The 72,089-nt window shown below is 38.8% G+C and overlaps 1 protein-coding gene across 1 annotated transcript; it reads left to right on the top strand.

The window, feature by feature from the left end:
* Positions 1 to 38,970: 38,970 nt before the first annotated feature.
* cdh5 (cadherin 5) lies at positions 38,971 to 62,990 on the top strand (the record flags this gene model as incomplete). Its single annotated transcript, XM_079248844.1, has 14 exons — positions 38,971 to 39,141; positions 39,430 to 39,709; positions 40,468 to 40,602; positions 40,692 to 40,859; positions 40,963 to 41,144; positions 43,690 to 43,800; positions 43,952 to 44,094; positions 44,191 to 44,324; positions 46,100 to 46,209; positions 46,373 to 46,475; positions 50,124 to 50,245; positions 50,378 to 50,492; positions 56,046 to 56,178; positions 57,595 to 62,990. Coding segments are annotated over 14 exons (2,292 nt in total), but the record flags the coding sequence as incomplete, so codon positions are not given.
* Between the last annotated feature and the right edge of the window lie 9,099 nt (positions 62,991 to 72,089).

Genomic DNA, 72,089 nt, shown 5'->3' with positions numbered 1-72,089 from the left:
TTCCCCACTGAGGCAGCTTACCAATTTTGACAATTCTTTCAGCATCATTTCTGAGCAGAAACTTTGAGTTTTAAAGTTCATTCTGTATAACGCTGTATATGGTCCCTTAACAACAGTAAAAGAAAAGAAATTACTCTCTTAAACTACCTCTGCCCAGACACACAAGCCTCTTACTTGGCACCGTTTTCGGTAACAGCGAGGAGTCCTCTTTAATCCTTCGTAGTTCTGGTCTGGAGACCTTTGCAGACCGGGTCCTGCAGCAGGCCTTGGTTCTGTAGAGATGATCCCTCTGGTAGAACCAGTTACATCGACGGTTTCAGGTACCTTAAAGGGTTGCCGGATACACAAACAGCAAATCTTTGTTGGATCCAATGGGGTTTGACTCGTCCAGCGAGGAAAGTTGCAGCCTGTCTCCGATGCAAGAAGCAGTGGAAAGACCAGGTGGTCTTTGTGACCGGGGCTTTTAAAGTCTCAGTGATGTCGGTGAGAGACCCTGCAGTAAAAGTGGGCCCTCGGCCAATCAGAGGTGCCATTGTCTTACACCTCTCTTTTCCCTCCTATAGGTGTGAATGGCTGGGCATGCTGGGATTTGAAGTGAGACTCGGGACCCTTTGTTTTCCGAGCCATGCGGCCGAAAGGCTTTGTGGGGTGGTACGGTCCCAACAGCAGAAATGCTGATGAGAAACGTTGACAGATCAGGAGCCATATGCAGACATATAGTCTTCTTTTTGCATCAGTGCCACTTCCTCGTCATCCTGTCCTGCAGTTTGTCTCCCATTTATCGAAATCTCATCTCTTTGCATGTTCGAGGTTTTCTTTTTAGACTCTTAGTACTTCCTGGCCTGCAAAACGTTCTGATGATCAATGTATTTATTATATAACAGATTTGAAACATTTCCTACATCAACTCCTTCAGAAAGCTTGTTTCAAGGCAACTGGACTTCTCTTCATTTATCCTTAATTAAATTTGTGGATTCATAGTTTTTGCTCTTCGTGTAGGTGACAGTATTTTAAAATCACCCAAACGGAAACACAATTTCAGAAGCAGGTGAAGTGTTATAATAAAACTTTATTTTACAAACTGAAGACACTGCTATGACAGGAGGTTCAGTGGCATCAGCCAAGAAACCGAGTGCACTAAACCACCAATCTACCTGGCAGACATGAGCAACACAACAAGGTAGACGTCGAGGCACTGAACAAAGAAAAGCCAAAACTATATATACTGAGGGAGATAATGACAGGATGTACATGAAGCAAGCAAATTTTGATGTGACACTGAAACAAGACTGGAAGCAAACTAGCAGAATGCACAAGGGAAAACATCTGGCAAAAAAGGAAGCAAGGATGTAAATCAATAATAAAAAGTAAACTAGAATGTAGAAAATGAAAAAATAAAAACCGAAACCAAAGAGAGTTGAAGAGAATCAGAAAACAAGGCATAACTCATATGATGTCAAGAGAAAGAAAAGACGCACATGACACTTTTTCCTTATTATTTTAGCAAACAATGATGGTTGTTCAGCTTTTTTTTTGCTGCTGTGGTGCTTTGAACATTTCAAACAGACTTTCTATACTCACAAATCAATAAGATCACGTTATATATGACAAACTCTACAAATTCGAGTCAGTCAGGTAACTGAAATACACCTTTAACATGATGCATACACACATATCCCATGCATCCAGAGAGAAGATTTTATGTTTCCTTTCAAACTTTCTGCTGTGGTTTGTGTGGGTTTGGTTTACTTCAATTCCATTTCTGCTTGGTAGCGACATTTTCATTACTATTCATTAATATTAAAAACAACAAAAAAAAAGTTTTATCTTGGGATGTGTGTTACTTATATGTCCCTTTACTGTTGTAACTTCTCTCTTTTGGCTGCTGTAACATTCAACCTTTTGGGTCCATGGGATGAATAAAGTATCATCTCGTCCCTTCTCGTCTCATCTACATTTGGTAACACTTCTTAGTTGTGTTGTAATAAAGTGCTGATATAGTTTTTTTTCCACCTGGAATCTAATTAGATTTTGTTCATCATGAGTCGACAGCGGTGACCAACAGCAAAGGAAACATGATGAAATGGTGACGTAACAAAGTTAGGTGAATAGTTTAAATGGCATTTGACTGAGGAATTCTTCTGTTTAGGGTCACGCCGACTTCCGCCTATTGAAACAGTAGCTGGATTCAACATACACACACCCACACACACACGCACAAAGCACTGGGAAACCATGTGACCTTTGTCTTCCTGTTGAGTTGATGGAAACTTCTGACCAGACCACAGCTGGACAGGAGTTATTGTAATCTAACTGGGATAACTCCACAGCCGCCACAGCCATTTGAAAGTAATTAAAGGAATCCTTTTCATTTGAGAGCTTCTCAAATTTTAAGAAACTTAGGAAAAAAAATGGGATTAACTCAAAGCTTCTGTCAAGCCTCCTTCATGTAAACCTTGAAATCTACAATTTGAAAGTCACTGGTCATATTTGTGCTGTGGATATTTTCTGTGGTTTAATCTGAATAAACGTTCAGTATTTTGATGGTATGTAGATTTAAGATAAAATTGACCATCATTGGCGTGTTGCTATTTTTGTCTAATATTCATACATCTCATCTGCAAATTGCTGGGACAGGCTTGAGCATCCCAGTGACCCTGAACTGGAAAAGCTCGTATAAAAGGATCAATGGATGGCTGTTTTGTGGCTTCAGAAACTGAGTGATGAGAAATATTTAAAAGACGTTGTTTCATGTTCAAAGAAAAACCTGTAGAGAGACTATGACACAAAAACATGCACAGTGTGTGTGTCTTACGAATAAACTTCAGAGGAAGACTGACATGACTGTCGGTATGAAATGAAAGTCATGAGGGGAGGGGTGGGGATTAAGGATTTTCTAGATGAGATTAAGACTTTTCCACTTCCCTTTATGCAAACAAATGCACACCGCTGAATCACAGGGCTTTCCCAGATGTGAGCAAGAGGAAATCCTTTTATGGAAATATCTTTTGATGTAGGCCTCAATTTCCTCAACGGCAGTCTAATTTCTTGTGTTAAAGATAAACGCCCATCTGATCAGTGTTTGATGACAAATTCCTCAATATTTCATCCTGGTCAGAAGTGTTTATGTCACCTACTACTAACTATGAATAATTTCCTTTTGTAAAAACTACAACAATGACGAGACTTCCCCTGTATAGAACAAAGTGTCGAGTTTAGCTGAATATTCCGTTCCTTAATTGATATTCTGTCCACGATTTTGACTGAAGATCTACAGTGAATTGACACAGAATGACTGATGCAAATAGAAACAACTTTATCCTTTTTTTGTCTTAATTCTGAAACTACAACATACAAAGACGTAACAAGCAGTTTAGCCACAGAGGAGACCATTTCTGGCAATAATTATAAAGTCACTACATTTATTAGTATGATCATTCAGCTTTTTATATTAATAAATGTTGAGCTTTTTTCCCATTCACATAACTTAAAAGAACATTACAGAATCACTGAAAAGAGTAAGAAAATATATTTTTACTTTGGATTACTAAATATAAAAAAAAGACTTTATTCCACTTTATTCAGTTTTCATGACAGCTTGAATTCTTTAATAAAACACACAGAGTAACCAATGTTTGGTGACAGATCTGCAAGAAACCAGCTGAAGAAAATGAGATTTAAAATGCAGAATAGCTAAATGTAAATAATCCCTTACACCTAAAAGAGAATAACAAGATTACGATAGCCTAAAGGAGAAACAGCCAGCGACTGTGGGTGATTGGATGAAAGTGATATTCAGGGATGAATCAATGATCCATATTTTATTTGGTGCAAACCTAATGAAACATAAAGATGACTGCCTGAAGAAAACAGGCAAATTTCCACTATCTTTAAGAATAAATGGTTGATGATGCGTAAAGTAGCAGGGAAGATGACAGAAAGGAACTCACAATAAATTCTTAGGTGGACATCTCTCATTCCTTTCACTGAAAGGTTTGGAGATGTTGATGTAATTTTCCAGGATTGTAATCAATCTTCCCACAAAGCAAAAATTGTTCAAACCTTCTTATAAGCAAGGACATCAACTCAACGAGGCAGCAAGGATGTGGTCCAAAACTCAATTTAGTTGAAAATTTCTCATGGAAACTGAAAAATTGCTCCATGTGAAGGCCCCATCCTCCAAAACTGTGCCATCAGCTGCAGGCTGGATCCTGGATGATGATAAATGGTTTATATTATTTCTATCCACATTAGTAATACTGAATAGACAATAGACTATTTCCATACAGAAGAAACACTTTGGTGAAACATTAAATCATGGAACTACTGTGAAAAAAGCTATCAAACTCTTATTGGGGAAAAATAGCCATGAAAGATTTTTTGCATATAGAAAGTGTCAAAGAAAGGAGATGTGAACCCAAATGTAAGATGAAGCACGAGGCAGGTGGAAACTGTGATTCTTAGTTCAAAGTCGGTCCTCGAGGGCTTGCGTCCTGCAGGTTTACCATGTATCCCTGTTCCAACGCACCTGACTTACATTAATAAAAAAATAAAAAAAATAAAAAAAAATAAAAAAAAAGACTTAAATTTACTTTTTAACAAATATTAGGATATGGGAATTTCCTGAGTTGGAGTCTGCATGTACGGGATCGAATTGTCCAGGTTTTGTTATTATAGTGATTGGTAGTCTCGCCATTCATTACTTATGCAGCCACAGGGACATGCACTGAGTAGTACGGTGGCTGGGAAGTGCAAAACAAATTAAAATAAAAAAAAACAAAAAAAAAACCACATTTCAAAATTAAAAAACAAAATTACATTTTAAAAACCATGTCACAATATAAAAAACAAATTTCAATTTCAAAAACTTTGTTTTTGAAATTGTTTTAAAAAACAATTAAAAAAAAAAAATCCTTTTTAGGAAACAAATATACATTTTTAAAAACAAATTTATGTTTCGAGAAACATTTTTAGGAAACAAAGTAAAATTAAGAAAACAAATTCCTATTTGAAGAAACAACTGTATATTTCATAAAACACTTTTAAAAGAGCCGAGACAATCTACAATTGGCAGTTTTACAAATCCCGAAACAAATTAACAAAAAAGGCAGCTTTACACACAAAGGGAGGGCCTTAAACACCGGAAGTGGCACAGTGGTGACATCATTTTGTAGTAGATGATGATGACAATCCTAAATGGATTGTCTTTTTTTTTCAAATTTAAACCTCATTTTTGAACATGAAATTTTGTTTTTTTGTGAATTGGTTTTTAAAATGTAATTTTGTTTTTTTAATTTTGAAATGTGTTTGACATTTTAATTTGTTTTGCACTTCCCAGCCACCGTAGAGTAGTACCTTGCTCCTTTTCCTTCATGTCTAAAAATACGTCAGTATTGCCATCATTAATAGATTTCCCTTTTTACTGCAAGTCTTCCTGAATAAAAGCTGCTGTACATGTTCTGTCTTTTCTGTCGTCTCCACCCCAACCAGTCGAGGCAGAGGGCTGCCCTCCCTGAGCCGGGTTCTGCCAGAGGTTTTCTTCCTGTTAAAGGGAGTTTTTTGCTTCCCACTGTCGCCTCATGCAGCTCAGGATGGGGGATTGGATTGAAGTCATGACTCGAAGCAATCAGTTGGTTTCTAATAGCTAAGATATTTATGAACTGGCTTGAAATGATGTGCCTGAGATAACATTGTTGTGAAGCGGCGCTATACAAATAAAGCTATTTAAGTTCTGCATGACAACTGATTAATTTGAGTTGGGTGTGTTGAAGCAGTGACACATGGAAAACCTGAAAGACTGTGGCCCTCCAAGACCAGAGCTGGCCACCCCTGTCTTAGTGTACTGAACTGAAGGACAACAGGGTGGCAGGTACAACTGAAACCAAGTAGTATATATACACACACGGAACACAGGTGGAAACAAGGCTCGACAGAAAACACAAGGAAAACTACAAAATAAAACAGGAAACCAGAACTAAAGGCCACACAAAAAACCCCACACCAAGACAGAAAGGCTTTGAAAGCCCCTCCCGACCAACGATAAACTTTGTCTACCACATGTGCCACAGTTGCAGCTTATTTCTCATTTCCTTGTGAGAGGATCCGTTGCTGCAGTGCATTATGATAAAACCATCCTCATTAATACGAGGATGAGTCACAGAGCTGAACGCAAGCTCACCATGTGCACAGCGACAAAACTACAACTCTTACTTGAAACATTCAAGTGATACTGAACAGGAAATAGATATTTTATTGTTCTAGTTTTATAAAAGATGTGTGTGGTCCGCTACCAAACTATGACTTTTTTTGTCTTTACCTTTGTAATTTTTGTCAGTACAGGTTGAAACAAAACCAACACAATTATTGTATTTCTTATTGGGGGTGTTCTTTTATTTCAGCATTTTTGTGCTATTTTGCCTTTATTTTTGTTGTTTTATTGAGCATATATCTGCATTAGATTTACTTTAATTTTTTGTTTTATTATAATGAAGAAAACATGCAGCCTCTGGTTTAATTATGCACTTCAAAAACCAGAATAGAACTTGGTTTTTGCTCTGCTCTAAATGACTGAATGTGAAGCGGTGTCTCGAAAAAGACTTGTCAGCCTGGCTTCTGACAGAGGAAAAAGCAAAACATCTTTACACACTGCAGTTCAGTGGAGGAGAAGCTTGTTGCCGGCATATTATTTTATCACATTACATGACCTCACCATGTCATGCAGTGTCAAGATGTTGCGCTTATTTCTCAGATCTCCGTAGGAACACGCACAACACCAGCACTTGCATCACTGAATGATTTTTCTAGCCTATGAACTGTGTGTAGTTCTACTTTCTGCTGTGTGAAGTTCTGAGACCAGGTTCAAAGCAGAACTACTTAAACTGGATTTGTGTGAATGTCCACACTATTAAAGTGCCCTGTACAGTGATCGCATTATTTTCTCAGCGTGTCTCAATATCAAGAGAGAAAAAAAAGTTGTGCATCTTGAAGAGTAATGAGCAAATATGATTTGTAGATGGGTCCATCTAGACCACAATGCATTGCAGGCAGGAGTTCAAAATGGCACAAGTGAGACAAACATCAAAGCAGGTTGATAAAAACAAAAAACAAACTATATTTAATTAATTTTGCATCTTTTTATTGAATATACAACAAAGAAAGAATAAAATATAATCCATCCATTTTGTGAACCACTGAATCCAGTTCAGGGTTGCAGGGAAGCTGGAGCCCATCACCCATACACCCTGGACAGGTCACCAGTCCAGACAAACAACCATTGACACTCACACTCACTGTGAGCTTTTAGAGTGATCGGTGGTCTGGTGGTTAGCGCCACAGCCGCACAGCAACAAGCTCCCCAGTTTGAGCCTTGGCTCAGGGGGAGGTTTGAACAGTGGCTTTTCTGCCTGGAGTTTGCGTGTTCTCCATGTGTATGTGAGGCTTTTCCCCAGGTACTCCATCTTCCCTCCACCACCCAAAGTCATGGAGGATGGGTTAAAAGGAAATAAACTGTTTTCACACGAGTTTAGGTTGGATTTGGAGCAACATCTCCACATGCGTCATGACAGCCGGTAGACACGTTATCTGCAACAAGGAGCGTATGGCCATCTTTGTGTTCAAATCGCCAGCAGAATGACTGCACTAGATAGTACAGCACTATGCAGTATATGGGGGGTAAGAGAATAGTGTGGACATTTGGACACAGCCATGGGCTTCTTCCATTGTGTGATGATATGATAAGAGCCAATAGTGCTCAGAAAACAAATAAAATCACATGGACACTCAGCTACTTGATTAGAATTTTATAATAAAGGTAAATTTACATTACTGACCTTGTTTTCTGTTAAAAACAAGTGTCAGTTACTGCATAACACCAAAACAGCTGTTGTTACCGTGTGGACAGAGCATGCATACTAGGGGTGGGAACATCAAATCGAAAATCTGGATTTTTTTGCTTCACAATTTTAAAATCTTTTTAAAAAACAAAAAAACAAAAAAAACAAAAAAAACAAAACAAAACAAAGAAAGATAATCCATTACAATTTTTGTCATTTTTATTGTTTTTATTGATCTTTTTACTTCTTCTTGGGCATGATAGCCACAGAATGATGGTCTGGCTACTGTTTCTTTTTTTTTTCCTAACTGAAACCAAGAAAAATGACGAGCAAAAGAAAAAAAAAGTTTTATACATTTACTTTGTTTTTGATCTACAAAAATCAGCATTATCAAAGAATTGTGAGACTCGCAATTTAAATCGAATTGGCACCCAAAAAATCGGAATCAAATCGAATCGGTATAAAAGCGTATCGTCACAGTCCTAATGCATACAGCAAAGACAGGTATATGCACACAAGTCATGTCAAGTCTGGTGCTGGTTTTAAAGCAACCAGAAAAAAAAAACAAAAAACAAAACAAAAAAAAAAAAAACAGAAACGTGTTCAGTAGCTAATTTTCCCAGATGAGATCTGAATGCAGCACATATCCGTCAAACTGTCAGAGGAAAGATTTGGGATTACTCTTACAGATGAGGAGACAAGCAACAGCTAAAATAAAGTGGGTTTAACAAAAGCTTAAAGCAAAATCAGGAATTTAGACTCATTTCTCGATGGCACTTGAACAATGACAGATTCCAGGCTCGCTGAACCAGCTGGAGGCACTGAAATGTTCTGTAGAACCTCTGAGTTGAATTTTATTTATTATGTTTTGGATTAGTTAGATTCCCTCTGATTGGAGATGTTGAGATGTTGTTATCCTTGTTTTAACTTCAGTGTGGAGTCTTCGGGAGGCTCCCCTGATAGATCAGTATCTATACTGAGCAGCATAGACGTGAATGTGTTCAGGAGAAAAGCACGACTTCATGTTTAATTTTTCAGCTCAGAGCAGGAAATCATCTCATCTAAATGACCTTAAGGTTAGTTAAAACCATTAGATTCGACCTATAGAGGGTTTTCCACCTACATTATCAGGGATTTTATTACCCAAAATGTGTTTTCTATCCAGGGTGAAAGAATTCCTGCTAATCTGCATGGTGTCCACAGCACCACACAGTTCCTGAAAATGTTTTCTAACCAGGCAGATTTGGCGTGTTGGTGCGGCAGCCAGCGCTGTGGTCCTTCAGCTTTTTTTACAAGCTTGTTCTAGTTTCTTTACATTTTCAGCATGTGTTTCTGTGTGTCCTACATTCAGTTCTGCTGTCTTGTTCTTATTCTTCCAGTGGTTTAAGAGGTAGAGCAGGTCGTCCAATGACCTGGTGGTTTGAATCCTGCTCCTCCAGTCAACCTGTTGTTGTGTTTTTAGGTAAGACACTTCACCCACCTTGCCTCCAGTGTCGACATTATTGGTGCAGGAATGTGACTGAATGTTTCAGTAGTGGTCAGAGAGGCGCAATGGTTTCTGTGTTTTTGTCAGTGAGCCCCAGGGCAGCCGTGGCTAAACATGTAGCTTACCATCACCAAGTACGAATGTGTCATGATGTGTGTTTTGTATCTTTAGTTTTGGTTCCTTGTTTTATATCTTTAGTTCTGGTCTTTTCTGTTAAGTTCTTGTTTAGCCTTTGTTCCTGATCATTAGATTCACCTGGACTCATTAGTTGATTCCTTACACCTGTGTCTTGTTTGGTTTCCCTGCATCTATACCCCTTGATATCTGTTTTCATTGCTGGTACATTGTTTGTATTAGCCTCCTGTGTTTGTTTCAGTTCAGTTCAGTTTTCTTTAATCTAAACTTCTTAATTCCGCATCTCTGGCTCCTATTCTGGTTCTCTTGGACCTCCACTACATCCGTGACAGAATGAGGATAAATGAATGACAAATTCAATGAAAAGAGCTTTGGGTGTCTTTTAAAGTGTTAAATAGGTCTAATCCATTATTATAGTTTGATATTATTATTATTATTATTATTATTATTATTATTATTATTATTATATTTCTTCTCCAAAGGTTGAGAACAGGCAGGTGTGGGAAATTTTCTTAAAATACAAGGTGACTCTTTTCCTTGTAAACATCAACTGAAATCTTTTAGTGACAATGACGTTTGTCACTTTATCTTGTATTAGTGCACTCAAACCATGTTTACATCCGAGAACAGCACGACAAGAACCACGACAACAATGTGATCGGTTAGAACTGCTAGAAGTAAAAGCTGCTGTTTTGTGCAACATTATGTTTCTGCAAAGACACGTAGATCTATGCACCAGATAACCAGACATGACTGTACAAGCGGTTGTTATATTTTCAGGTCTGATGAGGAAGTGGTGCTGGTGTGGGGTTTGTCATTGTAAAGTATTACAGTAAACTACAGACCCGACATGCAAACTACATTGTTTCCAGGTTTTTGTTTTATGGCTGGATGGAGTTGGATGTCATTCTGCTATTGTCTAAATACAGAGTTTTTCAGATATACAAAGATAAAAATTTTTGGTTCTGCATTGGAAAGTCATTCAGAATTTGGAGTTCGGCATGACCAAGAAGGGCCAAAGAACAAATCACAGACAGATGTAAAATGTATGATTTAGGAGTGTATGATATATTGCCAGTAATGTCTCTGTCCTGTAATAGCGGGTGACATGTTCAGGGTGCCCAAGCAGCAACTTCCGTCGGTTAAAAATGAAGCCTATGCGGTAGTGCATAAAACTGCAGTTCCCCCTTCATCCACTAGGGGCTGCAAAACAGAGCAAATCCCCATAGACTCCCATGTTAAAAAGACCAATTTTACAGCAGAAATAAACATGTTTACAGCAGAAATAAACATGTTTACAGCATGGTGCAAAAATCCATTTTCGGTTTAACAGGTCAGGTTTACCTTCATGACAACTGTGGGGGGAGTGATTTTTTTTCTAGCTCACCTGTTTAAAAGTAATTTAATCTCAAAGTTCTGCATATTTTGGGGTGTGTCCTTTTGATTGACAGGTACCCGATCTCCTGCTTCAAGTCAGAAGAACGTAGAACAACCGCGGTTTTTACCTTGTTAACAATGTGACTTAGCTTTAGCCCGCTTACCTCCGTTAGCTGGTTAGCTCCTGTTATCTCCGGGTTAGCCCGGTTAGCTCTTAGCTAGAGGCAGCTCGAAGTTCGCTCGATGTCAATCATCCACCATGATGCTCACAGCGGATGGTAGGAACCCCCCTCCGAGCTTCACTTCAGCTCTTCAGAAACCTACGGGTGACGTCACGGAGGCTCCGTCAGTCTCTTTTTATACAGCCTATACTCTCGCCTGATGATTGCTGGGATAGGCTCCAGCTTCCCCGTCACACTTTGGAAAAAGCTGCTTAGAAAATACAAGAATGAGTAATGTTGGTATCAGCCAACGGACATAATTTTTACACATCCTATGCAGTTCTTTTGAAGACCAAAACCAGGATTCATGGTTTTTAAATGTAATGAGACACACGACCCTCAGTTATATTTAGGAGGACTACACTTTCAGCTAAACAGGTGAAATGACTCGGACATGGATGTTTACTCGCATTAGGAAAGGAAATAAAAATGTGTGACATTTAAAAAGCAACACCAAAATCCCGAAGGCCATCCAGGGGGTAGTGATTGTACCTGCATATAAATTTTGCAGTGTGTTTGCCTGTTTGTGCAGAAAATAGTTAATTTCAGCCACAGGGAGATCACTGAGCTCAAAACACACAGTCTGCCTATTTGCATGTAATGTTTCAGCCATTCTTATCTCTCTGCTGTTTTGTGTTCTTTTGTTGATTTGTGTGCATCAAACACTTCAAAAGATATTTTTTCATTTTTGTAAACAAAAGACAGTTTTTTTCTTCTGTGTTTGTGTGTTTCCATTTATTTATTTATTCTACTGCTCCCTTTTCTCCAATTGTTTTGAAATGAATTTGGTCCTGGTGGCATGTTAGCATGAGCTTGCGTGTGCACTTGGATATCTTTGTGTTTGGCAGGAGGCAACAAGGGCAGCAAGAGAGGAGAGTCGGGTTTTCTGATGAAATTCAGTGGCAATTTGAAGTCTCCAATCATTGAACCATGCAAGAAAAAAAGGCAAAGGGGAAAGGGAGAGAGGTGAAAAGACAGAAATAGGTTAGAAGACAGAAAAATGGAAGCAAGCTTAGAGGAAACCAGAAAGAGGTAAAGAAAGACTAAGTAAAGAGAAAGACGGTTAATTGCTTCATCACACAGTTAACGGAGCGACATGAAAGCATTGCCTCAGTCTGTTTATTATAAAAAAAAACACTGAGTGTGACTGTTTGTGTCTCTGATTGCACTGTTGCATCTCTTGCAAGCTTTTTGTGTGTCTGCCAGTCTGTGTAATTACTCTCACTCACTTTCCATACAACCGCTATAGCTGCAGGTTTTGCCAAGTTGACATTCAAGTGATAATGATAAACAGCTCAGTCAGATTTGTTTGGCTTGCTTGGTGCTCTGTGCGCTTCCAGGGAGGGCGTTTGAATCACACAGAGGGGAAAAAACACCAATAAAAGGAGAAAACACACACACACACAAAGGCATGAGAGGAGCAGTAGTAGAGTCTGGCACTAGTTAACACCATTTGGCAAGGAGTGATGAGAGGTTGCATCATCAGAGAGAGGAGAGAGAGAGAGGAGAGAGAGAGAGAGAGAAAGATCACCTACTGGAAACATCAAAACACTTTAACCTTGACGCTCTCTGTATCGCAGCTGGACGACTAGTTGTCAAAGAAAATCACAAAGTCTGCTGACCTTGAAAAATCCCACTACATTTGCTTTACATTTTTATCATTTAATACATTTAGTGGTCATGTAAATCCACAGGGACGTGCAGTGATCAGCAGAATATGGCTCCTAGATAACCACAATATTTCTGTGCCTGAGGCAAAATTATTAAAAAGAATAAATAAATAAATAAATAAGAATGGCGCTAAAGCAGAAAATTACAATGGAACACACAAAACATCATGAATATAAAGGAAGAGTGAGCATTTATTATGGATCAAATATAGGGTGGATATAAATAATAAAAACAGCCAAACCAACAAAAGCAACAAAAACACACCTTAATATATTGTTTTCTCTGTAAATATTAAATGGCAAACAGATGTAGAATTCCTTATTCTCCATCCGAAATGCAGGAGGAATAACAAAAGGAAGCGTGCGCAGCATGTTTATTTCTCCCGTTCTGCCTCAGGCAGTTTATACTGAGCACATTTTCTTTCGCACTGTGAGTTCATTTGAATTCAGTCATTTGAAAAGATAAAGTCTTTCTCTGCCACTTTTTCCCCTTTATAAATGGGAACGCATTTTTTCACCTTGTGCTACCAAGAATTCAAACAAGGGAAAACAAAATGTGTGCCAGTTTCATGCTTCTGCATTTTAATGCTCCGTGTTGCTATGTGAGCTGGTTTTCTGTTGCTTCATTTCAGAAGTCCAACATCACTCACTGCCTGTAAACAAAGTGTTGAAGTGTGCGGCTCACAAGCGCAAAATTAGGCATTTCTAAACATCTTTGATTGAAACAAATATACTGGGAGGAACATGGCAGCTTGAGTCAACGTGAATCCAATCCGAGTATTAAAAATATTCTACATTTTTAATAAACATTTCTAATTTGTAAACAATGTTTTCACTTGTACAAAAAACCACTGGATAACCCACAGGAACTTGGATGTCAGAAGGTCACTGCATCTCCTCAGCTTGTCCGTTTACGCCTAGAAGACACCTTGGATTTAAAACACTTCAGAAATTTAGTCTGAAAGTTTTTTATTCTTTGTAACATTTCACAAAAGAATGAAAAAGCTACATTTTTTTTTAATTTTTTTTTTTTATAAAAGGTAGGTCTTTTGTTTGTTTTGAACTGAAAATGAAAAATATCAGGCTAGAAAGACGGAGTGGAGAACAATAGCGACTACATGATTCAAGAACACAGACTGTTGTAGCAATGATAATTAATAATAGATAAGTCCTGCTCTTCTAACCTCTTTCTTATCCATCTGTGTGTCTACATGTGTGCATTACAACATTGTTTTTAGTGTCTGAAAGGGTCATAAATGCATGTTTGTGCCCGCCCGCCGGTGTGATTTAATGCAAATCTGTCTGTCCGGTCTCTCCAGCTGTCCATGTGTGTGAATACTGTATGTGTGAGGCTCTTCTGTCCTGCTATTTTGGACAGTTTGATGTGAATGAGGAGTGACTGCGTTAAAAGCATTAACATTTTCAAACCCCGACTCACTAATCAGGATGTTGTCAGGGAGGAGAGGCATTCGGCAGCGCAATGCATTTTTTAGCATTTACTAGTTTGCATCCTCAAAGAAACACACACAAACACATTCACATAAACTTGTTAATGTGCTTCTTTCACACTTTCTGATAAATGAAACACAGAACTGAGAACTGGGTAAAACACATTAAATAACACAATGCCTCTATAATAAACAATAAATGAATTGGACACATATTCAATGTGCAAATGCACGACTTGCTTCTAAGATATGCACACAGAAACACCCTCCGACGTCTCATCATTGATTCAGCCTCTGTCAGGTTTCGGCCACAGTGGAAGGAGTGATGAAAGACAGCAGCAATAAGAGATAGACAGGTAGGAGATACAAGAAGAGACAGAGGGTGAAACGAGACAAGGCAGCAGGGAGGAGAGTCTGTTAGCGAGAAATTTGTAGGTTGTTATCTTGGGATTTTAATGGGGATGTTGCATATGAATTCCTTGTAAGCGTGTTCATGTGTGCATGAGAATATTCACTGAATTCCTGAAGTGCCTCCAGACCTTTTTCACCTTCGGTATGTCTGCTATATTTTCCTCCCAGTTTTCCACACTGACTGGTCGCTGAAAAGAGAAGCTTGAATCAGTATTTACAGTTGTGCTCATATGTATTCATCCCCTTTCATTAAAGAAAAGGCTGAATTTACAACAGTCACTCAAATAACTGGAGACTTAAAAAAGGAACAATTGCTAAAAAATTGCAAAAATATAATTAAGTAATATAAGACAGTTTTTTTTATTTAATTGGAGTTGAAGAAAGAAAAAAACAAACAAACAAACAAATTGGTCCTGGACATATTAAAGACTTTTCTGTTGAACAGTGGGACAAAATACCTGTCAACAGGTGCAGAAGTCTGACTGAGAGGAACAGAAAACACCTGACTGGAGCGGAAACATTAAAGGATTGTTCAACTAAATATTACTTTATGACTGATGTAATATGTAATAAATTATCTTAATTGTTTGCGTTTTAAATAAATATTCTATTGAACCAGAATTAGAAAATAATGTCATGATTTTCATAAAATTTTTTATTTATTATTACTTAAGTCAATTTCAGCTTAATTTACAGGCAGCTGTTTTTTTCCTTCTTTAATGTAAGGGTATGAATAAATATGAGCACAACTGTACCTCTAGCACACAGTCAGGTAGGAAATATGGTCTGTCATATTATAAAATGAAACTTTTCCAGTGTCAAGATAGCATGTGCAAGAATAAAACTCTATGATAAGTGAGAAAAGAAAAAGAAAATAATTTGGCCAAAGCTGAAAAGATGTAGAGTTAATGGGCCATTTTCAGCACTGGAACTACCAATGAAGAGCCGAAACATGTTCCGGTACTTTTAACTTTTCATCCACACTCTTCATTAATAGACATTAATATCTGATGGTAAGCAGGGCGGGATCAGCCAGGACTTCTTTGCCGATTTCATTTTCACTCTGACCGCTCTAGCAGAGGTAAACATCTCCGGTTCTGACTGCAGATGTTAGTACTTTCGGGTGGGGGAGGGGTCTGCATCAGAAGCTGCTGCTCATTGAGACATGCTTTTACGTCAGTCTCCAAAAGTCCCCAATAATACATGAAAAAGTCACTAGGTTTATTGCTAATCAATTTTTTAAAACCAAAGTCACTAAAAGGGTCTCAAAACTCACTAAATATAGCAACTACGATGCTAACACTATGAGGCAAACTCCAATATGGGCATCAATATAATCGGTTTACCAGGAAATCATGCACTGACAACTGTTTGTAAAATTGCAAACTGTAATTAAATGCATTAACTTTTTTAAAAACTGTAATATTTTGTAATTGAATAATAGCAGTCAACATGTTAAAGTCTTGTTATTTTGTATGTGGCAACATCCATGGGACAAAAACTGACGCATAAAGAGTTAAATGTGTAAACTTTTGCCTTTGCATATATTTTTATTGGCTTTCCCATTTTTCTTCTTTTATCCTGCAATAATCTGGAAACGACTGAATGGAAAAGAATGGAAAATGTACAAGTCTGAAACTGAACTTTCCTTTCCAATCTATACCTCATGAGCTTTGTGCACATTTTTTTTTTGATCCTCTTAATGACCCTTTTTTTTAAACAATGTTTTTTACTAACAAAGATACAATCTGTTCTATTATGACATCAAGTGGATGAGCACACAAACATCAGACAGCTTAAACATAAATAAGCCTGTGAGAATGTGTGATGTGACTGTGAAGGGAGTGTATAAAAAGGAGGCAACTGCTTGCCTGATAAAGAAAAATCAGAAGCTTGCATCCACAAATGGAACAGAACTTTGATTTGCTGGGTATTCAAAGCTTCAGAGAAGCCAAACAGAGGAGTTTGACTCGCCTGTCTGGTTGCCTGGGGCAACCTGTGGGTGTCCCGCTTCATCTCAGCCGTTTATAACAGGTCAGACTGAGTTGCACATGTATAAATGAGTGTTTTTGTCAGTGTCTCAACATTAGAACTGCCTTGCTTTCCATTATTCTCATGGTCAGCTGAATCTCCGAGCTCTCTAAAAGTTTATGATGTTTTTGGGTTTTAACAATAACATATGACAGTTAAGCATTAAAGTTTAACATTTCTGTTGCTGCTGTTCATCCTCACAATGCCTCAGATTGTACTTGATATCTGTGCTGCTGGAATTTCAACTATTCTTTTTTCCCATTTGCAACCTTTTGTTTATGAAGCCGTTTAAAAAAAAAAAAAATCCCATTTTCTGTTTTGTGATTAAATGATGTGAAGTTTGAAGTCAAATCCTGACAAAATCAGCAGACTTTGGAGCCATGGTGGAAACTGAGTGCTGGTAAGCAATGAAACAACCTCTCCCTTGACTTTGGTTACAAAAACATCATTTCAGTTTTTGCCAGCATGAGTGGTTGTGACACAGATCCAGAGAGATATACGTTAGGACATTAACCCCTGCTGTGCTCATGTGGGTTAGTACTTCAGTGTGACTCTATCATGCTTACTTACATGTGTGTGTGTGTGTGTGTGTGTGTGTGTGTGTGTGTGTGTGTAAATACACAACGATCCCTGAGGACTAATGATGAGGAGATGATATCTTGTGAAGTGTGCCCTTTAAAAATAGCAGGGTCGCTGTCAACATTACTCTGCTCTGGATGAGCTCTAGTTGCGTCTTTGTGTGTGTATGTGCACATTAGTCTGTGCGTGTGCGCGCATGTGCACACATGCATACCAGCATGATCTATGTGTGGAACCCAGAACATGCGGCCCTCTACTGTATTTAAGTTTTCCCCGAGTGTGTAGACAAGTAACAGCTATTAGGATCTGTCATCATGCATGACTGACTTCAACATGCCCTGTGTGTATGTGTGCGCTAAAAAACGTGTGAGCGCCTTCAAAGAGGTATGAGGTGCATTTATCCAGAGCCCCTGTGACTGATGTTCATAGTAATGTGAAATATCGCCCAAGGGTGACATGGATAGAGAGAAAGAGAGAATGGGGTGGGAGGTAAAAAAAAAAGAAAAAAGAAGCTGGCTGTGGAGGTAGAGGAGCAATGTAAAACAAATGATGTAAGTATTTACATATATGTAGGTAAAATGTTCCGTTCTCTTTATCTGTTGTTTCATGTCGCTCCCTGTCGTGTGGCCCATTAATGATTGCATCATTGAATTTAAGTGCAGTAGTACGGCGCTTCAGCAGACAAACATGTACAACACCAGCGCAATGAAATGCAATTCTGTCCCAACTAACATTAAGGATGGTAAATTTTAAAAGTCTTGTAATATCTGCTGCACAAACGTGATCAATTTCCAACCATGTTAGATGTCTTGGTGTGAAACTTACAACATCTCTCAAGGTTTTATACCGAAAACCTTCATATAAACATAGTGGAATGATTAACAGATAAAATTCCACATATTTCCCTTGATGTGGAAGTGATTTCCCTTGGGATCTGGCAAAGTTCAGACCAAAGCCAACAGGGGTGGAAATATTGGATTTTTACCAGATGGCGTGAAATAGATCCCTAAATAAATGTTAAATGTTGCTTTTTCTGCTAACATGTGAAAAGTGCTTTATGTTGTTGTTGCTACTTTTGGGATTCACCCGGCACAGTAAAGACAATGTGGCTCTAGTTTATTGCGTTGTACCCTTTTCCAGGTAACTTTAGGGTTAGCAGTGTTTTGTCTACTACTAACCTGGTTCACTTCTTATTGGAATAAATCACTAAGTTAACGTTGATGAAATTACTTCTAAACAGAAGAGTCAGAAAAAAATTCACTCCACCCAGTTTTCATGAAAGTAAACCTGTCCTATAAAATGTTTTTTGAACCAGGCTGTAAACATGTTTATTTCTGCTGTAAAGTTGGTCTTTTTAACATGGGAGTCTATGGGGATTTGTTCTGTTTTGTAGCCACTAGTGGATGAAGAGGGTCTCGGTTGCAGCCTGGAGAATGAGGTGGGGCTAGACATTGGGTGGAGTTGGACGTCCAACCCCACCCCCTCAACATTCTGATTTGATTAACCCTAACCACGCCCATTTGATACTCGAACCTATAGATTATAAATAAAAATTCACTCTCCCACAGTAGTCATGAAGGTAAACCTGACCAATTAAACCTAAAATGGATTTTTGTACCAGGCTGTAAACATGTTTATTTCTGCTGTAAACATGTTTATTTCTGCTGTGAAGTTGGTCTTTTTAACATGGGAGTCTATGGGGATTTGCTCTGTTTTGCAGCCCCTAGTGGATGAAGGGGGAACTGCAGTTTTATGCACTTCCGCATAGGCCTCACTTTTAACTGCCGATGGCTTCGTCCATTTTTTATATACTGTCTATGCTGCAGCCATGGGTTATTTAGTGGATGAAGAGAGAACTGTAATTTTTGGCACTTCCAGATTGGTTTCACTTTTAACCACCAGAAGTTGCCACTTAGGATAGATGTATCCTTTCCATGAAGAATAAAATCCATGTCACTGAGCACTGAAGTGTTTTTTTGTACATGTCCTTATAGCTACACTGGGGTTGAATCTAAACACAATGAGGTTAATTCTGATAAGAATCATGAATTTATGGAACACACAACTACTCAGCATGAGTAAGGGGTTGGGGGACTGACCCAAAAAGTACTTATGTAAGTGAGGAAGCGATTTTTAAAACGTCTGAACTGTCAGAATGTGATCAGAGCTCTGTCTGTTTAAGATAATGTCTAATAAATTAATATTGTATTCATCGGACAATGTTCCACCAAATTTGCTATTTTCTGCCAGCATTACATCCTGGGTTTTGCTGCAGCAACAGTGTTGCTTTTGGCTGGGAAAATCCACCCTTCTTCGTACTGCTTATCCAGATTCTGGATGTCTGGGTGAGTCAGCCTAGGTAACAGAGAGAAATTTCCAGGTTGTGTTAATCACGCTTCATCGTACAGGCCTGAGCACAACCAGCCTAGCTGTCTGCTTTCAGCTCGACATCTCCTACTGGGGCCGCAGCACCCCACTGCACAAAAAAAACAGATCATGATTAGATATGCAGTACAGCTGCTCTAATCGGCCTCACCTGCCTGTTTAACATCTCCTCTCTACAGCTGGCGCCGCGCCCACAACCACAGTCGTTAAAAGTTTTAGCTCTTCATTTTGGCTTAAATGAATTAACAAAATAATGTGCAGGACAGCACGGACATGTTCAATGTTATTTTTCTTTCCTCTTTGGTTTTTAACCAAACACAAGGAGGCAGATTGCATCCCTCTGGAAGTTCCTGAAGCTCCCTAATGACATCATAGATGTTTTGACAGGCATCAAACTGTAGCTTGATGATAACTGTATTTTCCACAATGCATTTCAACCACAAAGTTGCTAAATTTGTGACCACACACAAAGCAATATTTTTTTCATGTATTTTAACAAATTAATTGATTGGACAACAGTCATAAAGTCAGCTTCCTTCTATCACCACATGGGCCTCAGACGGAGAGGCAGCTAATGCTATCTTGTCCCCTAGAGTATAATGTGTTACACACTAAGGCGTCTAGTGGAAATCAGCGCATATGTTAGTGATTTAGGCCAGGAATAGGCCAGCTTAGGGAAGCTAAGCCAGGAATACAGGCTTAGCGTTACGATGGCTCGTCTAATCACAGAAATGATGTTGAAAATTTCAGTTTATCTGCTCACATTGAATTAGATAGATAATCCCTGTATCTTTGACCCAAACAGATGCTAAGAATGAGGTAATATTAAAGATATACAACATTTCGGTCAAAACGAGAGCTGCCTCTGATGCAAAAACACACTGAAGGAACCTAAAACATATTTTGATCACAATGCTGAAATTTGCATAATGCTTTTCTAACAGCCTTCTTGTGGTGCTTCGGTGATTAACAATTATCTAGCAGCGCAACTAATGAATCCTGACTGAAAATACACACCGAATTTATTTAGAGATCAGCCTGTGCAGTAATTAGCATTGCAGCTTTGCTTTGCGGCTTGCAGGTGAGCCTGTATAGAAAGTTATGCATAATTTAGCGGAACCTTTATTAACCTCTATTTAGGTAAAAAGCTGTAAGAAGAAATATAGCTAAACCTGGATTATTCAAGATGGATGAAATGAGCAGATCATTTCCACTATAGTTTTTTTCTTTTACTTTAAATATTTCACATTTCTTTATACCTTCACAGAATTTCACGTTGATCAGATTTTATGTTGTTTTGTAACATCTTCTGGGGAAAGAGTGAATGCTAGCATGCTAGTATGCATTGAAAAAAGATCCATTAAGGACACATTTTGAAGCTTTTTCCCGTACCGTAATTTGCTTTTTTTTTCCGTTTTATGTTCTGCTTTTTTCAAAAGACATTTCTTGTTACCCACTACACTTGTTGCTAGCCAGTGTCTTGCTAGTACTCTTAATTTATGACCCCAAATATTGCAACGGATGATGTAAGCAGTGGCCAAACTGCTGCAAGAAAGATGCGTTTGAGCTACATGAGTTCTAATCGTTCTTTTTATTAGCTTAAAATGTGTTACTTTGAGAAATGTTAGATTTTAAAGCCAGAATTAGTAGCTTTTTTGTCTTATTTGACAAAAGAAAAAGGAAAATGCATCACAGATATTAAACTGCTTCCACAAAACCAAATATTTTGCTACTAAAACTGAAGGAATCTGTGGAAAAAATTTCACATCCACCAAAACTTTGTCATGATCTTAACAAAAACACTGATAGATAATTTAACTTTTCTTTTAGGTGATAATTAGAAATGTCACCAGTTTCCAGGATGGACAGATGTTCAGCCGCTGTCAGGTCCTCTGTTACGCACATCCTGTCAGGTACCTGCAGATAACAATGTGTGGAATGAAATCTGTTGTGATGAAAGACTGCAAACCAGGTGTGATGAGAAGCTGAAAAGAGCAGACATCTGCTTATTTCCACAGTCCAACATAGAACAAGACTATACAACTCGTATAAAAAAGAAACAAGTCTCAAAAAGAGTTCTTCCATTGCCAATTTGCTAAATCTCTCTTCCTAGATCTCATCAGATGAAATTCTACATGGAATAAAAAAAAAACACAAGTAAATAAGTGTGTGAACTAATAGACTAAAAACTTGCCTCAATTATACCCTCATCCATCAAGTGTGCACACATGAGCATATTCCTAAGCATCAAGTCATTTACATTATGGCTCCTACAACATTCAAAATATAATTTCTTACACTGTTTGTGTATTTATTTATGATAAACATTTATAATAAGTTGTTTGTAGAAAACATCCTTTAGAATTGAAACTGAGAAGCATTTATTTCACCTCTAACAAGATTACTTTACCCCTTTTCAGATTTCACTTTTATAGAAAACATCAGACAGATGAGAAGGCCAGAAAATCTCTTTCTGTTGCAGTAACCGGATGCGAGGCGAGTCTCCAACATGAACCAAGCCTAGAAAGTCTGAAGCATGGGTCACACACGCAGAGCTGGGATTTGCTTTCTCGTTTTGGCAGACACGTTACTTCGTTTTAAATATTGCAGAATTTTCAGAGCAACATGAATCGACTAACAGAGTCTTTTAACCCTGTGACCCACATATCAGCACAGCTTCCAGTGGTGATTTATTTCCTGTTGTATCGCATGCTCTCTGAGAATGTTTACAGCTAAAGCATTGTAGGTTTTGATGAAAAGGGAATCTGTAGGCGGATTGACACTATTTTCAAAAGATCTGCCATGTTAAACATGTTCCCGTCTCTCATTCACTTCCTTCCCTCTCGCTTCTTGATGTTCTGCTCATGTGGTCGTCTTCCAGTCAAACCACCAGTGGGGGAATCTTGCCCATTTCCTTGCATGTCCAGAGTGGAACGCAGATGCAATTTTTAGAGTCAGTTTGATAGGAAAGTAGGCCAAGAGCATGAGGGTATTTGAAAAGAGAATGACAAGGAGACACAAAGGGGAACAGGGAAAGCGGTGTGTAAACAAAAGCGTTTCCATCATATATGTGACATTTTGTTTGTTTATTGAGGAGACAACTGTCACTCGTGTACATGTCGCAGTAGGTAAACAGACAGCCAGCATGAGGACAAACTCTTTATTTCTTCTTGTTGCACATATACATGTCACAAATGGTGGTTTCTGCTCATTACAGTTCAGATTTAGCCAGTTTTAAGGTGAACTGTGCTGAACCACCTCAATGCTTTATGTTTGCTTCACACTGACGTATAACACAAATCAAAAGAGTGTGACGTAATTATCAATTTGATCATCAATATTACCAAGTTGTGAGAAAACTTAAGCAATAGATTTGATAATAAAATAAATTTTCAGTTGGCATCTTTTAGCCTTTTATTTCTGCCTGGTGGGTAACTGTCATCCTGGAGTCTCTCATCTGCCTGAAAAGGCTGTTTTACACATCCTCACACATGCATACCCATTTTCAGACAGGGAAATCTCTCAGCCCCCCTCAAGGTGAAAACAGGGTGAAAGATTTTCCCTGAAGTTAGATGTAGCTTCTTTGTCAGAAACAAGAAGACGCTTAGAAAATTGTGCTTCACCAGGGAGACAAAAGGACTGAATAGAGCAGAAGAGAGGAAATCTCTGCAAATGCAAAGGCAGATGTACAGAGATACTTTCAAAATGGTGCAAGACCTCTTAGACAGGATGTATTAATTATCCTGGCGTCGGTAATTTTTATCCTCCATCCTTATGATGAAGAGGTAAAGTGCTTGAATACGACATTCACGTTGCAAAGTTAATTACCAGGAATGTGTGCCTGAATGTTTTTGATTGGCCAGAGTAATTCTGGGGCATCTTAAGCCTTGATTAAGTGTTACAGCCTCGACTTTTTCCTTTTCTTTGTACTGGAGCTATCTGCATTGTGTCCCCCCCCACCCCCCTCCACCTTTCGGCGATATGTCTTAACAACAGGGTGAAATCAACGGCAATGATCATGAGCTTCGTGCATAGAACAAATAACATGCTTCTGCTCCACAGAGTCGTTTCACTTCGTTGCATAAATAGCTCCTTTTCGCAAAAAGAGGGGCCTGTTTGGAAAATTGCTGCAGGGGTGTTTTTGTCAAATACAGCTATGTACGCATATCAATATTTTTCATCTTGCAGAGCAGGTTTTTTTTAAGGCAACAGAATATGAGGAACTACCTCAGGAATATGGTGGTACCACCTCAAAGCTGGTTAAACTATGTCGGTCGTCCCATCTGGAAAAGGACTATCTTTAAACAGTGTCTCTATATGTCTGTTTGATTATTCTTATTATGTATTACATGTATGAAATGATATATTTGAAGCACCTTCTATTTTCCTCCAAACCGTCAAAGACTGCTGTGGAAGGTGGAAGTTTGTTTTCTTTCTTCTGATCATATTTATTTAGTTTTAACATTTCTCTCAGTGTTTCATTCTGACCATCATGCTGGAAATCCTTTTGGTAACAGTTTTTTCTCAGCGCTACCCTCCACTGAACGCTGTACGGATCCAGAGCTGATGTTTAAAAACAGCTGTGTCTCAGGTTATGCTGGTAATATGACAAAGGTGTCAAGTTATTCTATTTGTGCACTTTTTCTTTTTTGAGACGCTCACCATGATTTTCAAAGTGAGATATTTTTAGTTACAGTTCTATTAAATGTCCATCATATTTATGTCTTTGTCAGATGAAGTGAGATGTGTCACTCAATACATATGTAGAATAAAGAGATGTGGTCGACGTTCCGATGAGATTCTAATTCAAGTCAAGCATGCACTTTTTTTTCATTTTAACACCTAAATCAAAGGACATAAATCAGCAACCAACACATCAGCTGTATAGTTGTAACAGAAACAGTACAATCAGTGGTAAATTTATGATCTATCCTTGGTTGTTATTGTTGTTTTGTGCTAAGTCACATGAAGGGACAAATTACACATTAAACATGTAAGTCTGTTGTACCTTAATTATCATACTTTGTAGTTATAACAATGTACATTACCTTTAAATCTAAGCATTAACACTCCAAAGTATTCCAGTCCTGAGAGCAGAGATGTAAAAGGGAGGAAATGTGAGTGGCAGGACCAGTGGAAAACATGCAAGAAGAACCTCTTAAAGGCACTTAGACTGGATCTGTCCACCATTTCAGCATCATGTGACCGCTTCAATACTTGATTCAGACAAGATGGAACACATTTATGTGCTGATCAAACACAACTTAAGCAGCATTTGTCATAAATCAGCAAGAAAATCTGCAACTTTTGAGCCGTTGATCAGTGCATCACTTGGATAAAAGATTTGATTGCAGACTAATCTCACTGTTTTCTTTTGGGTCACTTAAATCCTCTCCCAAGCATTTAATGTTAGTAGTCACTTCGTAGTTATTGGTTTCAGACAAACAAAGTGTTAAAAAATAACAAACAAATCATTTTTACCCATGCAGAGCTTGATTTCTGGCTTTCAGAAAGTTCAACACAGTTTGTAGCGGCTGTAGCTCAGGAGGAGGAGCAGTCTGCCAACCTGAAAGTTAGTGGTTTGATTCCAGCATTGCCTGACTACATGACAAAGTGTCTTTAGGCAAGACGCTCTACCCCAGATTTCGACCTGAGCATGTCTTTAAACATTTTAAAGGGAGTAAAAGAGACGATTCATATTCAGCTTTCATGACAGAGCAGATCCAGAATAAACGTTGATGTGTGTTTTGTTGCTGAGTGGAACTGAGCAGAAAGTTTAAATCACACGAGAATCAGCAAATGGAAGCAAAAGACAGTGAGAGGGAAGAAAAAGACTCGACCGCTGTTGCCACAGGAGACATTTCATGTAAAAACACACAGCTGGCTTTCCTGTGCAATTCACTAAATTACTGACGAAAATCTTCCCCCCAAAGAGAAAAAGAGGGGGGCGAAATAGGAAGTGTGTGTGTGTGTGTGGCATCTCGTTCATCTCATTTACCAGCTTAGACAAGATCTCTTTTTCAGATACACTTACACACACACACACACACACACACACACACACACACACACACACACACACAAAAGCCCAAGTCAGCCCTCTGAAAATTTTACTAGCTTCATGTGGGGAAATCTCAGAGGATTATCCCCAATAACCTGTTTAACTTAATCCTTATCTCACACACATGAATAATAAATCCCCACCCGTCCACTCTCCATCTCTCTCCCTCTCTCTGTGAGATGGAGTGAGGAGCAACGCCTCTCTCACCTTACTCTCCATCGCCCTCCCTGTTTTCTCCTCCCTCACACACTCACTCCATCTGCTCCATGAGCCGGCTGCTTTCTCTGCCTCTCCGTGCGTCTTTGAGCTGCTCTGACTTCTGCGCTCTGCTTCTCTGCTGTTTTCTTCTCTTCCTCTTTCTGTCCCACACCTTTCCACGTCTCCATCTCTTTTCAGACAGGAAGAGGAGCAGTAGCAGGGAGCACCGGCGGAGAAGACCGACCACAATAACAGGAAGAGGAAGTGGGCAGTGACCTGTGTGTATGAGAGAGGAGCGCAGTCGGACAGCTGTGGCTCAACAGTGTTCATGAGAAAACCACATCAGAGGCGGCAGGAAGAAAACCAGCAAGAGAGACTCAGAACCTGTTGGAATCACACCTGAGGTAAAACCCAACAACCTGAGGAGGGAGTCAAGGAGATAACGACACTTTGGGGTAAAACTCCTCTTCTGGAGTCACTCAGCTCAGTAAAAACCTCACAGAGGAAGCAACTTTGTTAAATCTGAGCAACATCACAGCAGATCCCTGCTGAGATTCTTGGAGAAGCTCTTTGTTTGTCTTTGGAGATCATACTTTTTCATTCAGAGGGATCATCAGAGCTGTCCTCATTACAGACTTTCTCATCTGGCCGACAATCCAGGAAAGGATTTGTACAAAAGCCCAACTGGAAAATCAAACTAAGGGTAAAATCTCTTCTACAACACCTGCTTCCTCTTTCTACACTGGAAAAAAAAAAGATAACACAGGCAGTAGAAGTGAGGATCGTGGAATCAGTTCACGACCAGCTCACCAAAAGCTGAACCGCAGTGTGAGAGAGCCAACACCTGGAAAGATCGGAGCGTCATCGTTCCTCAAAGATCTGATCAGAACTTCTCCTCAGCCTTCTGTTTGTTTGGTAAGTTTTCCTTTTTCTGTCTTAGCTGGGATGGAAAAAAAATGGTTATAGCTGAAGCGTTTCATGTGAGTGCACGTGAGCTGGTGCCAGACGGTTCATCCAGCGCGTTCCTGTTCAGCAAATGGGACTGTAAATATACATTTCCCTCTGATTGAAAAGCTGTGTATCTCAGCTCTGCCAAAAAAATGTAACCCAGATCCCTTGAAAACGCCCGAAGGCTACTTTCCCATTCACTCCAGGGTGAAATACTAATGAAAACTGGTAAAAGTGTCTCTAAGAAGGCACAGAAATAACTTGAAATGATGGTGCTAACCCCGTTAAGGACAGGCTGTCGCCCCCTGTCACTGTTCACATATGTTAGGCCAATGATCTCAGACAGCTCGGCTGGATTTGAACGCTGTAATTGAGCGCTGGCCCCCTTCTCCCGAGGGTGGAGTGTCATTCCTGGGCACAGACGGCTGTGGCCATTAAGATGATACAGGATAATCCGTAGACAGAGCAGGAAAAATGTAACTAAATCCACCAGGAGGAGCTCAGGTGTTGATTTAAAGAGCTCAACATGGGAACAAAAAGAAAGTCATCACAGCTGTCAAGTTGAAGTTGCTTTAGTTATCAAGTATTGATGATGCACATCTAATATTAAAAGGTGGAGAAGATCGTGCCAGTTGAGTGCTGTCATTTTGTCAACTGAAGACTTCCCAGATAGACGTACAGAATGTGTTAGACCTAATTTATCTCCCCTTTCTGGCACGAACCAAATGCAAGAAAAACACAAGAAGAAAGGTTCAGATAAAGCCTGAAGCAGACGTCTACTAGTCCTGGATTTTATTCATTTATGCCGAGGTAAAAGTGTGTGTCTTTTGTTTACCCTGTAATTTCCTCTCTGATTTTCTCTGCTGGTCCGGACCGGCAGTCAGGAGTGATGGAAGTGATTTGATTTGGTTGTTACTTCAAAAGCCGTTGATGCAACTAAACCCAGTGGTCTAATTCCTGAAGAGGGAACTATCAGGGAAAATCCTTTGGGTGCCATCTGGGAGGCTTCACCCTTCCTCCCACACACACTTGCAATCCCACGCACAAACACGCCCGTACACACACGCACACACCAAACAAACACAAGATTCGTGATTAGAGCCATTCATTCGTTCAGATATATGTCAGCGAGGTTGACAAGCTGTCAAGCTGTGATGATGTTAGTACAGCCGAAGTGACTGATTACCACTGAAAGACCCCGTTAAGGTTGTAGTCTCAGAAACGGAGCTGTTTTTTCCGTTTAACACACCATACAACAGGTAATCTTATACTGGATGTTTGTTATTTCTTGGTATTTTAAGTGGTGACAAACAAATAAAAATATTTTTGCTTGGGGTGGGCTGCTTAGAGCTGAAGGTTCAAGCAGAGGATGATGTTTTTGAGGAGAGAAAGCAGCTTTAACTGTTATTTGGGTCATTTAGATTATCTTTAAATAAAGAGGTCTTATTGATTTCTGATGCCTTTAAATGCCCTGCAGTGGACTGGCGACCTGTCCAGGGTGTACCCAGTCTCTCCAGGTTACTCACGACTGAGTAGGAATGAAATGAATGAGTGGAACCTTTTGATACATCCACAGGGTGAGGCTTTCATTTTGCCCTCAGCAGAGACTTGCAGGTCTCATGTCTGAGCCAAGACAATGCAAACATCAGGCAAGACATTGTTTCCAAATGTCTGCTGCTTAATCTGATTTGGAGCTGTGCCCTGTTATTCATAACTATTTAAATCTGATTTGATTGACTGACAACTTCAGTGAGGATACATGCTTGTGGCTGTGTGTGTGTGTGTGTGTGTGTGTGTGTGTGTGTGTGTGTGTGTGTGTGTGTGTGTGTGTGTGTGTGTGTGTGTGTGTGTGTGTGTGTGTGTGTGTGAGAGAGAGAGAGAGAGAGAGCTGTAGCGATGTGACGTGCTGGCAAATGGACTGTTAGAATATTGCTGAACTGAAGCCCTTTAGGGATCCTAGGTGCAAGTCGGTCCAACCTAAATATGCTGAATTTCAGACATTCACAGCACAAGAATCATTGGATTTAAGTAGAATTCTGTGGACTAATGTCAAGCAAAAAGTCACTGTTTCCGTTCTGCATTTGGTTATTTTATGTGCAAGTTGATGTTTTCCTGTAACACTAAAAAGAAAGAAAAGATGTGTGATCACCAGACAGAAGGTTCATCCTGCAGGACCGTGTGTCGCCTTCAGTCGATTCAGTCAATCAATATTTTCTATTTGAAATTAAAATTTTGAACTGAAGGCAAACTCATGTTCCCTAAATGGCAAAGTTCAAGCAAAAGGGGGCAGAAAAGTGCACGGTATTCAGTTCTTTGTTTCACGGAGGCCTAAAATGCTCGTCATTGTCAGCTTGGGATGAGACATATCAGCGCTGTACATGATGGTAGAATGGCTACTTTTCTCAGCTCATGCACACATCATGCATGTAATGTTGCAAATCTGCCTCAGTTTTTATATTTTTTCAGCTGGGATGAGAGAGACATATTTGTCTCATGAACATCCTCTCATGAACAAGCTCTTTTGAGCCGCTAATCCTTCTCACAATGACTAAAGCGTTTAAGATATTTTTTCTAAGTCAGCTTATAACATTTAAAGATGCAACATTCAGTATGTGGAACTGTCACGTTGTGCCCTTAATCTTTATTCCTCTCTACACAATTTGATCGAGTGAAAACTTACAAGAACAGCCACGACTTTACTTGAAGTAATGAATTTTGAGCCATTGATTTACGTCAACTGCTGTGTACTGACAGAAAAATGCTGCAAAAACGACACAGTGTCAATTCCTTTCAAAGAGAGAAAGAAAACGAATCCTTGGCTCGCAGCTAAGGTGTGACGAGTGACAGACAGACGAAAGGAAAGACAGATTTAGTCCCTCCAACGATTACATCATGGAGGACAAAATCAAATTGCATTTCCATCTTTAAAGCACGGAAATGACAAAAAGAGTTAAACATTAAGTTCAAATGCCCTTCAGCGACCCGCAGGATTATGAAGTCTTGTTCGTTTCTGTGCTTTAGCCTTTGGTTGACTCAAACTAGGTCAGACTCGTCTGTCAGTCACAAAACATCCTGCAGAATGACAACTGTATCTCCACGTCTGCCTGTTTGTGCACATCCATCACAGTTGCACACACACTGTTGCCTGCGGACAATGTACAGATGCAATTACAGATATTCCTGGATGTTATTTATTCTGCATACCTCTAAAAGATGCCTTTGATAATAGAAGCTGTAAATAACTGTGAATAATCTTCTCATGAAATCTGTGTCTGATACTGGCAGGTTTAAAAAGCAAAGACTGTCAAGAGCAGGCTGATGATGATGATGATGATGAATCTTTGACTTTGAGTGCATCATCCTCCATGTTCCGTTTTTTTAATGAGCCTTTGAGGATACGAAGCAGAATCTGCTTGTAAGATGAGCTGGAGAGTATGACGAGGTGTTAAAGATGAGACGTGACGATGTAAAGGTGAAAAAGGAACGGAATGATCAACGTAAGACAGAAATATTTTGTCAGAAAATGCAGATTCAGCTTTCACCTTGAGAGTTTCAACAAGCCAGATGTGGCAAAATTAAAAAAGGGGGAAGAAAGATCAAGGTGGAAAAAAGACATCAGAAAGAAAAAGAGACACCATGTAAGCGAGCAAAAGGCAGAAAGAAACCAAAACAAAACCCAAACAAATCAAAAAAGAAAAAAAACCAAGATAAGACATGAGCTGAAACTGTTGAACGCTGAAAAGCTGGAGGAGACGCAGCAGCAGTGAATACCAGGAAGGGTGTTTCAACTTGCTAATGACAGTAAATTAACGGACCAGTTGGCATTTCCCCAAAGGTATTGTGTTTACACTTCCTTGTGCTGATAAGAGGAGGAGTGGACGCTGGCTCCGTCAGGAGGAAATGCTGCTTGAAAAATGCCCTTGTAGGGAAAACGCCTCCATCGTCTCAGAAATAACTGTCTGTGCGGAACTTCCTCATCAGATGTTCTAAAGTATGTGTAACGTGTTGAACCTGATGGTGGTGAAAAATCCTGGAAAAAATAGGTTTGGAAAATAACAAATGCTCCGTTTGTCTCATAAAATCAGTCATTTAAATTATTCCCCTGAAATGAATCTGAAATGATGATTACATGTAAACGATGAACTGTGTGACTCCACCAAACAGGACACTTGACCACAGACAGAAAACAAGTCACATCTATCCATCCATCCATCCACCCATCTTCTGTCGCTTACCCGGGGTCGGGTCGTGGAGGCAGCAGCCTAAGTGGACAGAAAACTAGTCACAATTCATATCAGTCGCTGATATGAGTGTCCTAAATGATTTAGTCTAACTAACCTGATAAAGTCAGAAAACACTGATGAGTTCATCTGATACGCCTACTATCACTTCCTTCAAATTACACTGAAACGAGTCACACTCAGGAGAGCCAATCAGAAAACGAGTCACATCATCTGAATCCGTTTATCTTTCCTGATGAAGATCTTCAGTGGAAATGTAACTTTAGACAGCGGGGTATGATCCAAATGCATGGATAACTTCCCACCGTTGGTGGAAAATGTAAATAAATACATTATCTAAACTGACAGGATAATATATAAGCAGAAAAAAATGCAGATTGTTTCATTTTTTTTCTCTTCTTAAAAGTAATTTTTGTTCTCAGTGAGACTAGAAAACAGTGTGAATGCTTTGTTTGTTCAGAACTTGATGGAAGGAAGGAAGGATATGCGTCACTAAGACTTGTGAGAAGGGCCGTCTCAGGAAACACCTCTGCTTGACCAGCAGCGACGTCTTAGTTAGAGGTGAACAGGCGTCTGTGTGAAGAAAGCAAACACAGTCAACTCAGCGGTGTTTAAGAAACAAAACCCCATTAAAAATCCCAAACCATCAAGATCCCGCCAGCAATCATCAACGTTTGAGTTCGACAAACTCCCAGAAGCACCGATATGTCAAGTGGCAAACTCGTGGCTTTTTTTTAAGGATCATGTGATGAGAAAGCAAATTAAAACACACAGAGTGTAACATTTCAGCAACCTGAAATTCACCGCTTGCCACACGCTGCACCGTCATGTCGGATTGTGTGCAAGAAAGATTCCACTCAGTCTGCCGTGCACAGCTGAAACTCCTCAAGTGTGTTTTTCCCGTTCCACTCTCCTGAGAGCAGTAATGATAACAGCTGGGAGACACTTCTGCTGATGCAGTGGAGCTACATCTTTATCTTTACTTAAATCTTTTAAATCTGAAGTTTATTTATTTATTCAGTCACATAATAAACAACAAATGTTTCTGGTGCAAACATCCCATTGCAGAGTGAATAAAAAGGAACAAGCTGAAGCTGAATGTTTATATATAAACCTGTCCTATTTAATAAATTTAGCTTCCCATCAACATGTATAAATATTGCAAAAAATCTAAAACAAGAAAAACAAACAAGAAAAGAACAAACAAACTGAAAACAAGCAGTTTTGTACATTTTACTGCTTTTCAACTGTTTTGCTGTTTTTACAGTGTTGCTCATCAACATGTCATCTTTGGACGGGTTGTAGATGTAGGCAGTAACAGCAGCAGGAGCGCTGGATCGTCATCTTTTCTCTGTCAGCATCAGACTGAACTCCGAGGACACCATTTCATCGTAGAACCCGTCTCACAGTGTAATACAGGACTGGCATTTTCTATTAATACATAGTTTATTTTGTTTATGATGATAAAAGATGGTACTGTGTTTGTCTGACTTTAGCAGATCTGCATAAAAAAGCAACTGAATTAGGATGCAACAAATATTAATACAGCACAAAATGAAGGAGTCCAGAACACAATAAATGATGTTTGTCAGCAGTTAGCGAGCTTAATGCACAAGGAGGTGAAATAATGTCTCATGGGCACCAAGTTTTGACTTAGTCGTGAATAAAACTGCTCCAACAGTCACACTGATTGCAAATAAAGATCGTGCCCTTCACTTTACTTAATTGAGTCCTGAAAGGGAACTAAACAAGTGAACACAAAGGGAAAAACAAAACCTAAACAAAAGGATGCCGAGTGAAGGCCAGAAAACACTGGAGAGCTTTGTGTGTGCTGCTTTCTGGGGAGCTGTGTGAAGAGGTGAGGAGAGGTCAGTAGAATACGAGATTAGGCCATTAAAGAGAGAAGAACTGTGCCAGTATAATCCCCTCATCATAATCTCTCTTTCTCCCTCCCTGCTGCTAATGGCTGGAAGACAATAAGATGCTCTAATCTGTCTACTGGGATGGCACAGGACTGCGCTGAGATATCTACTGGAGTGCAGAGCACATGGGCTAAAGTGTTTTGAAGATTATTTCCCTGGCATTTCTGCTTTATTAGATAGAGCCCAGAGGGGGGAGACGTGAACGATGGGGGGAGACAGGGACAGAAAGAGAGGGTGAGACAGCAAGAGAGACTGAGAGGGAAATAAAGCAAAAAAAAAAAAAAAATTTAAGAAATAAATAAACACTTCACTGGCTGTTGGTGTTTGTAGATTTTTATTTTGGTTAAATGACGCTAAATGGCTTGTAGGCAGGAAAAGTGATGCAAGGCTCTGAAACGTCTTCCAACTTCTAACCAGTGAAAAGCCATACATCAAATGAGATGCCAGTTTGCTTTTTATTTTATGTTATTCCTTTAAATCTCAAATTTAGTAGGAATTATCCTCATGGCCTCTGACAGTTTAAAAGAGACTGCTCAAGCCAGAGTGGATGTGTGTGTGTGTGTGTGTGTGCACGTGTGTCATACTGCGAATCACTGGTTCGTGATGTAACACAGCTCTGAGGTGGTGAGAGACATAAAAGTTTGAAATTATTTCACAGAAAGAGCTCTTAAAGGGTCGAGTCAAGGGGACGTGTGAGCTTTCCCAACCTGTATTATACTGACGTAAAAATAGCTGAGAACGTCGCTCGTAACGTTGTCCTTACTTTTAGCCGCCATGATTCAGACTAAACAAGTTACAAGTTAACCCTTTAACTTTCACACTGACAAAAAGGACAGAGAAGTGTTTCTCTGTGTTTTTCCGTTTGTTTTGGACAAGAACAAAGATAATAAATGGTTTTTAGCAAACGGTTGAGATGTTAAAAAGAAGAATTTAATAAGAATTTAACAGCACTGAAATGGCTGAGATCTGAAACAGTGTTATAACCTACAGTTTGGGTTTTACAGATCCAAACCAGCTGGTGGAGATGCTCAGGCAGGTCTATTTCCATGATTTTTTAAAAATGAAATTCATCATAATCGCTGCAAATTTACCTCTGCCAAATGGTGGAGCAGGACCATAAAGGATTCAATGTGAAAGTTTCCACAGATATGTTTTTAATCTGTGGATTGTTGTTAAATCATCTCAAGGTACTTTCACAGACAGTCCAACTCCAACTAATCTATTGTAGTCTAATAATAATGTAATTCATTATATTATCCACATTAGTCCAATTTATAACAACTGTGTTTAAGGCAGTTTCCAAAAAATAAAACGAAAATAAAAACAAAGAATGGCCTCTGTATTAGATTTACAGCATTTCTTGTTCTTGAAGTCTGTTTTAAAGCCCACACAAAGCAGTGAACCTCTTCTGACTGCTGTAATTGATCCCCTGTGGAGCAGCAAACCTCAGGTATCTGCACCGTAACTGTCTGATTGAGTTATAATGCATCTTTTCACCAGTTGTCATGGAGTGACGTAAACTGAAAAGCTTTTAGGAAATGGTCAGAAAGGGCAGAGTAAAATACTTAAGTGTCAATCCTTTCTGTTGGAACAAGATGAAAAGTGTGAATAAAAGAGTGAAAAAGTCTCTGATTAGAGTCCAGCATCAGGTCCATTTTTGTCTTCACGAGTTCAGGTCTTCAACATTTAGGGATCTGTTGGCTTTAATTCAATATAAATACTTCTAACATTATCGTCATGGTAGAATTAAATGAAAACAACAGAAGTTATTCAGCTTAGAACAGCCAGAAAAGTCTTTGTGATTTCCTGCTTTTCACCGTAGCATTTACCCCTCCAGGAACAAACCAAACGCTGGCTGGACTGAAGGCTGCTACACAGCTGGTTTCAGTTTGCATATTTCAGTCTTTAGACATCACTAGGCCTTCTACTGCAACAATCTTCCCTAAAAAGCAGGAAAAAGCAGTGACAATGCAGAAAAAAGCTTTTTGTTGTGTTTTTGTGAAACAGACATATCTAAACGCAGTATCTGAAGTCAAACAAGCAGATTTTTCATTCTGTTTCATTAAAAGTCAGTTTGCAGTCCAAGTTGGGGTCACAGTATCACTTCTGAGTGGATTTTCGTTGCACAGCGGCAAAAGGTTGTTGCATCGTGTGTTTTTCTTATATTTCCTAAGTGGGTGAAATGACTTGGAAATACCTCAGTGGCAACCATGATAAGAGCTGTTTGAATATTTTAAATGTTAAAGAAAGCAGCTCCAATGCTTCCTTTATCATCCCCTTTAGCATGCACGACATGGGACCATCCTTCATGAAAGGATGGAGAATTCTGCTCTAAAATTCCCTGCAGCAGCTTTTAAATCGATGCTCATATTCATTCAGTCATTTTATGACTGAATGAATGTTTATTTCATTTCACAAAAACCTTGTACTGCGGTCGGTTTAACTAAAAAAAACAGCTGGTTTATGTGAGTGAGAGGGTGTACACTGCAAAATCTCAACCTTAAAAAACAAGAAAAAAAAATACAAAAAATAGGTAGATGTTGCTTAAAATAAGATAAATTATCTGCCAACAGAACAAGAAAATTTGGCTTGTCAAGACTTCCCAAAACAAGTAAAAATACTCTTAAAACAAGAGGAATTCACTGCATAAAAACTAAGAATTATCTTACCTTTAAAAAAAATAAGCATCTGTGTACTCAATTCAAGATTTTTAATCTTACTTAGATTTCAGTTTTTGCAGTGTAGAAGCAGAAGCTTGATGTGGAATACGCGCATGTTGTGTAAAAGTTGTGTCATTAAAAAAGTAAAAACAAACAGATAATTTCCGATATTACATGATGTGATTCCTGTAATAATATGAAATAATCTAAGCGAGCATGCTGGGACAAGCTTTATTTTTATTTTGCTCCCTTTCTTTGTTTAATTACCAACCTTAACATGATAGAAGTATTTTACACACTCTCAAAAATAGAGGTACAAGATAAGGACATTTCTGTACCTATAGGTACATTTTAAAGAAATGTTCTCTCAAAAGTACAATACTGGTCCAGAAGAGACCAGAAGCACCTTCAGAGTACGAAAAAGGGTTCAAAGTGACATAAAGTACAAATTTGTACCATTTCGACCATAAGGGTACCTGCAGCATTGAAAAATGTTATGTTAATGGCTGTAATGTTACAAACTAGAGCAGAGTTGAGTGATGACAGTAGTACTACTTAACAGTCATTTACTACACCAGACAATGAAGGTCAGATGCTGCAAACTAAGTGTATGGCTGGTCAGTATTTTGAGTTTTTGAAGATTATTTCTAGATTAAAGATAAGATAATATTGCTAAGTGGAATGGACCAGGCCTAATGCTGTGAAAACATAAAAAAACATAACTTGATAAGGTGAGGTTGAACTTGATAAGGTACAAAAATAGACCAGAACTGAAGGGTACAGAAATGTCTCTCAAAAGAGTACACCCCCAGCGACAAGCATTTGTACCTTTTTAGGTACAAGCTGGTACCTCTATTTTTGAGTGTGCATTGAATGTCATTTTAACACCATATTTAAATGATAGAGTCTCTGTCTGACTGCAGTCTGATCAATTTTTGTAAATAAATAAATAAATAAATAATAAATATAATAAAATAAATATTCCCAGTTTCAGTGCTACAGATCTGCATTTGTTTATGTTTATTTATTTAAACATGTTGAATAAAGCTGATTTTAGTAAACAACAGTCATGTTGGAACTCAGAAGAAACCAAGAAACTCAGGTTATTTAGTTCCACTCCTTCACAGGCAGCTGATCCGTCAACCAGCCCCTATCAACATCCAGTAAGTTAAAATCACATTATAGACCAGGAGATGTTATCAGCCTACTATTAGTTGATATTGGCATTGAAATGTTATATTGGAAATTATCAGTATTTACTTTTTAATGACATAATTTTTACCCAACATGCACGTATTATACATCAAATTCTTAAGCTTCTTTTCTGCTCGCTCAAAATGTCCCAATGTGAGAGATGTATAGCTTCCTGGTTATTTTAATTTGGCACAACTCGCAGTAAATCCTTTAACGTTAAGTTAGACCTCTCTCCTTGCACACAGGATGACTTGGAAGTAAATTGGCCCAAATATCTTTGATTTATGTCTCCGGACATTAATTTTGCTGTTTGCAATGACTTTATAGTGGAGGTTATGCAAGAAGGAGCCAACTGGCGTGAACTATCGACCTGAAATTATTCACTTTTTCTTTCTTCTGTTGTCTTGGGGAAAACTCAGCGGATATCGATATCGGTTGATATTGGTTGGTATCTGTACTGGAAATTAGGGGCTGGACAAAACCTGTATGTCAGAGATTTGAACAAAAGAAAGTATAGAACACAACATATTTATTTTTACAAACATAAAAACATGTCCACATGGACAGTCAGGTATATATGCAAACAAGAAACAAACAATAAAACATTAAAAGGAAAAAAAACAATAAACTAAACTATGATCAGTCGTTTAAAACATCTTATTCTCTTCTGCTTTCCTTGAAAATTGATTTCTTGAACATTTTTTAACTTGTCATGCTTGGATATTTTTTCAGTTCATTGCACAACTTCAACAGACAGAAATGTTAAATGTTCTTCATGTTCTGGCATATCAATGTCTGGAGTCAAGTACAAATATCCTTTTAAAATGTTGTGTGCGATCCTTTTATTTATTTAATACATTGGAAAATGAACCAGATCTGTTTATTTTATGGCATCTGACTTTAAGAAAAGTGGAGCTGCATGTGGATAATTCTGATGGCCCCGTTGTAGCCGCGTGGATAATGAAGATTAGAACATTTTTACTGACCAAACTTTTACACTGTAACTTAAATATGGAGAAACTACTGAAAAATACAGATTTGCATCACAACTTGTTTGTAATTATCACTGCAGTAATCTTTTCTTGGGTCCTTACAAATCTTTTTCCCCCAATTTTCCTGAACTTTACAACCTTTTTCAGCACAGAAAAGCAAGAGAGTTTAGCCAAAGATGATGGGAAGAAGGGCTGGAGAGAACAGAAGCCTCCAGTTCTGAAACACGCATCAGGAGGTCGTTACTCGGATATCTGTTATGTGATTATATGCTGACTGCACTGATTTTTATTTACCCCAGAGGCATTAATTCATTCTTCACATCCATTCATAGAATATGTTTTGCCTTTTGGTTTGGGCCAGTGCAGCCTGCCAGATGATGCTGTGCTGTGTCACAACCTTTAAAAAGCTGGATTTTATATGCTAATGTACGTCAGTGCACATTAATATATTTAAAAAAATCATCTGTCCTTCAAATCAAGAACCGCCATCAGCCGCAAAGCCCTCACCATCTTTGTCCTCAGTTTGTTTAGGCGCATTAAAATAAAGCAGGAACCACAAATTCAAAATGGCAAAAAGCCCTTTTGTGGAAAGTGGCCTTTCTAAAGACTGATGAAGACAGACATCTGAAATGGTTTTAATGTCATCTCTCTCCGTCTGCATCAGTTTTCCTCTGTCTCACTTCTCCAATGGGTCAAGACCTAAAATGGGTCACAGGCCTATGTTTAATGGATCCCCATATGACAGCAGTGACATGCTTTCAGCGTAGGTCCCATGATGAGAAGCTAAATGTTTCACTCGGGTCCCAGGCTGCGATGCGAAGCTTTAAGAGCCCTGGTCCTAAATGATAGCTAGACCTCGAGCTCAGCAGCGAGCTGTGAGGGGACACTGAGTCCTTGGCCTTCACTAATTCTCACCCAGGCCCAGTGAAGGGTCTGTCCACTGCTGATAAGTGGTTTTAATGTGATCTCCACTCTTCTTTCTGCTCCCTCACTCTTCTCCTCTTCCTCCATTTCTCTGCCTCCATTCCTTATTCCTTCTCTTGTTGTTTTGCTCACCTCTTCCTCTCGTTACGCTCACCCTCCCGCCTTCTTGTTTCTGTCCCAAACTAGAGGATGGCGGGGCTCCAGGTGTGGATGAAGGGACTTATGGCTTCTTTGGCATTGTCCTCGTTTGTCGTCATTGCTGAAGACAATGGGCTTCAAGGTGTGACAGCTGAAAGTCAGGACTTTGCTGGCATCGTGAAGAAAGAGTCCCATCCAGTTCTGCGGAGACAGAAGAGAGCGTGGATCTGGAACAATCTTTATGTGGAAGAAGAGAAACCTGCACCGATCCCCTACAAGATAGGACAAGTAGGTTAACAGCAGTGTTTTGATTTCACTGTTTAGTTTTAGGTTTTTGATTCTTGGGTCTTTAAAGCAAAATTACATTTTTGTCTGAACTGTGCAGTTTGATGCTTTAGGAATAAAAAAAATCTGGGGCAGAAACTCGTCGTCTTCCAGCTCTGTGAAGATTATTAGAGCAATTTTGCCGGAATACTTTATTTGGAGACATTTGCATGAAGGTTGTTGATTTGACTCTGTTTTGAGAAAGTAAATATTGAAGACTATCATTGTCCATTCTCTTTTTTCTTTTCTCAGCTTAAGTCAAGCCTGAATGTGGCTGTGAAGAAGTTTACAATCGAAGGTGAAGGAGCAGACAACATCTTCATTGTGGATGAAAAAGGAGACCTGTTTGTCACCAGATCTCTGGATAGGGAGGAGAAAGCCTTTTACAATTTGACTGCCAGGATGTATGACGGGAACAATGAGTTGATTGAGGATTCTGGAGACTTTGTTGTCCAGGTGACAGATATCAATGACCACAGCCCTGTTTTCCCCAAACAGTACAATGGATCCATTGTGGAAAGAGCTTCGATAGGTATGTAGAGTCACTGTCAATTTATTCTGTTAGAATACATCAGGGACTCAAATTTTTTGTTTAATTGTAGATCTGGTCTCTTAGACAAAGAGGTATGTGCTCCAACTAGGTTCAACATTACTTCATAAATGGAGAAAAAGCCACTGAAAACATGCATTTTACTTGATTTTAGATTAAAAATAAACTGGACTGTGAGAAAGTATGGAACAGCAAGACTAATATCTCACACCTGTCACAATCAGCAGTGCATTCACGTGGGAAATAAAGCACATTAGTGCCTGACGTAGCTAAACTTTAGCACTTAATCATATTACAATAATTAGTCAAAAAGATGAAACAGAAAGTGCTGAAATAAAACAGAAATACTCTCGTTGCTGGCTGTATTGACCATTTCTGCAGCTGCAGAGCCCTGCAGATAGTATAAAGGAAAATATGTGGACAAGCAGCTAAAACGGCCTTGTGGTGATCAGAGAAATACATGGACTGGTGTTTTTCTTGGCTAGATATTACTTAAACAGTTACTGTTGACACTCGCCTTATAAGTGGAACATTTATGGTCAGAGTTTCTCACAGTATCTATGTAGATAATGTGATGTCCTCCAGGTAAAACATGCCTTGAAAGAGAATCTCTGGTATTTTAAGGATAAAAAACACATGTATTTGGTTTCTGGTTAATTTAGAAAAAGGACATTTTGAACTCATTCAGAACTTTGTGTCCAAAATGGTGATTTAAGTGCATGATAATCTTTTTCATCTAGGAACAAAAGTTGTTGACGTGATTGCAACTGATGCCGATGATCCAACCACCGCTAACGGAGAGCTCAAGTACACTTTGATAGATGGACACAGCTCTCATAGAAACATCCCTGCCTTCAAAATTAACTCAACATCAGGTAGGTAGCAGGACGTCCGTCAAATAAATGGGTGGAACTCAGATGTTGTGCATGAATCAGAAGCTCAAACCCTCTCTGTTGCTCTGCAGGTACGATCATGACCAACATCAACACTCTGGACCGAGAAACCAAGAGCCAGTATGTGGTGGTGGTTCAAGTCCAGGACATGAGAGGCATGAAATCCGGCAGCTCAGCAACCACCTCTGTAACCATCACCATCACTGACACCAACGACAACATAGCAGCTTTCTCTGATAGTAAGGAATAAAACATAATATTTTGGTATTTTGGTTGAACAAATAAGAGGAAGATCTGTCAGCTTACATGGCATCACACTTGACATGTGCTTTCTGCCCACAGGGACATACGAACTGCGTGTTCCAGAGGATCGCAAACTGAATGAGCAGATCGGCACTCTGAAATTGGTGGACAGAGATGAGATCGAGAATAAAAAGCCCTTGTTGACCATTCAAAGTGGCTACAATAGAATATTCAACTTCAAGCTCAGCGATGAGAAAGATGGCAACCTCATACTCAGACAGGTAGGAGGCTTGCATGGCAACACACGAGATGGGGCTGCAAATATATTCAAATACATATGTATGTGCTACAGATATAAAAAGCAAAAACACTTTTATGGCTAGGTAGCAAGATTCTCTATTCCTAATAATAGTTATGCCAACTTAGCGGTGGCAGCTACGTGCACACTGTTGGATGAGAATAACTGGGGTAGGAAGAAAATATGGCGTCGCCAGCGACGTTTAAATCTTACTCCCAAACTAAATGATAGTTTAGGATGAATAACATCCTCACACTGAAATGTTCAAACCCTCAAAATGAATGGAAAACTCCAACTACAGCCTAAGATGAGCACAAAAAACATCCAAGAGCCGAGCATTGGGATGATACCCACACACATGACAGGATTTCCATAAATTTCAGTCCACTAACTTATTGACATTTTCCTGGTATTTTCTTTGATTGCTCCTCCTTGCATATTATGCCACTACTTGGTCTGTAATTACACGACAACATTTCAGCCCGCAGCGATAAATGTGATGTTTTTGGAGAATGACAGCTGAAACCACCTGGTTCTGCTTGGGAAAGATATTTATGCTTGTGGGAATTTCAGCAGCTCTTATGTCTCTGGATTGTACCCCTCCAGATAAAGTGTTTAGGACATCAGAGAGCTGAAAGTGTAATCTAATGAAATAAGCTCAGCAATAACTTGCTCACCCATGCTAGCGTGGAATCGAATCGCAGCACAATCTTCTCCCTGCTCAGCTCTCTCACCGGCTGTGTTTACATGTACAGAGTAAGCCGGCTATCGGCCACACAGTGGCAAAGGTATTCTCCTGAAGCTGTTTGAAAACGCCGGTGACACTCTGTGACTGATTATCCTTGTTGCCATGAATAATCCGTTTAAGAGAATGTTCCTGTGTACCTGTGGTGTCCCATTCGCAGATGAAAGGCAAACAGCAGTTTTCTTAGTACACTGGAAATAAATGATACTTCCAACAGGAGGTTAGGCACAAGGTGTTGTCTGCTGTTATGTAGGCGGCAACAGAAAGTTGAAGCACAAACTGTGAGTGCAGTTATTGGGAAAAAAAACAAAAACAGTCATGTTTTCTTCTGAAAATGAATATTTCCTAACTTTTCTAACAGAAAAACAATGTAATACAATGTAAAAACATACTGGCAGCTGAATTTAAACTGTATTTTCCAATGCCAGAACCATGATGGAGAAGGAATTATTCTACTTTTACTGTGGCTCAGCTGGTAGGTGGTTACTTCCAGTTGGAAGGATGGTGTGTGGTTCCCAGTAGATCCACATCAGGGGTAGGCAACTCCGGTCCTCAAGTGCCACAGTCCTGCAAATGTTAGGAGTTTTCTGTTGCAACACACCTGGCACACATCAGACCTATAATTACCAGACTTGTTTATAGCTTGACATCAAACTGCACAAGTCTGCTAATTAGCCATTGATTTGAATCAGGTGGGTTGCAGCAGGGAAACTCCTAACATTTGCAGGACTATGGCACTGGAGGACCGGAGTTGCCTACCCCTGATCTACATAAAAAAGGGTCCTTGGACCCCACAAGTGCCCTGACATGCTTTTTTGTATATAAATGTAAAGAAAAATCACCTCATACTACAACATATACAGAGTGCATGTACAATAAAAAGCTGATGAAAGAACACATTTACAGCCCTCTGTAGAACCTTGACAAAGGTTAAATAAAGTTATATAGATGTGGAGCATTTAACAAACCATCATGGTCAAACTTTTGTGTCAAAAAACGCGACTTCTAATGTGGAGCTTCAAAAGATCTGTTGAAGGTCAAGATGTTTGTTATTGTGACCCTGATCCAGTAATGCAGAGAACCAGCTCCAACAGTTCCTTATAAAAATGGATTTTACCAACTCTAACAGGGAACTCTAGAAACCTACTTGCTTAAATAGTTGTTAGACCATTAAATAGATTTTAAGGTGCAAATAATGATGGTTGTCTTGGTTTCAATACTACTGATGCATCAACCATGATACCAGATGTACCCCTAAAAAAACAAGAGAGGCAGAGAGAGAGAGAGAGAGGGAAAGTAGTAAAGTAGCTAAAGTGCTTTGACACTTTCACAAACTTCTTAGACTGGTGTAAATCCTGAGAATGAGCTTTTTCCAGGCTGCTTCAGCCAAACTGTGACATTTCCAACCTTTTAACACCTGAAATCATTAATGGTCCCTGGTGAGCAGATGGAGGTGCGATTTCTCTGAGGAAAACCATAAGTGATGCATTTGTACACCAAAACAAAAGAAAGTGCAAATGCAGAGTGTTCTGAAAGTATAAAAACACCAGACACGTTTATATGTACATCTCTTGAGGATGAATCCCAACATGGAACACCTCGTCTTCGAATACACAGATAAAAGAACATCAGGACACTTTAAGTTGTTAGAAATCATCCTTTTTTCTGTACAATAACTGCTTATGCAGTAACAGGGTGTTCAATGAGCATGCAACATCATTAAAAAAAGACATGTTTTTAAAATTTTTATTAACTAATTTCCCTCAACTCTCTGTCTCTACAGGCTTTGGACTATGAGACTAGAAGCAGCTACACTTTTGACGTCTATGTCCGTGAAGACTTTAGTCCAAGCTTTCCTGCAGACAACTCACACAACGCAATCACAACAGCACAGGTATGTATCTTATTTATATACATTTATAATATACCAGAAAATGTTGCAGGATCCTGGAGCAAAACAATAATCCAGGGAAATAAACTGTTTCTGTGGTACTTCCTGAGTCAAACTTGTTGTTTATTTGCTACAAATATTTAAATATTTATAGGTAACCATCAGGGTGTTGGACGTAGATGAACCCCCGGTTTTCACGCTGCCGGTTTACAACTTCACTGTGGTGGAAGAAGAGATAGTGAACAATATCGGCTTCGTCTCAGCCACAGATCCTGACAAAACCAAGAAATCCATACGGTATGATCGTGCACTCCGTTATCACTAAGAATGTGTTTGCTGTAATCCTGCTGCGTGGAGGAGTTGTTTGGCTGAACTCTTGTGCTTGCTCTTTAGGTACTCCATCATAGGCGAGGACTGTCCCATCAGTATCAACGCAGTCACAGGTCAGCTGTCCACCCAGAGGAAGCTGGACAGAGAGCTGAAGGCAGTACACACATTCAAAGTCGAAGCACGGGAGGAGCCAAGTGGTATGACACACTCAAATAAAGACTGCACTGCTTTATTAATCCCACTTCTTTTAAACAATAGATCCTCAGATAAAAAATGAAAACCATGTGTTCTCTCTAACAATGGCAACGTGCAGAGGGAGTTGCACAAGAAAGGCTGAAAGAGACACAATGTTCTCTCCTTCGCAGAGCAGCTCTTTTCTGGCTTTATAAGGATGGGAGTGCAGCACATTAACAAGGATTTTTATGGATTAACACACTGCTATAGCACCTGGTTGACCCACATGGGGAAGGGGAGAGTAAGCAGGAAAATCACATTAGTGCCTTTCTTTGTTCACTTGCTGCTTCCAAGCCAAACTCTATATTTTTAGATCAGCAATGAACGGAATTCAAAGATCTATTTTAGTGGCTTGTCACGATGTTTAAGGAACACAATGGTCCCCTGAGCTTGACAAGGTCCTCGATATACACTATTTGTACTGTACTAAAGATAGTTTCAAAATCTCAGTACAAGAGACAGCAAAGACGCTCATTTTTATCAAAAGATGAATAATGGAATGGAGCACTGGAGATAAAAAATGAATGTAAAAGGTGCTTTAATGTGACAAAAATAACAACCAAGGAGACATCACAAAATTTAAAGCCTTTCAGTCACTTGACCTTATTCAGGTCCATTTATGACAGAGTTCTACACATGTGATCATCGTTGTGGCTTATAATTGCTGGCTTTACGTCCATTAAGCTAAAAAAAACAAACAAGCTGTGTGTGCTCAGCTATCAACACCAACGTAGAAAAAAAACCTCCAATATTTATGAGCAAATATCTATATATACATATCTATCTATCTATCTATCTATATCTATATCTATATCTATATATATATAGATATAGATATAGATATAGATATATATAGATATATATATATATAGATATAGATAGACATAGATAAATAGACATACATATAGATATATGTATGTCTATATATATATATCTATCTATATATATATATATATAGATATAGATATAGATAGACATAGATATATAGACATACATATAGATATATGTATGTCTATATATCAATGCATATACATATATATATATATATATATATATATATATATATATAGATATAGACATAGATATATAGACATACATATAGATATATGTATGTCTATATATCAATGCATATATATATATATATATATATATATATATATATATATATATATATATATATATAGATATAGACATAGATATATAGACATACATATAGATATATGTATGTCTATATATCAATGCATATATATATATAGATAGATAGATAGATAGATATTTGGAAACTTGGTAAAAAATGTAGAGGGTGTCTAGATGACAATTAATATTTCAGCTGTCATATTTAAATATTCCATTTCACTTTGGTTTAATAAATAATGATGACTTGAGTGTGCATCCAGCAAAAAAAAAAAAAAAAAAAATAATGGGGAAGATTTAAAGGGACACATGCATTCATTTGTCCCACAATCTCTGTTTTAACATCATTACTTATTTTCACAGAAACTGGATTTCACATAAGTTAAATAAGATTACATCAACAGATAAAAGTGCCATTTGTTTTCTCCTCCAGCGTGTTTTCTTTGAAGAACCTTTTGCCGGCTGACAGATCTTGTTAATGTAGTTGGACTTTTTCAGTTTTCAGCTCCATCAAAGCTACACAAGCAAATGACATTTTACCTTCATAGCATAGCATCTATGCTTCCTAGCATCTAACGTTGCACTGCTGATCTGCCTTCTGTAGGTCTGGAATCCAGAGCAAACGTTAATATCATTGTGTATGACATCAACGACCACCCACCTGAACTGGATGTGGAGGATATCTTCGTCTGCGAGAATGACATTGCCAAAACAGTAAGAAAAACACATTATTCCATTTCTGAACCAGTTCTTTAAGGAGATCTCAGTTAATGAACTTTTATTGAATGAAAGAAAAGCAATAACATTTCATTATAATTAAATGTGTGAGCTTTGCATTCTTATTTCTAAATTCTAACGTCTAATCTTCATTTTTCAGGTTATAGGAATTTTGAGAGCTGCAGACAAGGACGACCAACAAACCACCTTCACCTTCAAACTGGCCAGTCCAAGCTCCAACTTCTCCATCGTAGACTACGGCAGTAAGTCCTTTGTGCTCTGTGCACATATTTACATTTCTTTTCTTGGCTTTCTAAACAAGTAGAAGTGCTCGCACTGTCCCCTGCACTTGTTGCTATGCAACAAATGAGACTCCATTTGTGCTCTGATGCTAAAACTTGATGTTATTGTAACTTTTCAAAGCATAATTTGGTCCTCAAATCCACTAAAAGAGCCTGTCAGCTACACAACAATGTAGTAATGAATGAAAGCAAGTGGATCAGGGGACTATGGATGATGCTCGGGTTTTAGCAACATGTTATGTCAACATGTCCTGTTTAACGTGCTCATGAAACTGACTCTATTAAAGGGATATATCTTGCACTATAAGCCTATCTGATATTATCTGGCCAATCAAGCTTTATGTTGGTATTATTAGTTTATTAATTCCTGTTAGCTTCCTGTGGACCTAATAATTAGGCAGGTAGTTGCTAAACCCCACAGGCCGGTCTGTCTGCTTCCACAAGATGGAGAAGGTGTTTGGACACATCTCTGGAACACCATAGATAGATGCAAACTATGTGTGTAGGATATCTTCTTGAATCTTGATATGATTCAATGTCATTATTTACTTTGTTTATTCATATTTGTGCAAACATCTAAAAAGCTAAGCTTTCTCTAACAATGGGATTATTTGAACTGATGAATACTTGCTGTGTGAGTTGAACGTTCCTTGACAGCTTGGCTACAAACATCTGCTCAGTTTCAGTAGTTTTAGAAAAAAGAAAAGAAAGAGAGAAAGTCTCAGATTTCTAATTCTTCCTTTACGTCCATGCTGGTCGCCTGATGCATTATGTTTTACGGTTTACTTTGCCGTATCTACTTTTGGTCAGACATTTGTACTGTTGTTGTCTTTACAATTTAAAGCAGAAAGATGTGTGCATGGGGCTTTTGATGAAGCACTGAAGGAAAGGACATGTTTGTCGGGTTGTTGAGTCAAAACAAAATCACAGTTTTTTTTATCCATCTTCAGAATGAGATCAAAAGAAAAGAAGATGGTGCCAAATTTCATGTGAATATTTAATATTTTAATATCCACTGGAGCTATTTGACAATCATACAGAAATCAATGCCATTATTTGTACATCATCTCTCATAAAAAGCTGTTTGTTTATTATAATCACAAGGAAGTATCCATAGTAAAGAAATCTGGGATGAAAAGTATGTAGATAGAAATGTACGATTTAAAAACTGTCAGGTTGAATAAATAAAGTAAACCTCTGGCAGAGACGTTTTTCTTTGATCCAGACGCTGACACTTGATAAGTGGTTGATGCTCAGTTACGTCAGATTACCAAGGCTTATTTAGTTTGTTCAGCACAGAACAAAAAAACAGCAAGTAAAACAGTTTTCATAATTTTTGATCATCACATGTCGGTTTAATCCATAAAAGCCTGAAGAAGCATGTTGCAGACTGTTGTAGTCAAAGTCTAAATGGATGAAAGCCTCAGGTAGACAGATGAAAGATTTAGGTGAAGTGTTAATATTTAATTTTAGTGAAACTTTAACTATGCTTAAAGGAAGATAAACAGAAAAAAAGGGCTGAACTTCCCTCATCCATTTCCACTGTGCTTACGCCGGGAGGGTTTGACACGCTGAACTGATGAAGGAAAGCAAGAAGACTACAGAGTGGAGCACAAGAAAAGAGAGATGAGGCAAAGGTGGGAGACAAGATGAAAGGAGGCAAAAGGAAGAGATGGGGAGCCGGGGATAAGTGTGATAATACTGTTAAATGTAGAGAGCAAGTACAAAGAGGCAGGAAAGGTAACAGATGAGATGCGGAGAGAAGGAAGGCTTGAAAGTAGGAAAACCAAGACAGAGAAAAACGACAACGGTGGGAAAAGAGCATTACAAAAAGGAGACAGAATAAATGAGAGAGAATTATGAAGGGGGAGAGAAGAGCAAAAGGTAGACACTGAGGGAGGGGGGGGGCAAAGACAGGAGAGGAAATGATGACATCAGAAACATCAAATTAAAGGTTGGAAAAGGAAAAAAGGAGACAGGATGAAGACAAAGGGAGGAAGGGTTTTTGGTTACTGCTGGTTGTAAAGATCCCTCATACAGAAACACACACAACCCCTTAAATGTTATTAGCATTATTAATATGACTATTTTAAGTTGTTGTTTCAGCTCTTAAAATGTTCGAACCGCCTCCATCACAGCAAACACTCCGACTCAGAGAGTCAGTGTGGACACGACTCGGTGTTCAGAGCAGGAAATCCTGACATTTATACCAGACAGAAGGGAAAAATGTCAGAGGGGTGCAGAACACAAGGAAATAATGTGAGGAAAAAGAGTAATGAGACGGAGACGGCGAGGCGAATCCAGAGAGGACAGTGAGAAATATTCAGAAACCCAGAGAGACAGCAGAGAGAGGAAATCACACAAGGAAAGAGTGAAGGATGGGATGGAGAAGAGGGATGAGATGAAGGGCAGACAGACGCTGTTTTCATCTTTTATTCACTTAGTTAAGGCTTCATCATCTGTACCCCCCCCCCCCCCCCGCCTCCCGTCACAAGGCTGGGTGAAAGATGGACGCAGTCTCAGAGGCTGACAAGTGAAGACATTTCAGAAGTTCCTTCAACCTGTTTTCTATCTGCCGCTCTGCAGAAGGCGTCTGCTTTGGTCACAAAGGTTTTTTAGCATCCACACAGCCTCCTGGAACCCTTCATGATTTTTATCCACTGGCACAAAATCAGTCGCTGAGCTCAAACCTTCAGAAGCGGCTCGTCCAGCCGAGTGAAACCCACATTTAGAAATAAATCAAAACCAACTAAATAGGTACTTATTTATGCAGCTCCACGTTGCTTTGAATGGAAAAGACTTTCTTTTATTTCTCCTGAAAGCCTTGGAAATATTTCACAAATGGCTTGCAGTCACTGTGAAGCTCTCTGAACGGTGGAGATGGCATGTTTCAGGTTGATCCTTTCTCCTCCCACAAACATCATTTTCCTTCAAGTTCAGTTTTAAATCTGAAAATCTGCGAAGTTCAGTTTGTTTTCATTCAGACTTGCCCTTAAAGCAGAGCAGCTTTTTCCTTCGTGTGAGAGCAGAAGGGTCTTTCCTGCCATTGTCCTCTCTGGAATTCCTTCACTTGTTAAATAAAATGGAAAACGGCTCTCCCCATCATCTCAGCAGGAAACTTCTGCCTGGCAGGAATTTAACTAACGACGGTTTTATCGGTCAGCCCTTCAGAAAAGACCTTGCTTTATTTTTCTCATCGTGTTTCATGACTTTGGCTGCTTGTGACTGACAGATTCTAAACTCATCAGACTGCACACTAATTTCTCTCTCTATTAAGATTTTTTCCTACAGAGGAGAGTAAATATTCTCGTTGCATCTGAGATTCGGCTTCTTATAAAGTCCAATCAGCTGTTGAAGGTTTTAATTTTCTTCTGTTTTCTGTAATCTTTAATCATTTAATTTCTAAAAGGATCAAAGTATTCACAAATGATCCATCTGCCTTCAGGTTATGACTCCTTTCTCTGTGTGTGTAGGTCATATGTTCTGTTTGAACACACACTCCAGACTTAGCAAGTAAACATGAGATCCCCTTCAGAGATACAAGATGACAGATTTTTCACAAAGCGTGAGTATCTGTACATTTATGTATTAATATGTCGTGTTTTACAGACAGCACAGCAGCCCTGATGGTGAAAGGGGGTCTGTTCAGTGTCGAGGACCCCAATGATTACAGCGTGGATGTGCGCATCAGTGATGGAGGACTGAGCAGTGTCACGAAACTTTCAATCAAGGTCTCTGTGCATTTTCTGTTTATTGTTTTATGTGCACTAAGATACAAATGCCAAGTTAGTTATTGCAGCATAATTTTTAATGAAGTAATCACTGAATGTGACATCTTAACTTCTGTTTTGTGCAACATGTAGTCGTGCCAGTGTAACGCCCGGAGGGTTCCTACGCTTTGCAAAGCGGGTGCTCGGAGGATGGGAGTCAGTGTCCACGCCCTGATAGCCATCCTGCTTTGCATTCTTACCATACTAGGTGAGTTACAGTTTTTCCTCTTACGCCCTGATGCCCTGTGGTGTCCTGGTGTCCTGTCCAGGCTGCACCCTGCCTCTCACCCAGTGATCACCGGGATAGGCTCCAGCTTCCCTGAATTGTACGAATTGGTGAAGAAAATGGATGGCTGGATCTTTCTTTCTCCTTTCTGCTCATAGCTTTTGCAGAAGTTCTCCGTTTTCTTGCTCCTCTGAAAGCAACCAAAGAAACTTTCTTTTTCACAAACCACTTTTACATCTCTAAAAGTGGCTGTAAGGGGAATTCCACATGTTTCCAGGTTTGTAAAATCTGTTTACAAGTGTCAGGGAGAGCTGAAGCACATGTGAAAAAGCCTTTTGTTGCTCCAGAGGGAGCTGCTCAAATCAGATAAATTCCCTTAAGTGATGTCACCGTGCATGACTTAAAATGAAAAAAGTCTGGAGTGGAGGTGTGGAGGTAGAGAGAGGTGACCTTATCAAACCTTTGTAGCTTGTTCTACATCTCTTGAGGACTTTTAGATGCTGCAAGTGAAATAGACTTTATGGGTGAGTGTTTGAGTTGCACTGAGCTAAACGTTGGTTCAACAAGAAAAAAACACATTTTTAGTTTTACTTTCTTTGCAAAGATGATGATTGTAAAGCGCTGCGGTTATAACCTCCTGCAGGATCTGTGTGTTTGCTCTCCTTTCCCTGCTTGTGAATGTGTGGCAGTGTTGTGTGAAATGCATTTATTCAACCACAGCGGAAATATTAGAGATATTCTGAAGTTTCAGTGCTGTAAAGATTCAAAGGCAACAAAGTTTTAAGAAACATTTATTTACCTTCTGGTCTCAGAACATTGGATGGTTTTAGGTCACAGTTCACAACCATTAGCTTACAACTTCAGAGAGGGTGTCTAGTGGTTAGAGATGTATGCCTGGGGCTGGAGAACCCTGGTTCAAGTCCCTGTACTGCCCCTCAAGACAAGGAAAAACACTGAGCTTTTAATCATTTTTTCTTTTGTCCTACAATAACTAAATAAATACATATAAAATGAATAATAATAAACAAAGTCATAAGAAGTAAATGAAAATAAAATGAAATAAAATGAAATAAAATAAAATAAAATGAAATAAAATTAAATTAAATTAAATTAAATTAAATTAAATTAAATTAAATTAAATTAAATTAAATTTAAATTAAATTAAATTAAATTAAATTAAGGAAACCTGTCCAGGGGTGTACCCTGCCCCTCATCTAACATCTCATCCCAGACCACTGCATTAGAATAAGTGGGTATTTACTATAGATTCAGGGGTCCTTTAGTCCAGTCCAGGAAATCTACCATCCTGCAACTCAAATGACTAAATTCCCTTGTGCACATGACATTCAGCTCTTCAGAAGCCTGGTCACAAGACCTTCAGTTGATTCAGGTGCTGGAGAAGACACACATCTAACAGTTGTTAGCATGGCAGACTGAACTTGGGCATCCCTCTATAGATGAATGCATGGACATTATACGGCTGATTTTCACTTTCCTCCATTTTTAATATGCTAAAAATAACATGTTCACTTCAGGATTATAAAAAAAAAAAAAAAGCGATAAATTAACATTATGACCAGAGAAGAAATCTACTTTTAAGGTGCTTTTAAAACAGTTTATTATTTTTTTGCTGACAAGAACATTTCCAGGCCATTTCTTGAGTTCTGACCTCCATTCTGTTGTTGTTAGAAGTAGAAAAAGCTAAATTACAACTACAGCTGCGCATCTGTACACACTTATCCAACTGAATCATCTGGCTTTCATGAAACATTCAACGTTTTTACTCAAAGTGAAGGTGGATTTTTTTTTTCCTTTTTTACATCTGATAAAAACAAAACAAAAAAATACAAAAACAAACCAAACAGAACAATCCCTTAAACCATCAGTGCTGTTTGTCCTCAGGAGGAATGTGTGACCATCCAGCATCCCTGATGGATGCAGACATCTATTGCCGAGTGATCGTATTGTGCAGATTCACTTGTCTGTGCTCTGCCATATATAAGATGTGTTTTGTGGGGGAACTTCTCCCCTTCTGGTGTTGTTAGTTTTATGAATAATGCAGTGGAGGATGTGGAAATAATGCCCGTGGTCGTAAGCTCAATATTCTCTTTGAAACCATCGTCCCCTGCTCCCCTTTTTTTCTGGGAAATAGAAGCACTTGTCATGTTATATCAGAGGCACGCTGGAGATAGTTGGCCAAACATGAGGGATCTGGAACTGAAGCTGGAAGTTAATGATGCAGAGGGATGGAGATGGAGGGAATAAAATGTTTATCTAGACTTAGACTCAGGATGCTGAGAAGGGTGAAACCGGTGGAGTTCAGGCGAGTGAGACAGAGATTTGAGGTTCGCTGAGTGACGGAGAGACAGAAAGAGGTTAAAGACGGAGGAAGTTGATGTGGGGAATTGTGGGAAAAGCAGCAGAAGAATAGCAGTGGTAATGAGGAGAGTTTATCAGCTCTTTAGGTGCCGTCTGCTTATCAAACACCACCAAACACTCAACCTATTAACTATTAATACACTCCTTTACTATCGCACTACTTTTCCCTTTCATTTTCCCCTCCTCTCTCTCTCTCTCTCTCCCTCTGGGTCTCTCAGTCTGTCTCTTTGCCTACCACCCTTCCTCTTTCCATCTCTCTTTCTCTTTATCAAACACCCCCAAAGCAGGCAAGATTAACTATTTAATGCACTTGTCATTATCTATCAGTGCCCAAAGCAATTTAGCATGCTCTCCATTCACAGGCACGTTTTCTCACATGAAGTCAGGTTTGACACGAGGAAAGAAATTTTCTCAGTCATCTTCAACAAAGAAAGGACTCCTTCTTTCTCCCCTCCTCTCTCTCTCTTCCCTTGTCCCTCTAAGTCTGATATCTCCAGAGCTTATTAAACTGCAGAGCATGTGTTGTAAAAGATTAATCTGTTGGTTTCCCATGCTAACTTAAATTAGTCCCGCTCGCCCTCGACTAAAAGGCATGGCTAATGCTGCCTGTCCGCTGAGAGAGAAAGAGGTTTATATCGAGACCCAGGCTTAGGGCCTAATCTAATGTCAAATGTATCCTTCCTCCTCTCCTTCTCTGCTCATCTGTCCTCACTCTTGATTTCTTCACCCCTAATTCTCCCATTTCACCCACTTCCTCCACCCTCCATCAGCAGCTGCTTGCCTCATCTGTTCCCTCTGTTCCTTTGTTTTCTTCTCTTCCTCCCTCCTGCTTCCTTCTCCTCGCTCTTTAAGGCCACTCTCAAAGGAAAAGTGAGCAAGAAAAACTTTACTCAGTTCCTTTTGGAACATTTTTTTAATGAAGTTGGGCTTCATACATACTTTCAACTCCTTATTTCGTGTTTTTTAGTGAAACTTGGAGGATGACTGTTTTTTAACAAGTTTTTCAACTAATGCTGCAGCAAAAACTTTCAGTACATGAAATGACACCCACAGATCAGAGGAGAAATATCTACACAGATCACAAAATGAACCAGTTAACAGGGCTGTGACGATATGCTTTTGTCCCGATTCGATTCCGATTTTTTTTAGGTGCCGATTCGATTTAAATTGCGATTCTCACAATTCTTCGATATTGCTAGCTTTTGTGGATTAACAGCAAAAAAAATGTATTAATTTTTTGTTTTTGCTCGTCATTTTTCTTAATTTCAAAGAGGAAAAAACAACACAGTAGCCAGACCATCATTCTGCTGCTATAACATCCTAGATGACAAGTTAAAAGAGCAATAAAAACAATAAAAATGACAAAAATTTTGTTATGGATTATATTTATTCATTTGAAAAAAAAATTTTTTGTTAAAAAATCGATTTTAAAATTGTGAAGCAAAAAAATTCCGATTTTCGATTTTTTTATTTGATTTTCCCACCCCTACCAGTTAATAATTCTTAATGTTGAAATATTTCATATGCACTTTACATACTTTACTTTCATAAAACCGTTGTCCAAATTTCCAGGTTATTTGTTTGAATATTTGCAAATTGAAGGATTTGGTAGCAACAGATTCTGATGCATCAGATTCTGATTGATAAATTTGCCATTTTGATCAGCATATTGATCATTTGTAAAGTCTTATTTCATAAAGCAAACAGCTCATAGCTGGAAGTGAAGCAAGAAGGCAGGTTTTTAACCTAACAAGGAAGCTCTTTGTGCACCAGTTCTTCCTGAACAAGTTTCCCTCTCACACATTTTGCAGATGCAACTCCACTGCAACCCAGAAACAAAAACACACATCCTGATTGGGATTTGTTTTGAGAAATAAAAACAAACCAGAGTGGATTTCAGGTGCAAATGTTGTTTTGTTTTTCAGTCTGATGTTGACAGAAATATGACTGTGATTCACATTAGAATTAGTTTCTGAAAAACGTTTAAGAAAAACTTTGTAGGAAAAAAAAAAACTTAATGGAGAAAGTTTGTGACTTTTACAGTCTTTCTGTGAGATTGATTGTTTCCTTCAGTTTGTGCAGAAATTGTGTCACAAATGAAAGATAAACATCTTTATGTGACATGTTGGTTATGGAGAGCCTGGTAATTTATATGGTTGTCTCCTCTTTCAAATATAAAACAGCAAAAATGCAGATTAGTTGACACAAAATGAAGGTTATGGTTAAGACTGGTTAAACTGGTCAGAATGGGATGCGATCTGTGGCCTCCTGTGACCCATTCAGTCAACCTTTTCGACTTTTCATTACCATTCCTCTTCCATCTTTGTTCCTGAAAGGCTTTTAAAGGCACTTTGCCTCTTTAGAATAAACAAACTTCCAGTTTAGACTTTTTTGTTTTGAGACTCCCATTGTTCCACCAGTGTCTTTCTTTTCTTATTTCCTTCCCTCTGTTTCACCTCTTGTCACCCTTTTCTCTCCTCGCAGTTGTTTATTTCTCCAGCATCTGCTTGGAGTGATTCTTCTTCCTCTGCCGTCCTCCTCCACCTTGTTTTCTCATACTCATTTCCACTTCCCCCCTGTGTTTACTGAATCTTTGTTCCTGTTTCTTCTGCTCCCTACTCGTGTCTCTTTGTGAGTTTTTTCCCCGATTTTCTCAGGCTGAGAAGGTTCATTACAAGTTTTCTGGAATAGGTGAATAATTTCATCACCTAGTGGTTTCATCCTCTTCTGTCTCTCTTTTCAACTTTAGTGGCCCTGATCTGTTTTGCTTTTCTACTTATCTGTCTTGTTATTTTTTTTGGTATAAAAGGAAGGAAGTAGATGTTCTCTGTGTTCTCCTGTTCATATCTGCAGTTTTTTCCAGAACCAAATTACTTCCTCTGCGAATCAAACATGTAGCAAAGGGATTTTAAGCTTCACATCTGTCACGTCTCCCAAATAAATGATTTATTTTCTTCATTTTTGTTCCCCAGCTGACTATTTCAATTGCTATTCCAGACTGTTTTCATTTACAGTTTAGTTAATCTGCAAATCTTTTGTCTGAAAAAAAAAAAACTTTTGTTTTTAACTGGATGCAGCCGAACATCCATTTAAATAGGATTCTGAAAATAATAAGAAATAATGTATTCCACCTCTGCTCTGCTGTGCTCTTCATAGTCATAGTGATCCTGTTTGTGATGAGGAAACGCTACCAGAAAGACTCTCTTGCCAGCATGAAGAACAGCGGAGAGATTCATGAGCAGCTGGTCACATACGATGAGGAGGGAGGAGGAGAGATGGACACTAACGGGTACGTACGGGGGGAAAAGCAGCACAAAAAGCTTCTCAGCACCAACATGGTTGTTGTTTCCACAGATATTTACTCAAGAATTTAGAGTTTACGTTTAAAGTTTTAATATGATTATATTGGATTCATTTAACTTCTCAAATGTGTTGCCATGTCACAATACAGACTGACATGGCAACACATCCTTATGCTCTTTATGTAAATAGGAATGTTTGTCATACGCCGCTGCCGTCATACTTCCGTGCATCCTTTATGTTGGTTGTTCATCCACTAGGGGCAGTGCTGAGTTCAGAGTTCACTTCTGCCTTTTGACACATTAGTAGATGTAAAGCTGCAATAAGCCGCTACGCAAAAATGCCAGGATGATTATGAAAATAAAATTCTTCTGTGTCTTTTTCTGAAGCTTTTTATTTGGTTTTGCTTGGTCTTCCTTCTGTTCCTCTTCTTCTTTTCTGGTTTGTTTCCTTCGCTGGTTGTTTGTCAGCTGTACAGCTCAACACTGCCCCCAGTGGTTTCCGGTGGTTTGACCTGTTTTCTGCGTCGTGACGGATATATACATATACATAGTTATACATAACTAGTGCAGGACACAGATTCAAGTGTCCGTCCATCTGTGTATCTGTCTCCTGTGTCGAGCATAATTGGGCGTTATATGGAGCTAAAGTAGCTGCAACTGCCGGGTTAGGGGTAATAATCACATCTATGAAGGCGACTGCTGTCACGATCAAACTGTAACCCAGGTAGTGTTGAATTTTATGCCTTATCAAGTGCATCTGGTCAATCACAAAGTGCTAAATTTACTTGTAAATTCTGAATTTCATAAACAAAATTATCCATAAAGATGCCAGCCTTGTAAAACAATTTTTTAAAATAATAATAAAAAAGACACAATCACTCCTAACTCTACCAAAGTTTTTATCTAAACTGATGGGATGAGATGAGTTTTATTGAAGGTGCAGGATTTAAAGTGCAACACTCAGCCGCATTTACACACATAACATTGGGTCAGTTGCTGCTGAATGCATCATCACCTGTATTTTTTAAAGTGTAAATAAATCAGTACAGCGCTGAATTCAATAGAGGTTAAAACTGCATTAAAAAGTGCTAAAAAAAAATCAAATCCAGTATTATGATTAAAACAAGTTCTGTAAAAGAAACTGAAAATACACTGCAGTTATGATACTTTTACTCTAGTTTTTTTAGTATTGAGATCTTCCTTCAACAATATACTTCATATAAAATATCTCCAGAATTATCCAGAATAAAAATGATAACAATCGGACATTACCGACTTTGGAATGTCGTATTATTTGTTGGGAGTGGAGAATAAATCCACTCTGCTTGTTTCTCAGAGTTTCCCTTCCATGATGATTCAGCATCTCCAAACCAACAAGCTCATCCTGTTTCTCCTCCTTTCAGCTACGACGTCTCAATCCTCACCTCTGCCTGCAACGATGGCTCCCTGCTGCGCCACCCAAACCGCCACCCGCACCCCTCTCTGTACGCCATGGTCCAGAAACCCCACCCCCACACTCAGCCCACCGCGTGTAAGGGCGACATGGCCGCCATGATCGAGGTGAAAAAAGAGGAAGCCGATCACGACAGAGACGGATTCCCGTACGACACTCTTCACATCTATGGCTACGAAGGACCCGAGTCTTTAGCGGGGAGTCTGAGCTCTCTGGACAGTTCTTCCACCGGCTCAAACTTGGATTACGACTTCCTCAATGAGTGGGGGCCGAGGTTCCGGGCCCTGGCTGAGCTCTACGGTGTAGATGGATCTGACTACTACCATCACTACTGATAGTACAATCAGAATGCCAAAATTAACTCATGATAAATGTAAACGGTGTGAATTAGTGGTCGAACAGAGCCATAAAAACACACTGACCAAAAGCATGCAGGAAATATACATATTTATACACACAGTAGACCCAGAGCGGCGTGGTCTCCAGACTTATTCAGCTCCTCAAAATACAACCAAGCTGTTTAAGTACCAACAGTATAGTTTCAGTTATCATGTGTAACTCATCAGTGTTGTGCCTGTTGTCTCTTCACTTCCAGTCAGTTAATAAGAGCTTCATCGAAATCCCAGAAGTTTCCTCGCGCTGCAGCAAGGATTTTATTTCTCCTTCCTGTTTTTAGTAATGACACGGGAACGAGGTGCCAGAAAGATTTTTAAAGTAACACAAAGACACAGCGTCATCGGAGAAAGTGAGAAGCAACTGCATCCAATGTTTATGTGAGGTCTGATGGTGTGAGAACATCGTTGTTCGAGGATGGATTTTATTCTCCTGCGGTCGTCTGAGTTGTACAGCGTGACTGCTTTACTTTACCTGCAAACAGCAAAACTCCACTGCAGCCATTAACAAATTTATTTTTATGGATAATTGATGTTTTTATCAGGTCACGGCTGGCCGTTGAGTTCAGTTTTTCACATTTGTTTATATCTACAACACCTGTAACAGTCACCAGAGTTCAACGTGCATCAGGTGGAACTTTCTATCTGACCGCTTTGCTTTCAACCTACTTTGCTGAAGGCATCTGTGGGCAACTGTTTGACTCTTATGTTAATATTTTAGGCAAATCAGACAAGTAAATCTTTGCAAATGGCAGTTATTATATGTTAAAGACCCAAATTTCTGGCTGTCGGCTTAATTGTAACTATTACTAGACTTAAACTGTGTGTTTAAAAGCAACTGGGGATGCAAAATGCTGCACATGAAACAGATTCATTTTTTCTTTTTCTTTCACAAACATGGCAAAAACAAGATGATTTTATTTCACATTTGTTGTTTGTAAACATGCATACTTAAGGGATTTATTATACTCATCACTTTAAGCATCCACATGAGGTAAAGCATCAGAATTTACTGAACGTAAACGTTGGTGGATCAACATAAAGCTTAAATAAGGGCCATTTGAATCACATCAAATCTAGCTCTAACTGCATTTTTAAAGGTAAAAACCTGCAGAGAAACACACACCTTCTTTGTTTTCCTGAGGTGAACCATTTCATATGACTGAGAAGCCATTTTACTGGTGAGTCATCTCGTCCATTTTCCCAGTTATCCTCTGCTCCGAGGAGACAATAGACAGAAAGGAAATGGTTTTACTGCAGCCGAGACAGAATTATAGCACGTTCCCAGGTTTTATTTGACACAAGCCATCATCACAGTTATTGTTGTGATGAAAGCCAAATCCTCAGTGGCCCACTCGAACAAAAGTAATTCAGACAAATCAGGAAGCTGAAAGTTGCAAAAGCAGCGAGTTGGGTCCTGATCTGAACTGAATAAGTTTAACCTCTCATCCTTTCTGGCTGCTGTCGGGCCACAACAGCTCGGATGAAAAATATCCAAACGTTTGGTGATTTTAAAGTGTTTGCCTGGCATAGTGCTGGAAATGAACTCACAATGTGGGCTTAGCTTTTCCTCCCTGGTTAAGTCACAACCAGATGGTTTTTCACCACGTTTTTTTTTTTTCTCTCTTTCATTTTAAATTTAACAAGTTTCCATGATGAAAAACTGACAATCTTAACTATTTAAAACCATGAACTCCTTAAAGCTGTGTGGAGTGTTGTGCAAATTCATCAGCCACTCCGTCCAACCATGAAAATGAAACATATTCTGTTCACCGTTCACAACTGAAGCTAAGTTAAAAGACAGGTAATGAACATTTCTTTGTTCAGATCTGCATCTTTTAAAGGAGCTGCTGAGCTACTCTTTTTTAAAACATTGAGTATGGATTTTCAACTCCACTTTCAGGACTAAAATAATTCATGTAAACTCTGCGGAAAAGATGGAAAATTAATCTTAAAAGCAAAGAAAAAGACAGTCTGCGTAAATATTTTACCACTTAATGTGTCATAACATGAGACAACTCAAAACGGATCAGTGTGAAGGACTTCAGCTCGAGGAACTTTGCTGCTTTTAGTTTCCTGCTTGCATCCCTGGCAGATATTCCTCCTGACGACTCCTCCGCTCACAGCGTCGCTGTGGATGAATTACTTTTACATGTTAGTATGAAAAGTTCCTACATTTTTAAGGTTCCACAAATGTTTCACATCCATGTTTTTCTGTGTAACTTCGATTGTCATTCTTTCCAACCCGACATACTCCACGGACTTTTTATTCCTTAAACTCAGTATAAAATGAGGCTGATAGGAGGTAATGAATAAGATACAGTAAGAAACAAAAAGAAAACAAACACAGTTTGGCTTAAAAATGTGTGAATACATAGTTGGAGGTTGAAGTCACATTGATCTTTGCCTTCTACAAACAAATAGAAAACTCATAGTTTCTGTGATTATTCTACTTATAAAGCTGATAATATTGTTTCGTTTTTGTTTTTTTACAAGAATCCTAAAACCTAGAAATAAACAAAACTGAAAAAAAGCTAATTAAAAGATTTAAAATATTTTATTTGAGCAATAACTTGATTCATAAATACGTTCCATGATGTGCAACAGTTTTTCCGTCATCATCATCATTGCACATTTTGAGTTTGTCGTGCCAACTCTCCTTACATTCTGTCTTTTGTGTGTTGAACATCCTTTGCAGATATGCAGGCTGCTACTTCTCAGTAGCTCTTAAAGTAATCAGGAACAACTGTTTCCTGTGCACTGCCTGACCCCTGGTCTGGCCCTGCAGAGCACCTGGCCAAGAGCTATTAATCACTTACTCACATTTAAATAATAACTTCAGACCTTATGGCTTATTGTGCGAAAGAATGCCCCTGTAATAAATGATAGCTTCTGCATAAAAATGTCATTGATAAAGGCCCATACTGGTAAAAGGTCAGTAATTGTCTGTAATGGCAACATATAAATCAGATTACTAAGTGGTCCCTGTTAATTCTGTGCTTTGGACCCCTCAGAGGGTGCAGTGTCACTGGGACCATTTCTTCAGTATTAAACATTTAAGTCCAGTTTATATCATCTTAGTTTATTTATTCTTCTGTTTATTTGGTTTTGTTTGGATTTAAACTTGTTTCCTGACAACAAGCTTGCTTGGCATTTCATTAGATAAACGATGACTACAATAGCTGGAAGCCTCTTGGTTTCATACGTACACACACACTTTGAGTAGCAGGTTCAGTCTTACGTTCCCTGTTTGCTTCGCCGTATCTCCTCCAGGCCGTCCCACTCTTTGTCCTTTAATCAGCTAAACCAAACAGTAGACTCAACTTCCTGTCCATCTGGGAGTGTGCCCGCCCCTTCCTGTCGGTGTTATCTCTCTGGTGCGCCAACACATTGTGCTAACTTCCCATTAGCTCAGCCTGGGAAACAGCGTTGCAGGGGGAAGAGGGAGCAAGCAGGGAGAAGCCCGGGGTGAGGTTGGAGGTTAGCGGGAGAGAAACATCACGGGGAACAAGCGGTGATGAGTTTCCCTACTGAACAGAAACAAACATGTTTGTGATGAAATGCTGAGACTCAAAACACACAAAGGGGTGAAAACGTCTTAAAATGCTGAAGCAATACGTGACTTTTACAGGGAAAACAATCTTTAAATCAGTGATGGAAGTCATTCCCAACTTAACGTGAGCCGCTTTTGTTGCCATCATTTAGATTTACTGATTTACTGACAATTATCTTCAAGTTATTATAAAATTGATCAGGTTTGTTTAAATTAATTTTATTTTCCATTTTTTAAACAAATATTTTTTTTGCTTTTTTGTCTGCTGTTTGGGTCAGATAAAAAAAAAAAAGCATCCTTGAGAAACGAGCTTCAGTTTGCATTAGAATAAATCCGTTTTGCTCTTATTTTAAACTATTAGTTTTCCAAAAATCCAAAATAAGTCCAAAAAAATATTTCCAAACCAGCGAGCAGATATGCTCTAACAGCAATAAGTGGTTTTTGAGTATATAATGTTTTTTTTTCTTGTTTTTATGTTCTGAAATTGTCCACAACAAGAAAAGACTGTAATAAAAATATATATTTTCATTTAACAAATCACAATGTGTTCAGACACTGTCTAATGTTTTTTTTTTTTTTTTTTTAGAAGTGTCAGACTTTATTTGCTTCTCCACTCAGAATAATTCCATTTCTGTCTTCTTACATGGCGCCTATTTGACTGATCTCATGACGTCCAGGCTAAACAAGGTCAAGTTTGCAGATATTAATCGCTTTAATCGCTTCTATAAAATAATTCAGCTTGGATTCAACAGCTAAAAGAAATCTCTCAGGGTGGGATCCAGGCAAAAGAAGTTGTTTGTATTCAAGGCAACAAAAAAACCAAAACAAAACAAACAAACAACAAAAAAAGGCGTCCATTTAATTCAGTAGCGCGTTTTCAAATGTAGGTGATCTGATTGTTTTTATCCGCGTACTCTACGCCTCATTAGGGACTGAATTTGAGTGAAATGTATTTGGGGAAAATGTGCCTAATAGCGATTGTTCCATTTCTTTTTTTTTTTCCCTTCTTTTTTTTTTTTTTTGCCAAAATTACTGTATTTAAAGGATTTTAAACTTGACATTTTCCTTTTTTTTAATGCTGTAAAAAGTGAACAAATCTTTAACAAAATGAAGGAAAACAGTGTTTGATGAATGAGTGACTTTCTGAGTGCATTTGTGATGTTTTTCTGCTTGTGCATTCCCGTGAGTGCTTGTGATTGTATCCATGTTCATACACACAGATGAGTGTCAAACCAATAAGAAAGAGCAACAACAGATTTCTTTTCTTGTGTAAATACTAGGGGTCTACACGTGAACAACATGTGCCTTTACTCTTATAAAAGAAACTGTAATTCATTTTTTGATGTGGAACACAATGTTTTCTATATTGTTTTTATGCTGTATAGCAACTACTTTTTATTACCTGACATTTTTGTAAGTGTAGAATCAAAATAAACACTCAAATATCTTTATTGGTCTCAGATTTCTTTCTAAACATGTTCACCTCAGTTCAGAAGACCAAACGCACATAATACGAACACTTATTTAGCCTTTTAAAAGCTGAAGTTTAAAGCAGATCCCAAACTTTGTTTTGAGACTTTTGTACTAAAACCTCCTGCTTTTTGTGCTGTTTGACTTTAAGGGAGTTTGCCTTTGCAGAGATCATGTTTCCATGTTGTACTGTGATCTGACGGAGATTTAAAGCTGCAGCTGAGCCATTACAGACCCTGGAAGTGTTTTTTAACCAAACCTGAAACGTTTTGAACTCATGCTTCATGTCATCTTCATTTACTCTTCGCCTTTAACATCTACTGATACTTACACATCCTAATAAATCTCACTGTTTTCTTTACTGTATATGGTTGCAGAAATATAGTCATTGCATTATAGGTATTTTATTTCTCAGCAGAAGCCTTAAAATGGACACAAGGAACATATTATTAATAAAATCTGCTCTCTGACTTATTTATGTTGATGCTGATGATGTTGTAAATGACTATAAAGGAATATTTCAAATTTGGGTTTGAAAATGTGTTGAGACAAAAGATTACACCATATGTTTATTTGGAAAAACCTCCTGTGTGTAAAAGGACAAAAGGGAATTCATGGATATGACCCAACAACGGCTGCAGGTCGCCATGATTTATAGGAGATGGTTCGTGTGTGGAGGCGAATCTGAAAACAACACTGGCTCATATTACCTGCATATGTCCGTCCATACGCTGTGAGATCAGGTATGTTTCTTTGTGTCAAACATCACATTGGTAGGACGAGGCCATGAGAGGAAAGCTCTGATCTCCCTCACCTTAATCTCTGACATGTGATCAGACGTGACCTCAAGGATATCCTGTTTTTTTCCTCCGCAGTCCAAGTGCAAATTCACCGCAGGTTCTTGTGGTTTTGTTGTTGTTGGAGGCCTGTGTGTTTAAGGGTCAGACCTCCATATGCGTGATCATGTCCATATGAGACCTGATTGATTGTTCAAGATCACAGGAGGGAAAACAAGAGAGAGCAACAGACATTCGACAAGCGGGAAATGCCAAAGTGACATTAATTCTCTTAAGACATGCTGGAGACTCAATGCACAATGCACACACACATACACAAAGCTTTACTTCCACTCTTTGTGTAAAGCCTCACCCCAACCCCAGCCTTAACCATGAGCAGGACTTCAGACATGACATTTTACCTCATTAGGGTCAGCGTTTGTTCCCCAAAAGGAAAACTGAATGCAAACGAGGTTAGTGATTATACCAGAAAAGATCCTAATGAGGTAACAAAAACACAAATACACCCACATACACACTCTGCAAACCTCAGGAGTGGAGACTAGTTTCTGGTTTATGGATTATGTTTTAAAATAAGCCCAGATGTGCACACATCCAGCTGCTGACTCTGCACACAAACCTAAACATGAAGTAAATTATTCCTGCGTCTGAATAGTATGAAGGAATCTGATCATTCTGGCTCCAACGTCATGTTTGATGTGTGCAAACTGGGATGATGATGATGATGATGATGATGATACCTGCTAATTCATAGCAGGCTCAGGCTAAGCTTTGCATCAAACTTCAAGGTTTCAGTATCTAAAAATAAAAGATATAATTCCTCCTCCATTTCTTACTGTGATGTGAGCTTGGTTGTGATATGAGCAGGACTGCATGTCTACAGATGAAACCTCTGCTGCAGGAACTGAACCAGAGCTGCTGCTTTAACTCCGAGACTGCCAGCCGTAGCAGTGCTGTTTGGCAGACAGTGAGTTAATAGAATATCACAAGTTGCAATAACTTTTTTTTTTCCTTCTATAATGTTCAGGTGTGTTTTCATTGTCATCCAGTGTTGATCATCACATCACATGTTACGTGTCCATCGACTGCACTGCAAAAACTCAGCCTTAAAAATCAAAAAAATAAATTTACAAAAATGAGGTAAATATTGCTTAAAATAAGATAAATTATCTGCCAACAAAACAAGAAAGTTTGGCTTGTCAAGACTTCCCAAAACAAGTATAAATACTCTTAAAACAAGAGGAATTCTCTGGCATAAAAACTAAGAATGATCTTACCTTTAAAAAAAAAATAAGCATTGTGTAGTCAGTTTAAGATTTTGAATCTTTTTGCAGTGTGGTTAGTCCCGGTTTGGGTTGTAGCAGGGCACACATACGCTGAGACGTTCATCTTAAAATGTCTGAGACTGTCAGATATCTTCGAACGTCTCTGAATGACAGCATGAATCTCCATGCTTCTGTGAGACGTTTGCCCCACACCCAGGATGTCCAAAATCATGCAACCAGGCATCATGGAGGGACTCATGACTTTTCCATGTCAACTCATTTAGTCATTTTTCTGCTAAACACTTGATTTCAGGCAACATTACATGGTGATAAAATTTAGATGAGACTTTAAACCACAACAATCCCTTTCAGCCCCGTCACACCATGCAAACTGATTGCATGGTGTGACGGGGTGCAGCGTCCTGCACCAGTTGTGTTTGTTGCAACCAAAGTGGTTTTAGTGGACCCAAACAGCCGGGAATTGCCTGCGATCATTTGCACTGTGATAAATATAATTTCTTCATGTGTTAGTGGTTTTATTATTGCGTAACAAATGACCATGTATTACAGAACTTCTGATGACGACGTGACTCTCTGGTTCAGCTCATTTTTGGTGCATTTTTTCAGACTTCCTGTAGTACACACTAATACAGGCTTGTGAGAAGGTGGGGTGTTTTAAAACAGCTTTTACTGAGTTCTGTGAGCTGCACAGACGCCAAATCCACTCTTTCATTAGTTATTCAGGTGCAGAGGATTGCTGGGAGATGTGGCAGATGTCTGCAGGAGGGCGGGAGACTGGTAAGAAAGAACGATGGCAAATCGGCAGAGAGGACAGAGTCATCGTTTCTTCTCATTTCTGCTCCTCCTTACGTCTCTTCTCATCTTCAGCTGAGCTGTGCTTTGCTTGTGTCATGGATGGGACAGGACCAGCCAGCAGCCAAACACAAAACATTGTGATATGCTTAAAGTACAAAAGCAGACTGGTAAAGTTAAGGCATGCTGTATCCCTGAATCCGGTTACATGGGGACTGCGAGTGGATAATCCTTTGAAGCTTCTTCAAAGAAAGTCGGAATTTGGAAGTGGGCTGTGGTTTGTGTTTACAAGCAGAGAGTTGAGCTGTTTACAGTCTGTTTACATGACTACAGTATGTAATCCAGTTAAAGAATACCATGTCCTGTTGCAAGCAGTTGGGAGATTATGATGAGGAAGCAGCAGAACTTCTGCACACTTCAACACACATCTTGCATGATTGTTTATAAAAGTATTTGACATGGGATGTTTCTGTGTAGTACTCTTTACTTTCTTACAAAATCATCTTTATATTAATCTTCCTCTGTTTGTCATCCATCGTCATGATTATGTGCAAACATCTCATATGTTCAGAATTTTCTGTGTTGCTGGTGTGTGAAGAAACATCAATCTTTAGCTGTGAAACATTCACCTAACAGATGTAGCTCTTGCAAAATAAACCCAGAGGGCAGAAAAAGACAGATGTTATCACATGCGAGGAAAGGAATCAATTCGTACGCTGTTATCATTCCGAGCCCTGCGGCCCCTTTGGTCATTCATTACAGATGCTGGATATACGCCCAAGCAGCATTCAGACCCCCAAAAGCTGTGTTCCTCAATGTAATCTCATGATTTCAAACCACTCCAGGAAAATGATGAGCAAATAACCTTGAATTTGCTGCTTGATGTGAAGCAGCAGCCAGAAAAATGGAAAGTATACGATGCATCCAAAAAGTGATCTCAGTATGAAACTGTCTGGGGGGGGGGGGGGGGGGGACAAAGATCAAGAGGAAGAAAAATATTATTCCTCACACTGCTGAATAATGTCACATGAAGGCGATAAATTCAAAACAGCTTTTTTTTATATAAATCTTGTCAGCAGATGCAAAAAAGTCCCAAAGTTATTTCTTACTTCAAACACATGAGCAGGAGACATTAGGTCTTTTGGAATCTCTGAAAACAAAACAGAGACAAGACATCAGAATAAAAGTCAGCGAGTTTTAACAAGAATCATGTTTCCATGATGCATCGAAGGTTTTCAAGCCAAATTCAGCTGAATGTGAACGTCTTTCTGTCACGTCCGACATGAAACACATCTGCATTGTCAGGGACAAACTGAAGGTTTTCCTAAAACCTGCCAACTCGTCTCCTCGCCTGCTTCTTCTGATAAAATCTTTTAAATAAAAACAGTCTGTCCCTGTTGTGAACGCAGAGAGAGAAAAAAGCCTTTTCATGGGATTGGATGTGTAAATATTTCACTGTGGTGCAACACAAACAGACTAAACACTGCTGCATACATGATGTGTGTCAGGATTTGCATAGGGATGCTTTTGTTGCCTCGCTCTCAGGTGGTCTGTTAAGCAGGTGTGTTGTTGTCTTTGTCATGAGAAGAAATAAAACCCAGGCATGCTCTGTAGCAAAGTGGATAGTTGCTGGTATTACCAGGTTTTGAGGTATAATTCCACACATTTGAGTCATGGCAAAGCAGGATTAGTGAAATATGCCCGTTACCCTGCCCAAATGAAACAAGGCGAGCTGTAATTCCTGGTCTGAGGAGCCCTGCAGTCAACCATCACAACAGCAGAGCGGCATCAAACATCCCACTTACACGCTGACAAATAAACCTGCTTTCAAACTGCTGCGGATGTAGACACCACTTAAGCCTCAAACTTCACTGAATGGTTGAGAGACAGACAGACATGCTGTGGTTGGACCTAAAGAATAGAAGCAGAGCTAAATGCACGACCTGCTGGTGAATAATCCTCTGGGACACGTTGTCTCTCGTACACCGAAGAAGGTTTTTTTCTGTGTGAAAACCCAAAGCGTGTAAACAAAAGGTACTTTAAACAAAGTCTGGCACTGCCACAGCTTGAATAATATCCTGTTTATGAAGAGGAGGATATTCCTTTCTCCTAATTGCTCCATCTCTTCTGCATAGTCGGAGGATTTAGAAGAGCTCAGGTGGGGGCGTGGAGACGGTAACCGATGTCAGAATAATAAAAGATATATTAACATGTACATCATCATCATTAAACACTGAACATGAACAATGTTGAGGTGAACTGAACATTTCAAATATATTTTATTGCTAAAAGGAGTTGAAATGAAATAAATGACCAGTGAACTGGTCCCGGTCTCTGTGCTGTGCTCATGCTCGGCAGGCTGGTGGGCTGTCCTCCCTGCAACCTGTGCTCCATAAATGTGGGGATGCTTCTCTGCTGTCTTCTGTGCGTGTGCATGTGCATGTGCATGTGTCTTCCTTGCAGTTAGCATGCCAGGGCTCTGTGCTCCATGGCGGTTGCAGGGGTCTTGGAACTCCAGTGTCTGCTCCTTGGAGAGGGGGGGGCATAGCTGCATTTGCACAATCACGCTCATAAAATTATGTTTTATATTTTGATTCTTCACATCATTTTTATTGCTTTTAATTTTTAAATTAGATCTTTTTTTAAACTATGTTAATTCATGATATCATCTTTATAATGTATTTCTTATTTAAAGATGTACTTTTCTGTTCATTTTTTTATTGCTTTATTTATATTTTACACGTCTTGCTTTTATTTGCTCTTATAGTTGATGAATATTTTAACTGCAGTGTTCCTCATGGGGGTCCTCCCTGCCTGGGGCTCTGACTGCCGGTCTGCAGGGTGGTTGCCATGGGGATCACCCCTCTCTAGATGGCTGTGATCTGGGTGGTTTCCAGTGGTGGTGGCCTTTTGTTCTGGACTGGGCCGATCCTCTACATATCGTTTTCCTCACAGCAGCGTCAGGCCAGGTATTATCATAATAATATTCAGTTGCACAGAAAGAAGGGGGGGTGTATGTTATATGTGTGAGTGTTTATGATTAAGTATATGTTGTTGTTTTTTTAAATAATAAAGCACTTTGTGCTTCTTTTTGTATGAAAGGTGCTTCGTAACTTTGATTTGCTTTGACACACACTCTCACACACAATCACTCAGACACACACAGTCACTGCTAAAACAAGCTGTCAGATAATAAACCTGCAGGATGTTGTTCTTCCTCTAGATTCTCTTACTAACCTCCTGCCTTTTCTTTCTTATTTATGATATTCACTGTAAAGTTTCTTTCCTAAACAGCAGCTGCTTGTCTGAGTTTTAATCGGTTCTGGTTTGATTGTAAAGATGTTGCTTTGCTTTCTGTCATTTCACCATTTCCTCAACTCTCCTTCTTTTATCTCCCCTTTCAGATCCACCATTAATATATGATTCAGCAATAAGCTCATTTCTTACAAAAAGGAAAGAATACTACTTATTTCCACAAATCTTAATTACCTTAAAGCTCCCGATAGCAAAACAAATCTGTTTGGGGGCAGCCAGATTATCACTGTGTTTCATGTTGAACAGAATAATGTAAAATAAATACATAAAGATTGTTAAGAATATGGATTATTATGTTTTATTCTTTATAAATAGAAAAAAAAAACTTTGATAACTTTCCAACCAACAAAGTGAAAGTCAGCAGAAGCTGTCAACCTGCTGAAAACAAAAGAAGAAAAGAAAGAAGAAGGTGGTCCTCTGTCTCCATGGTGTGGTTAAAAGTATGAACTACAGCCTGATGTCAACATTTTACACATTTTACAGTCTGCTACGTTGAACTTATGTTTTGATGCTGAATTAAGTCAGAAAATACACAAATAATTAATCATGTTCTAAAGAGCAATCAGACACTAATATATTAATTTAAAAATGATTTAATAGAAAATAGAAACTGTTTTTATTTTCCATCAGAAGCTAAGAGACATTTACATCCAGGTGCTTGTGTTGTTCTCACTCATATGCAAGTCGCTTTGGATAAAAGCGTCTGCTAAATGACTGTAGAATAGAATAGAATAAATTAGAATAGAACAGAATAGGCTGCAAACAGTAAACAGTAAAAGCCATTTAGGGTAATTAATTATTAAACGAAGAGGAAAAAAATTTTCACACTAAAAAGAAACTTCTGCTCCTTCACTGAAAAAACAAAATAAAAAAGAAAATCCAATTTCTTTAAATAAATAAAAGTCCTTTCTAACAGAAAAATACTAATTAGAAAACAGTATAGGATTAATTTGAGTTAAAAATCCTGTTTGAATATCTGTCAACCAATCAATCTTTATAAAGCGCTTTTCATTCAATAAAAGATGTAGCGCTTTATATGCTTTATACTAAAAATAAAAGAAAGAGAAAAAACAATGTTACCCATCAAATCCCCCTAAAATCAAGAAGCCATGAAACCCAAATTTACACAAATTACCTGTCCTTTGGATAAAGTTTAGAAGTGATTCTTTCCACATTAACTCAGGCAGAAAGCAGAAATTCATTGGACTCTGAAGTTAAAAGGAAGCAAACAAGTTTTCTTTGTCTAAATGATCCGGAAAAAGAACTGCATAAAAATATTTTATTTAATCGCTTTAAAGTACTTGTGTGCCTGAAAATCACATCATGTGTACAATAAATACACATTCATTTAAACAAACAAATTATGTCTCTGCTGCTGCACTGGGTTGTACTGGCACAAAGCTGGGAAATGGATTAATAAAGATCTCTGCAGAACATGTTTGTGTTCTGCAGAAATCTGCAGGTTCTGCATCATGGATGTTGTCATGCATTGCAGTATGTAAATCTGGAGGATTCAGGAACAATGTAAGGGATGCCGAGTGGTTTTATTCTTCCTAACTTACTGGGGAAAGTATGTTGGATGGATTTAGTGCAGGTGTATAAATATGTAGATGGCATAAAATGTGCAAAAAATATAAAAATGTCACATTAACAAAGAAGCATTAAAGAGATTTACTGTAAACATTTGGTTTTGAAAATCTCTGTTTGCTACGAGTTCTCAGTCCTGAAGCAGGATGAAGAAGCACCTGATCAACTCGTGGTGGGAAATGATAAGAGGCAGGTAAAAGGTGGAAACATATCTCTATTCATACAACTCCACAGAATAACCTGGATGGCATAAATCAAGGAATTTGGCTAAATAAACACAAGAACACATCTCAGGAAAATAAAAGAATCTGAGTGAATTCAGCATTTTTTCAGACTCTAAAATAATCTGGCTTAATCTGAACGTTTAGGACATTTATCCTTTTATTGTAACCAGGAACAGGAGTGGAATAACAGCCTCATTCAGGACTCAGCTGCAGATATCGCCACTCAGCAGAATGAGGAGATTGGTCACTGATTGTTGGGAGACAAGGCCTTCACCAACACTTAGATCAGGGGTTTGTGCAGGTCAGCATTTTCTCCCACACCAAGGAGAAAACAAACAAACAAAAAGCAAATCTTTGTAGCTTGATGGAAAATGTTGGCACCCATGAAGCCATCAGAGGCCGACTCGCTTACTGGAACACACACTGGAGAGCCAGCGAGCACAGCCACGTGCAGAATGACCCACAGTTGAGCTGATTTAGGCTCCATGGTTCATTAGAGGTTTTCACTACAAGGATAGAAACTTTGTAGTCTCAAGTTGTTTTATTTTACTTTATTTTCAGTTTCAAAAACTCATCTCACCATTGTAAACAGTAGAAAAGTTCTACCATCTTATACTGGATAAAATTATATTGCAATCAGTCATTCTGTTTATTTATTTAATCTAAGTGTTGCACGCGCCTCCGCGGCGCCACTAGAGGGGGATGTAACGTGTCAGATTGTCCTGTAGGCTGAAAGCATCCATGGAAAACAAGTTAACTGAGTTAACTTCCAGTGATGCTGCAGGATATCATTTTATTCTACTTCCTCTTCTGCTGCTTTCTCCACACGTTCATCTGCAGTCATTATTTTCTAAACTTCTGTTTGCATTAAAACGTAAACATGCAGATTTATGAGCGTTTTTACCTTTATTAAGATTTTTAATATGAAAAAAAAAAGACCAAGGTCCTTTTCAGCCTGCCTGATAGGTTACTTTTAGTTTCCTGCTAAATGGACCATTTTCCCAAACAAACAAACAAACCGGAAGAAGG

Source organism: Telmatherina bonti (genome assembly GCF_933228915.1).
Source record: "Telmatherina bonti genome assembly, chromosome: 11".
In the NCBI taxonomy this organism is placed as follows: Eukaryota; Metazoa; Chordata; class Actinopteri; order Atheriniformes; family Telmatherinidae; genus Telmatherina; species Telmatherina bonti.
This window is presented reverse-complemented; position numbering and strand designations above follow the sequence as displayed.